At 44.2% G+C, this 60,948-nt stretch overlaps 1 long non-coding RNA gene and 1 pseudogene across 1 annotated transcript; both read right to left on the bottom strand.

Moving 5' to 3' along the window:
- Positions 1 to 518: 518 nt before the first annotated feature.
- On the bottom strand, positions 519 to 1,514 carry LOC121585518. Its single transcript, XR_006003853.1, has 3 exons — positions 1,346 to 1,514; positions 989 to 1,046; positions 519 to 708 (listed from the first exon to the last, which is right to left on the bottom strand). It is a non-coding gene; the product is annotated as an uncharacterized LOC121585518 (long non-coding RNA).
- A 1,272-nt stretch (positions 1,515 to 2,786) lies between these two features.
- Positions 2,787 to 19,780, bottom strand: LOC121586251 (annotated as a pseudogene).
- Positions 19,781 to 60,948: the final 41,168 nt, after the last annotated feature.

Below are 60,948 nucleotides of genomic sequence, written 5' to 3'. Positions count from 1 at the left end.
TCCCCGTGGGCCAGGCCTCTATAGTTCTCGCCCAACTCTCGCTCTTCTGCTTCCAACTCCCGCTATTCAGCTCCTCAATTGGCTTGACCCAGTCGAAGCTCTTCCTCCACTGTTCCCAAGTCCACTCTCTCTGCTCTTCACTCGGCTTGACCCAGTCGAGGCTGCCACGGAGATCTGCTAGGGATTTCCCTGGCGATGGCTCCTCGACTCGCTGCTTGGTCCAGTTTTGGTGGGATTTTCTGTCACGATCGTCAGGAACAGATGAGGACCAAGGCGCAGCGTTGCAGGCAAACATACTCTTTATTAGAGACACGATCAAAAAACAACAAAACGATAACGTGACAGTTCACGGTCTAACACAACCGACTAGAAACAAAATCCCACAAACACGAATGAAAAACAGACTGTTTAAATATGGCTCCCAATCAGAGACAACCAGCAACACCTGACACTCGTTGCCTCTGATTGGGAGCCACTCTGGCCAACATAGAAATAGCACCCATAGAAACAAAACACATTGATCTACACACCCTGGCTCAACATAACAGTGTCCCCAGAGCCAGGGCGTGACAATGTCGCCGGGGTGAAGTTAATCTGGTTGGTGCACCTCTGGATCTCACAGGGAGACAGCATGTAGTCCCACATGTGGACGTCTGTCAGCAGGCCAACAAATGACTGCTGCTGGTCGAAACGCCCGCTGAACGAATCCTGAAACAGGAAACAACAACATGTTGTGTTCTGTAATGGAATGCTTTCTTGTTCTTTTCAATGTTGGACGCTTTATTTTCAAGCAGAAAACACTATCTGCATTTTTCAGCTTACATTTCATTTGACTTGGAAAAATAAACACGTGCAAATTGTGCACTCTAGAAATGTTTTAATTGTAGTGAGCAAACACAAAACCGCTAAACATGTCAAAACATAATACGTTTTACTATCTACTATTTACTGTCATATTTCATTGCAGTTATCACAGTGACTATCTTACCTTGAGGTACAGCACAGCATGTTATAATCACCACAAGTACTAGTAGGAATTTCTCCATCTGGTAAGAATAAAAAAATAGTATTTTGTGTTAATCAATTAACTTTTTTTAATGCATATGAAAAACATCTGCCCTGTATGCCACTGAGCAGAACGGTAATATACCATTTAGCATAGCTGTGATGAAAAACATCTGCCCTGTATGCTACTGAGCAGAATAGTAATATACCATTTAGCATAGCTGTGATGAAAAACATTTTCCGTGTATGCTAATAAGCAGACCATTTTAGTTAGATTCAAGGTGCTGTTACTAGCATTGCAGCAGGTTTAACATCAATTTGTAAAAATACATGATCTTACCTTGTGGGTTGTCAGAGTGCCTTCTTGGTGTATGTGAGGGAGAGAGCTGAATATTTATCTTCTACATGTTTCCTCATTCATTTCTATCATCAGCAGTTATGACACAAAAAGGAAACAGGTATATTATACAAACATGACAGGCATTATTGACCTAAACAGGTACAGTTGAAGTCGGAAGTGTACATACACCTTAGCCAACTACATTTAAACTCAGTTTTTCACAATTCCTGACATTTAAACCTTGTAGAAATTCCCTGACTTAGGTCAGTTAGGATCACCACTTTATTTTAAGAATGTGAAATGTCAGAATAATAGTAGAGAGAATGATTTATTTCAGCTTTTATTTATTTCATCACATTCCCAGTGGGTTAGAAGTTTACATACACTCATTAGTATTTGGTAGCATAGCCTTCCACAAGCTTCCCACAATAAGTTGGGTGAATTTTAGCCCATTCCTCATGACAGAGCTGGTGTAACTGAGTCAGGTTTGTAGGCCTCCTTGCTCGCACATGCTTTTTCAGTTCTGCCCACACATTTTCTATAGGATTGAGGTCAGGGCTTTGTGATGGCCACTCCAATACCTTGACTTTGTTGTCCTTAATCCATTTTGCCACAACTTTGGAAGTATGCTTGGGGTCATTGTCCATTTGGAAGACCCATTTGCGACCAAGCTTTAACTTCCTGACTGATGTCTTAAAATGTTGCTTCAATATATCCACATAATTTTCCTTCCTCATGATGCCATCTATTTTGTGAAGTGCACCAGTCCCTCCTGCAGCAAAGCACCCCCACAGCATGATGCTGCCACCCCCGTGCTTCATGGTTGGGATGGTGTTCTTCGGCTTGCAAGACAGAACGCGTTTCTTTTGATTTTCCCATGATGTCAAGCAAAGAGGCACTGAGTTTGAAGGTAGGCCTTGAAATACATCCCACAGGTACACCTCCAATTGACTCAAATAATGTCTATCAGAAGCTTCTAAAGCCATGACATCATTTTCTGGAATTTTCCAAGCTGTTTAAAGGCACAGTCAACTTAGTGTATGTAGACTTCTGACGCACTGGAATTGTGATACAGTGAATTATAGGTGAAACAATCTGTCTGTAAACAATTGTTGGAAAAATTACTTGTGTCATGCACAAAGTAGATGTCCTAACCGACTTGCCAAAACTATAGTTTGTTAACAAGAAATTTGTGGAGTGGTTGAAAAACGAGTTTTAATGACTCCAACCTAAGTGTATGTAATCTTCTGACTTCAACTGTATTATTATTCACCAGTTCTCTTCCTCATAGAAATACTGACACAAGAGGAAACATCAGTATAATAGACAACTTGAACTTGAATAGATCTTACCATTTTTAGATTTCGTCAAGGAATTATTCCTAAACCGGGAATTTCACATCAGGGTTTTCCTTAACACTGTAGATATGTATTGCAGAATATAAAAATATAAACATTTATTTGATCCAGGTGAACAATGGCAGTCACAAGTTTTGATATAACATTAATAAAATTGCAGCCCTAAGTACTTTACAAGCACTCACAAAACACATTCATAAAAAGAGCATTATACCAAGTACATAATGAAAGAAAGGGAGATTAGGCTAAAACAACAGAAAATGAATAAAACTAATCGACAGAACACTTAAAATGTGTAAACAAACCTTTTTGAGCATAAACAAATTAGAAGGTACATTTAAACAGTATGGTCCAGTAGAGAGATAGAGCTTTCACCATTTTCTTTAATTAAGAGAGAGAACTAGTGTCTGGTTTACATATGGTTGAAAATATATGTATTAAAATGCAACAATGTTTACAGTGTACAATAAGAAATACAACTGCAAATCAATTAAATGTTATTGTTGGTTTTTGATCCCAGAAACATGGCAACCGATGATTGAATGGTAGCCAACATCTGAGGGTATAATAGCCAGAACAAAGAAACAAGAGTTCATGCCTCGATGACAAAGCTGTCATCACACTGAGGGTGTTATTTTGTGTCTGTGTGTGTGTCTCTGTGTGTGTGTCTGTGTGTGTATTTGTGTCCTCTAAGGGATCAGTGGTTGGCTGTCTTTAGGGTTCCTCCAGTCTGCCCCCCTCTCCCAGCCCTGGCGTATGCGGGTGATGGTTCGGTCCACACAGGGGGTGATGAGCAGCAGCTTGAGCAGCAGCACCACAGAGGGAAGCACCAGACACAGCATGTAGCCCGGTGGGGTGTACCACTTGTAGGTGGAGGAACGCAGGAACCTGTTCCAGCCATACAGGTAGGTGTGAGCCGTACACAACAGCAGAGTCAGGTGACCCAGCTTGGACTGGTGGGGGAGAAAATAACACATGAACCACACACACGCGCCAGTCTCGTGCACAGATAGAGGTCTGCCCTTTTGCCCTCCTATGAGAAATGAAACTTCTTTGTTTCAATTTTTGTCTATTTTCTCTATTGTTATTTAAATGAATTGCCCATCAAACTAGCTAATTTCTCATTTTTTTATTTTGGAAAATGTCCCCTCCCCCACCCCTTTATGAAGTTGGCTTTAGCTAGCCCAGATAGGTGCCCAATCTCACAACTAGCCACCAAGAAGCAATTTCAGGCTATCAATCAAGTTAGTGTAGCTAGCTTGTCTAACTATCTTAGCTGGCACACCTGCTGGCAAGGTTTTATCCAGATTTGAGCAGAGATGCAGAGAAATATATGTTGTTTCTTTAAAAACAATAACCACCAGTCTGGAGGATACAGACAGCTCAAGAGGTATGCTTAGATACACAGAGAAATAAACATGATTTAAAAACTTTTTTTTTTACATAGAATTAAGTATATTGATTATGGTTCTAGATTACAGGAAAAATCTCTCTGAAAAATGCCAAATTCTCTAACTTCAGGGCCCCGTCCGGACCATCACCAAGCCATCCTCACATACTGTACTTTGTGCCCCCTCAAATTATTGGGGCGGATGACGCCCCTGCACATACACACACACACACTAACAGGATCTCTAGGTGAATTCTCCTGGCCTGTTTTAATATATTCCTCCTAAATTATATCTGATGAATAACGTAACATTTAAAACACTGCACCAATTTGAGGGGAATGAATGAATTTGAGAATGAGCCGGAGTTTCTCCTGACCCAGTTACATTTATGAATGAGTGTGTGTGCTCCCTGTAGTGATGGGAATACAGCTTCATATCCCCAGCGCATAACCTCTGGCTTGTCTGCTGAAAATCAGATTACTTTCCTGGAGTATTATTGCATTCTGTCCTGGATGTTGGCTCTGCAACCCGCATGAATACGTCAGTAGGGGAAACACTGAAGGAGATAAGTGTACAAATTAGGGCTGGGAATGGCCAGGGACCTCACGATACGATATTATCACGACACTTAGGTGCGATATGGTATGTATTGCAATTCTCACGATTCTATATGTACTGTGAGTCGATACTTCGATGTTATTGCGATTTCATGTTCCCAACATATTGTTCACTATATGTCTGCTGCATATAGACAAGAGAGAGCATGAGACAAATCGTTTTTTTTTTTATCAGTCATGGAAATAAGTGCTGAAAACATTGGCTCACTATTTAATAAGAAGATGGAGAACAAGCTGTAGGATGAAAAATACCAGCGGTACAGCCAACTAGCGCTAGCTAACGCTACATAGCAAAACATTTAAATAATAATAATTTACAAATCAATACTTGGAGTCAAAGTATCAACATAATATCGTGCAAAATATATATATATATATATATTTTTTTTTTGGGGGGGTAGATCAGCTTTAATATTGCAGATAGATTGTAACTTCCATCAATGTAATTGTCTGCATCACTTCCAATCCCCCATGTTTTTTTTCTCTCGCAAATATATATATATGTGTGTGATATATATATATATCTACAGTGGGGAAAAAAAGTATTTAGTCAGCCACCAATTGTGCAAGTTCTCCCACTTAAAAAGATGAGAGAGGCCTGTAATTTTTATCATAGGTACACGTCAACTATGACAGACAAAATTAGGAAAAAAATTCCAGAAAATCACATTGTAGGATTTTTTATGAATTTATTTGCAAATTATGGTGGAAAATAAGTATTTGGTCCATAACAAAAGTTTATCAATACTTTGTTATATACCCTTTGTTGGCAATGACACAGGTCAAACGTTTTCTGTAAGTCTTCACAAGGTTTTCACACACTGTTGCTGGTATTTTGGCCCATTCCTCCATGCAGATCTCCTCTAGAGCAGTGATGTTTTGGGGCTGTCGCTGGGCAACACAGATTTTCAACTCCCTCCAAAGATTTTCTATGGGGTTGAGATCTGGAGACTGGCTAGGCCACTCCAGGACCTTGAAATGCTTCTTACGAAGCCACTCCTTCGTTGCCCGGGCGGTGTGTTTGGGATCATTGTCATGCTGAAAGACCCAGCCACGTTTCATCTTTAATGCCCTTGCTGATGGAAGGAGGTTTTCACTCAAAATCTCACGATACATGGCCCCATTCATTCTTTCCTTTACACGGATCAGTCGTCCTGGTCCCTTTGCAGAAAAACAGCCCCAAAGCATGATGTTTCCACCCCCATGCTTCACAGTAGGTATGGTGTTCTTTGGATGCAACTCATCATTCTTAGTCCTCCAAACACGACGAGTTGAGTTTTTACCAAAAAGTTATATTTTGGTTTCATCTGACCATATGACATTCTCCCAATCCTCTTCTGGATCATCCAAATGCACTCTAGCAAACTTCAGATGGGCCTGGACATGTACTGGCTTAAGCAGGGGGACACGTCTGGCACTGCAGGATTTGAGTCCCTGGCGGCGTAGTGTGTTACTGATGGTAGGCTTTGTTACTTTGGTCCCAGCTCTCTGCAGGTCATTCACTAGGTCCCCCCGTGTGGTTGTGGGATTTTTGCTTACCGTTCTTGTGATCATTTTGACCCCACGGGGTGAGATCTTGCGTGGAGCCCCAGATCGAGGGAGATTATCAGTGGTCTTGTATGTCTTCCATTTCCTAATAATTGCTCCCACAGTTGATTTCTTCAAACCAAGCTGCTTACCTATTGCAGATTCAGTCTTCCCAGCCTGGTGCAGGTCTACAATTTTGTTTCTGGTGTCCTTTGACAGCTCTTTGGTCTTGGCCATAGTGGAGTTTGGAGTGTGACTGTTTGAGGTTGTGGACAGGTGTCTTTTATACTGATAACAAGTTCAAACAGGTGCCATTAATACAGGTAACGAGTGGAGGACAGAGGAGCCTCTTAAAGAAGAAGTTACAGGTCTGTGAGAGCCAGAAATCTTGCTTGTTTGTAGGTGACCAAATACTTATTTTCCACCATAATTTGCAAATAAATTCATTAAAAATCCTACAATGTGATTTTCTGGATTTTCTTTTCTCAATTTGTCTGTCATAGTTGACGTGTACCTATGATGAAAATTACAGGCCTCTCTCATCTTTTTAAGTGGGAGAACTTGCACAATTGGTGGCTGACTAAATACTTTTTTTCCCCACTGTATATTTCAACCGTACTGTGATGTTTTACAAAAGTTCTGAACCTTTTGTGACGTCACGAGAGGCTACACAGCTTTCAGCGGGATTGCTCAAGTAGTGCAAGGAGACCAGGTTCAACCAAAACAAGGATTTTATTAAAGGTCTTGGGAAACTAACGAAAGTATAACACAATTCTGTTCTCTGGTGGCTCTTTAAGGGTTAACAGTTCAGGGATGTCTCTTCCACATCCAAAATCATAACTCTCCCTCGCTCAAATAACTTTTCCCCAGTCTTACTGTATTCCACGTTGCAGCTAGTGGCCAACCCAGCAAAACGTCCTTCCAAATGTCCCACACGTATTTCCACAGGTGCATATATCCAAAGGTGAGTATTTCCCAAAGGTAAGTATCTCCAAATCCTTATATTCCTCATGGAAGTGGACGTGCAGCACTCTTGTCCTCCAGAGAGCCCAGGTTGGAGACTGTGTCTCTTCCCTTCCCAAACCTTCAGCTCATCAGCTCCTCATTTGTTTCAGCTGCGTGGGAAGATTGGCCATAGAGGGGTGGAGTTCCCGACCATACCAGCAGATGGAGCCATAGCTGTCTGGGTTTGCAGCCACCTCAGGGGGATGTAACGTCCCTCCAGGACACAGCCTCTCGTGACATCACACATCCCCCTCCTCGGGACCGACGTCCTCGTCGGGGTAAAGGCAGCGAAGAAGGCATCACGCCGGGAGAGGGCGTCCGCATTGCCGTGGTGCTTGCCAGACTGCTCTCTCTTCAACTCCTCCAACTCTAGGACCAGGGACTCAGCCTCCTGTTGTCTCTCCTTGAGTTTCTTACTGAACGCATCAGCCTTGGTTTTAGCAGAGTTTAGCTTCTGTTGAGCAGCTTTCAGTTCCTTCTCTCTCTCTGCCTCCGCATTCTTCATCTTGTTCTCCAACACCTTGTACTTCTCCTCTGCCTTCTTCTGGACCTCCTTACTACTGCGCAGGGTCTCCTCACACTCCTCGATGGTCCTGCGCAGCCTCTCCAGCTCCTCCTGTTGCTTAGGGAAGGAGCTCTGTTGGAGTTTAGCCTGGAGGATATCTAACTCTTCTGTCTTCATAAGGTTGGCTTTCTTTTGCTCCTCCAAGAGAGCCACGTTTGCTTGCATCTGGGCTTGCTGGCCAGCAACAAGGGCTTTCAATATGTCCTCCATTTCAGTCGGCGGGGAGCCTACGGCCAACTTGGAAAACTGGGTGATCAAACCTTCGGTATCCTCCTCTGACATGCACTATTAACGCTTGAGCGTGCCCGTATTCTCCACCATCTGTGACGTCACGAGAGGCTACACAGCTTTCAGCGGGATTGCTCAAGTAGTGCAAGGAGACCAGGTTCAACCAAAACAAGGATTTTATTAAAGGTCTTGGGAAACTAACGAAAGTATAACACAATTCTGTTCTCTGGTGGCTCTTTAAGGGTTAACAGTTCAGGGATGTCTCTTCCACATCCAAAATCATAACTCTCCCTCGCTCAAATAACTTTTCCCCAGTCTTACTGTATTCCACGTTGCAGCTAGTGGCCAACCCAGCAAAACGTCCTTCCAAATGTCCCACACGTATTTCCACAGGTGCATATATCCAAAGGTGAGTATTTCCCAAAGGTAAGTATCTCCAAATCCTTATATTCCTCATGGAAGTGGACGTGCAGCACTCTTGTCCTCCAGAGAGCCCAGGTTGGAGACTGTGTCTCTTCCCTTCCCAAACCTTCAGCTAATCAGCTCCTCATTTGTTTCAGCTGCGTGGGAAGATTGGCCATAGAGGGGTGGAGTTCCCGACCATACCAGCAGATGGAGCCATAGCTGTCTGGGTTTGCAGCCACCTCAGGGGGATGTAACGTCCCTCCAGGACACAGCCTCTCGTGACATCACACTTTCTATTCTCATTGCTTCTACAGATTGTGAATTAAAAATAAACATTTTTGCTAAAAGTATTATTATATTATTGATCGATTGACTATGACTTTTCAGATCACCCAGTAATGCAATCTGCAAGGTTAGCTCCAGGTAAATATTGCAATCCTTTAGCCATTCCTGGACTCTTAACACCATCCATATTGGATTTCTATTTGACATATATTTTTCAACTCTACTGTGATGTTTCCAAAATAATATTGCGATATGTAACTGTATCAATTATTCCCCCATCACTAGTTAAAATGGGCAGAATATGTGTGCCTAGCAAGTGTGTCTGGTCTAAGCATCAGTGTGACCGGTCCTTGTGATCCCACCTGTACGAAGCTGAACTCCTTCCAGCTGAGAGCGTTACTGACGGAGGGAAGAGATGTGATTCCTAACAGGACGTACAGGCCAAATCCCAGAATTCCCAGGGACAAGTAGGAGTCGCCACGCCAGGCCGTTGTGGTATCAAACTCAGTGGTCCTGTTCTCTCTGATCTGAGAGAGAGAGAGAGAGAGAGAGGAGAGAGAGAGAGAGAGAGAGCGTGAGAGCAAGGGAGAGGCATAATCCAGTGTTTATAATCAAAACCAGTGCCTGAATCCTGCTATATACTGTAGGTGTGTGTCCAATGTACAGATGTATGATCTTAATATGACCAGTATTGTGTCACAGCAAAATAATCCTGCAGCAACAGGATTTGAACGTTTAGTCCATTCACACTTTTCCGCCGATGTAATGTTACTTGATTGGTGGTTAGGCTATTAGCTGGCCAAAATGAGGCTACATGAAAAGTGCAATACTGTTAAGACATGCTCCGTTACTTTGGGCTGGATGTCTCAATGTGTAGTTCATACATTCATAATCTACGAGTAGAATTACTTCTTAGCTCAATTAGCCACAGAATACTTCGTTTGAAAGTGACTGTTTTCTTGAAGCTGTGCCACACCATTTTCCCTACATTTCCCCAATATGGGCCAGCCCCCTAGCAATTCAAGTTCTAGCCAAAGAGCTTCAGCCCTTCACATTTGAGTGACAGCTAGCAAGAGGCCTGCCCAGCATTATCCAATGAGGTTGCAGGGCGGGCCCAATGGCTCAGTGGCCACAGCAGAGCGAGAGAGAGAACCCAATGACGTGGTGCACATATCTGCACATATGTGACGTAGTACGCGTTTTTGGGGACCACTTTTGGCTCGTGAGTGCTACTTTCAGAACTACTGTCTAAAAAGTATACAACAGTTCAGGAGAATCTCTTTAATATAACCATGTATTAGTGTAAATTTAGGTAAATCCTGCAACGCAGGACAATTCTTAGCGACAACAATGACCAAATTAAGATCCTACATCTGTACACCCTTTTGTCTATTCAATGTTCACTGTTTTGAAAGTGTTTAATTTGGCCTTAAAGCTAGGTAGGTGTTCTTACCAGAGAGACAGTGTTTTCAGTGACCCAGAACATCAGATAGTACCTGAGAACAAAATCAATAGTTTCTTTACTAAAAACTAAAGGAAGATACACGTCACAGTGTGTGTGTGTGTGTGTGTGTGTGTGTGTGTGTGTGTGTGTGTGTGTGTGTGTGTGTGTGTGTGTGTGTGTGCGTGCGTGCGTGCATTCATGCGTGTGCATTTGTGTATGTGCTCCACTGACCGTATGGGTAAGATCAGTGTAGAGCACATGCAGAAAGGCGAACCCCAGCGACAGTAGACCCAGCTGTTTCCTGCACAGCATCCAGCGGTCCAGCCAATCAGGGAAGCGCCTGATGTTAAACATACATAAACACTTATAATCAACATAAATACATACATAACATTGTATGAACATACATGTATGCAAACACACTCACATACACACACAGGTCTGACCTGTACTTGGTGCCTCTGTAGAGCTGCAGGAAGGAAGCCAGGACACTAGGCAGGTAACAGAGAAACAGCATGATCAGAGACACGATGGGACACACCTGGAGAGAACATACACACACACCTTGAACAGCTGGTAACACACACAGAAACAAACAGAACACAAACACTCAGAGGGCCTGTGGGCCAGTACCTTGTTTGCCAGTGAGACCATGATTCTGAAGGAGATGTCTTTGCCCTGGGTGACGTATGAGTAGATGATGTCTCAGATCAGCAGGTAGAAGAAGAAGGCAGCACTGAGGCCGATGGCGATGCGCAGTGGGAGCCTCCACTGGGGGAACAGCTGCAAGGGGAAGTCCTCCAGCTCCCGGGCTGCTGAGAGAGAGCCCCTGTCCAGGGCAATGAAACCCAGCTTGGTGGCTACCGCCATCACCACCTGCTTGGCCTCCACACTTTCCCCGCAGAAATACACCTGACATATATGTATGCACATACAGTGGGGTCTGAAATTATTGACACCCTTGATAAAGATGACAAAAATGCCTGTATAAAATAAGTAATTCAAATACTGAGCTATATTGTATGCTCCCAAAATGTGGAAAATTATATTATTTTGTACTAATATAAATGCTGAGAGAAATCAAGTAATAAAAAAAATCTCAAAAAGGTAGGGGTTAAAATTATTGACACCCCTGTTTTCAATACCTTTCAATTTCTCACTTTGCGAGGATAACGACACTGAGCCTTTTACTAAAATGCTAGAAAAATGTAAATGCCTGGAGTTTGCTAAATGGCATTGGCACTTGGATTGGAACAGGTGCTTTTGTCAGATGACATAAAAATAGAGCTTTTTGGCCAAGCACACAAGTGGTGGATTTGGCGTTGAAAAACAGAAGCATATGCAGAAAAGTACTTACATTTAAGCAATAAGGCCCGAGGAGGTGTGGTATATGGCCAATATACCACGGAAAGGGCTGTTCTTAAGCACGATGCAACGCGGAGTGCCTGATACAGCCCTTAGCCATGGTATATTGGCCATATATCACAAACCCCTGAGGTGCCTTATTGCTATTATAAACTGGTTACCAACGTAACTAGAGTAGTAAAAATACATGTTTTGTCATACCCGTGGTATACAGTCTGATATACCACGGCGGTCAGCCAATCAGGGCTCGAAGCACCTAGTTTATAATTACATTTTAGTCATTTAGCAGACGCTCTTATCCAGAGCGACTTACAGGAGCAATTGGGGTTAAGTGCCTTGCTCAATGGCACATCAACAGATTTTTCACCTAGGGGAATAGAACCAGCGACCGTTCTGTTACTAGCCTAACGCTCTTAACCACTAGGCTACCTGCCACCCCATACCTACTGTTAAATACGGCGGTGGATCTTTGATGGTATGGGGCTATTTTGCTTCCACTCGTCCTGGGGCCCTTGTTAAGGTCAACGGCATAATATACTTTACCCAGTACCTTGATATTTTAGCGAAAAACCTGGTTGCCTCTGCCAGGTTGCCGTAACTTGCCAGCAAATGGATCTTCCAGCAAAGCAATAACCCCAAACACTAATAAAAATCCACAAAGAAAATGTTAATTGGCCAGAAAAAAAAAAACGCTCCAAATGTGTTCTTCAACTCATAAAACACTTTAGAAAAAGGCTCAGTGTCATTATCCTCACAAGGGGAAGGTGCTAGAGTATTGAAAACAGGGGTGCCAATAAGATTTTTTTATTACTTTCTCTGAGCAATTGTATTAGTATACAATAATACACTGCTCAAAAAAATAAAGGGAACACTTAAACAACACAATGTAACTCCAAGTCAATCACACTTCTGTGAAATCAAACTGTCCACTAAGGAAGCAACACTGATTAACAATACATTTCACATGCTGTTGTGCAAATGGAATAGACAACAGGTGGAAATTATAAGCAATTAGCAAGACACCCCCAATAAAGGACTGGTTTTACAGGTGGTGACCACAGACCACTTCTCAGCTTCTATGCTTCCTGGCTGATGTTTTGGTCACTTTTGAATGCTGGCGGTGCTTTCACTCTAGTGGTAGCATGAGACGGAGTCTACAACCCACACAAGTGGCTCAGGTAGTGCAGCTCATCCAGGATGGCACATCAATGCGAGCTGTGGCAAGAAGGTTTGCTGTGTCTGTCAGTGTAGTGTCCAGAGCATGGAGGCGCTACCAGGAGACAGGCCAGTACATCAGGAGATGTGGAGGAGGCCGTAGGAGGGCAACAACCCAGCAGCAGGACCCATGTGAGAGACGCAGACTCGGTCTCAACCTTTAAGTCTTTACTGAAGACTTATCTCTTCAGTAGGTCATATGATTGAGTGTAGTCTGGCCCAGGAGTGTGAAGGTGAACGGAAAGGCTGGAGCAACGAACAGCCCTTGCTGTCTCTGCCGGGCCGGTTCCCCTCTCCACTGGGGTTCTCTGCCTCTAACCCTGTTGCAGGGGCTGAGTCACTGGCTTGCTGGTGCTCTTTCATGCCGTCCCTGGGAGGGGTGCGTCACTTGAGTGGGTTGAGTTACTGACGTGATCTTCCTGTCTGGGTTGGCGCCCCCCTTGGTTTGTGCTGTGGTGGAGACCTCTGTGGGCTATACTCGGCCTTGTCTCAGGATTGTAAGTTGGTGGTTGGGGATATCCCTCTAGTGGTGCGGGGCTGTGCTTTGGCGGAGTGGGTGGGGTTATATCCTTCCTGTTTGGCCCTGTCCGGGGTTTCTTCGGATGGGGCCACAGTGTCTCCGGGACCGCTCCTGTCTCAGCCTCCAGTATTTATGCTGCAGTAGTTTATGTGTCGGGGGGCTGGGGTTAGTTGGTTATACCTGGAGTACTTCTCCTGTCTTATCCAGTGTCCTGTGTGAATTTAAGTATGCTCTCTCTAATTCTCTCGTTCTCTCTTTCTCTCTGAGAACCTGAGCCCTAGGACCATACGTCAGGACTACCGGGCATGATGACACCTTGCTGTCCCCAGTCCGCCTGGCCTTGCTGCTATTCCAGTTTCAACTGTTCTGCCTGCGGCTCACGAAACCCCTACCTGTCCCAGACCTGCTGTTTTCAACTCTAAATGATCGGCTATGAAAAGCCAACTGAGAGACCTGAGCCCTAGGACCATACGTCGGGACTACCGGCCGTGGTGACTCCTTGCTGTCCCCAGTCCGCCTGGCCTTGCTGCTATTCCAGTTTAAACTGTTCTGCCTGCGGTTATGGAACCCCTACCTGTCCCAGACCTGCTGTTTTAAACTCTAATGATCGGCTATGAAAAGCCAACTGAGATTTATTCCTGATTATTATTTGACCATGCTTGTCACTTATGAACATTTTTGAACATCTTGGCATGGTTCTGTTATAATCTCCACCCGGCACAGCCAGAAGAGGACTGGCCACCCCTCATAGCCTGGTTCCTCTCTAGGTTTCTTCCTAGGTTTTGCCTTTCTAGGGAGTTTTTCCTAGCCACCGTGCTTCTACACCTGCATTACTAGCTGTTTGGGGTTTTAGGCTGGGTTTCTGTACAGCACTTCGAGATATTAGCTGATGTAAGAAGGGCTATATAAAATAAAATTGATTGATTGATTGATTGACTGCTACCTCCGCCTTTGTGCAAGGAGGAGCAGGAGGAGCACTGCCAGAGCCCTGGAAAATGACCTCCAGCAGGCCACAAATGTGCATGTGTCTGCTCAAACGGTCAGAAACAGACTCCATGAGGGTGGTATGAGGGCCCGACGTCCACAGTTGGGGGTTGTGCTTACAGCCCAACACCGTGCAGGACGTTTGGCATTTGCCAGAGAACACCAAGATTGGCAAATTCGCCACTGGCGCCCTGTCCTCTTCACAGATGAAAGCAGGTTCACACTGAGCACGTGACAGACGTGACAGAGTCTGGAGACGCCGTGGAGAACATTCTGCTGCCTGCAACATCCTCCAGCATGACCGGTTTGGCAGTGGGTCAGTCATGGTGTGGGATGGCATTTCTTTGGGGGGCCGCACAGCCCTCCATGTGCTCGCCAGAGGTAGCCTGACTGCCATTAGGTACCGAGATGAGATCCTCAGACCCCTTGTGAGACCATATGCTGGTGCGTTTGGCCCTGGGTTCCTCCTAATGCAAGACAATGCTAGACCTCATGTGGCTGGAGTGTGTCAGCAGTTCCTGCAAGAGGAAGGCATTGATGCTATGGACTGGCTCGCCCGTTCCCCAGATCTGAATCCAATTGAGCACATCTGGGACATCATGTCTCGCTCCATCCACCAACGCCACGTTGCACCACAGACTGTCCAGGAGTTGGCAGATGCTTTAGTCCAGGTCTGGGAGGAGATCCCTCAGGAGACCATCCGCCACCTCATCAGGAGCATGCCCAGGCGTTGTAGGGAGGTCATACAGGCACGTGGAGGCCACACACACTACTGAGCCTCATTTTGACTTGTTTTAAGGACATCAAAGTTGGATCAGCCTGTAGTGTGGTTTTCCACTTTAATTTTGAGGGTGACTCCAAATCCAGACCTCCATGGGTTGATCAATTTGATGTCCATTGATAATTTTTGTGTGATTTTGTTGTCAGCAAATTCAACTATGTAAAGAAAAAAGTATTTAATAAGATTATTTCATTCATTCAGATCTAGGATGTGTTATTTTAGTGTTCCCTTTATTTTTTTGAGCAGTGTATAATTTCCAAAACATTTTTTGCATAGAATATAGCTCAGTAGTTGAATTCTTTATTTTCTACAGTCTTTGTTATTGGCACCCTTGAGCATTTTTTTGCTCAAGGGTGCCAATAACTATTGACCTGATGGTATTTGGACTAATTCAACTAACTGTTGTAATTTATAATTGGCAGACAACAAATAAAGATATTTTTGTTTATTTTCAAATAACTCAAATATTGTTTGGTTTTCTGAGAGGTATTCAAAATACCTTCAAATATTATTTGGTTTTCTGAGAGCTGAATTTGAATATCAAAGAAAAGTATTGCCTTTGAAAACTCTATATTAATTTACCTACAGTATTTTCAAATGAAATAAATACCAGGTCTGGTGTGTGTGTGTGTGTGCATGCTTTTATACTGTATGCTTCTCTTTACAGAGGATGCACAATACAAGTTTCTAGCTCCAGAATGAAGCTGTTCTTATTTAACACAGAGGAGAGAAAGTAAACTCTACATGTTGACAGTCAACATGTACAGTGCCTTCAGAAAGTATTCACACCCCTTGACTTTGTCCCCATTTTGTTGTGTTACAACCTGCACTTATCATGAATTAAATTGAGATTGTGTGTCACTTGCCTACACACAATACCTATAATGTCAAAGCGGAATTACATTTTCAGAAATGTTAAAAAATGAAAATCTGAAAAGTCTTGAGTCAATAAGTATTCAACCCCTTTGTTATGGCAAGCCTAAACAAGTTCAGGAGTAAAAATGTGCTTAACAAGTCACATAATAAGTTGCATGAACTCACTCTCTGTGCAATAATAGTATTTAACATGATTTTTGAATGACTACCTCATCTCTGTACCACTCACTTACAATTATCTGTAAGGTCCCTCAGTAAAGCAGGGAATTTCAAACACAGATTCAACCAGAAAGACCAGGGAGGTTTCCAATTCCAAAAGCAGACACTGAATACCCCTTTGAGCATGGTAAAGTTACTAATTATACTTTGGATGGTGTATAAATACACCTAGTCACTACAAAGATACAGGCGTCCTTCCTAACTCAGTGGCCGGAGAGGCAGGAAACCGCTCAGGGATTTCACCATTAGGCCAATGGGGACTTTAAAACAGTTACAGAGTTTAATGGCTGTGATAGGAGAAAACTGAGGATAGATCAACAACATTGCAAAAATCTCTGAAGCTGGAGACTCTTATCTCCCTCACTAACTTTAAGCATCAGTTGTCAGAGCACCTTACCGATCACTGCACCTGAACACAGCCCATCTGAAATTAGCCCACCCAACTACCTCATCCATATATTGTTATTTATTTTGCTCATTTGCACCCCAGTATCTCTATTTGCACATCATCTCTTGCACATCTATCATTCCAGTGTTAATACTAATTGTAATTATTTTGCACTATAGCCTATTTATTGCCTTACCTCCATAACTTGCTACATTTGCACACACTGTATATATATTTTCTGTTGTATTTTTGACTTTATGTTTTGTTTTACCCCATATGTAACTCTGTGTTGTTGTTTTTATCGCACTGCTTTGCTTTATCTTGGCCAGGTCGCAGTTGTAAATGAGAACTTTTTCTCAACTGGCTTACCTGGTTAAATAAAGGTGAAAAAAAAGAAAGAAAAAAAAAGAACATTGTAGTTACTCCACAATACTAACCTAATTGACAGAGTGAAAAGAAGGAAGCTTGTACAGAATACAAATATTCCAAAACATGCATCCTGTTTGCAATAAGGCACTAAAGTAAAACTGCAAAAAATGTGACTAAGAAATTAACTTTGTGTCCTGAATACAAAGCGTTATGTTTGGGGCAAAACCAACACAACATATCACTGAGTACCACTCTTCATATTTTCAAGCATGGTGGTGGCTGCATCATGCTACGGGTATGCTTGTCATTGGCAAGGGAGTTTTTTTATGATAAAAAATAAATGGAATAGAGCTAAGCATAGGAAGAATCCTATGAATGTTCCTGAGTGGCCTAGTTACAGTTTCACTTAAATCGGCTTGAAAATCTATGGCAAGACTTAAAAATGGTTGTCTAGCAATGATCAACAACCAACTTGCCAGAGCATGAATAATTGTTTTAAGAATAATGTGCAAATATTGTACAATCTAGCTTTGTTAAGCTCTTAGACACTTACCCAGAAATACTCACAGCTGCAATCGTTGCTAAAAGTGATTCTAACATGTATTGACTCAGGGGGTTGAATACTTCTCTAATCAAGATATATTAGTGTTTTATTTTTCATTATTATTTTTTACAAATGTTAGAATCTTTTTTCCACTTTGCCATTACATTGTATTTTGTGTAGATCCTTGAAAAAAAAGACAAATCAATTATAATCCCACTTTCTAACACAACAAAATGTGGAAAAGGTAAATGGGTGTGAATACTTTCTGAAGACACTGTATGAATGTCTATATACAGACTCTTTGAATGCCTGTATATGGTTATATGTATATAAACATTATATTCAAAGGTATGTGGACACCGCTTCAAATGAGGGGATTTGGCTATTTCAGCCACACCCGTTGCTGACATGTGTATAAAATCGAGCACACAGCCGTGCAATCTCCATAGACAAACATTGGCAGTAGAATGGCCTTACTGAAGAGCTCAGTGACTTTCAACATGGCACTGTCATAGGATGTCACCTTTCCAAGAAGTCAGTTCATCACATTTCTGACCAGCTAGAGCTGCCCCGGTCAACTGTAAGTGTTGTTATTGTGAAGTGGAAAAGTCTAGGAGAAACAACGGCTCAGCCGCGAAGTGGTAGGCCACACAAGTTCACAGAACGGGACCACTGAGTGATGAAGCATGTAGTGCGTAAAAATCATCTGTCCTCGGTTGCAACACTCACTACCGATTTCCAAACTGCCTCTAGAAGCAACGTCAGCACAATAACTGTTCTTCGGGAGCTTCATGAAATGGGTTTCCATGGAAGAGCAGCCGCACACAAGCCTAAGATCACCATGCGCAATGTGAAGCGTCAGCTGCAGTGGTGTAAAATTAGTCGCCATTGGACTCTAGAGCAGTGGAAACGCGTTCTCTGGAGTTTTGAATCACGCTTTACCATCTGGCAGTCCGACGGACGACTCTGGGTTTGGCGGATGCCAGGAGAAAGCTACCTGCCCCAATGTATAGTGCCAACTGTAAAGTTTGGTTGAGGAGGAATAATGGTCTGGGGATGTTTTTCATGGTTCGGGCAAGGACCTTAGTTACAGTGAAGGGAAATCTTAACGCTACAGCATACAATGACATTCTAGTTGATTCTGTGCTTCCAACATTATGGCAACAGTTTGGGGATGGCCTTTTCCTGTCTCAGCATGACAATGGCCCCGTTTACAAAGCGAGGTCCATGCAGAAATGGTTTGTTGAGATCGGTGTAGAAGAACTTGACTGACCTGCACAGAGACCTGGGGGAATTTTTCTCAAATGACAGGCCTCTCTCATCTTTTTAAGTGGGAGAACTTGCACAATTGGTGGCTGACTAAATACTTTTTTCCCCCACTGTACATTTAGCAGAAGTAATAAAACATATATGTTACCTTTCCCTTTAGCTGATTGGCCAGTGGTACCAGGAAGTCGTAGTGTTCTCTCTGGACAGCGATGAAGATCAGACGGGCTGACTGGGCAGCTGCAGCATGGCCCAGGACCTGCATATACATCATCAACATTTTGATACACACAAACACAGATACAGTATATTCACATATATTCCTTCAAACATAAACAAATATATTCAAATACATTTACAACATATCACCACATAAAACTAGATCTGCTTTATTTGTACCTGTGCTCCATGGGGTAGGAGGCTGCTGCTGTGGGGCCGTCGGCTGCCAAATACCACCCCGTACCCCGCCTGCAGCAGACGCAGGCCCAGAGAGCGCCCCATGTCCCCCGTCCCAAACACACAAACCCTCTCATACTCAGGTGGGGCAGGGACAGCCTCCCTCATCGGAGACAGGGACACATACTCACTCCTCTCCTCACTCTTCTCCTCACTCCTCTCCTGACCCATCATGCCTGAACAGAGACAGGCAAAGATCTCCTCGAGTCGTAGGTAGAGTCAACAGAAAGTGTCAGAAAGACCAAAATGTTTAAAATACCTTCCTGAAGTTGCAATCACAGAAAAAGTACATCCACATAAATGGAGCTCACAGGATGAATGTCCCTTTCACTTCACTAAGTTTTTCAGCAGACACCTCCTCTAGACGGAGTCTTACAGTCCAGACAGAGCACTGTCAATCAATGCTAGGACAGCTTACTGTAGTTGAACTCCTGCAATGAAAGGTTCTCTGCATTACATGTCCCAAAACAATAGTCTTCAGAGTTGGAGCAGCTCCTCTGAGTTATCCAGATGAAAGTCTGACTCTGTCTTTCTCTGTCCTGACTGACTGACTGAGACACCACAAACTGAGTATCTGTTTGTGTCTGGGCTCCTGGTGTGAGGAGGGAAGGGATTAGTCTTTCTGCCAAGCTGCAAACTTTGTTGGAAGAGGAGCGGTGTGTTTTTGCTTGTGCATTTGCATGTGTGTGTGTGTGTGTGTGTGTGTGTGTGTGTGTGTGTGTGTGTGTGTGTGTGTGTGTGTGTGTGTGTGTGTGTGTGTGTGTGTGCAGGACAGCCAATGGTGCTCACTCTGTAGTGTCTCTGAGGAGAGGCCAGCGGTTTCTGGGAAGCAGGGAGGTTACATAATAGTGGAAAAACAGACCTGGAGATTCCAGGTCACGGTGATCTTTCTGGGTTTAGGCAATGTACATGTCTCACACACACACACACACACACACACACACACACACACACACACACACACACACACACACACACACACACACACACACACACACACACAGTCTGTGCTCTATCATGCAGAAATATCACTATTAAAAACATATTTAAACCAGTATGTATTTTGCAACAAGAGTTTACTAAATGGCATACAAGCACAGGTCCTTTCACAGTTCAGGACAATAACACAACAGCAGATGCACTTTGGTTTGTTGTAATACTACCGTCTTCATAAGCTGCCTTACCTCAGATGGCTTTTGCTCAAAGATGTGACAACATTCCATTGTGTGCAACAATAAGCTTGTAACTCCACAAAGCACAGAATGTGAAATACCAGAAGAAATGTGTCACATCACCATGAACAGTGTTTCCCAAATACAGCAGGTCAAATGTGGCTTGAAACACTGGTTTCATCAAGGCAAGAATAATCTAAATGCTTGAATTGGTGTCAGAGCACAGAATATTTAATAAACCCAAGCTTTACACTGGGCCTAGTTTACAGTAACCCCACCCCCACGCTCATCCTACACACCTTTCCCATTCATATACTGTCTATACAAACTGTTATATACATATAAATTGAGTGTACAAAACATTAGGAAAACCTTTTGCTCTCAGAACAGCCTCAATTCGTCGGGTCATGGACTCTACAAGGTGTCAAACGCATTCCACAGGGATGCTGGCCCATGTTGACTCCAATGCTTCCAACAGTTGTGTCAAGTTGGCTTAAATCTTTCGTCTTGCCCATTCACAATCTGAATAGCACACAAACACAATCCATGTCTCGATTGTCTCAAGGCTTAAAAATCCTTCTTTAACCTGCCTCCTCCCCTTCATCTACATCAATTAAAGTGGATTTAACAAGTAACATTAATAAGGGATCATATCATTCACCTGGACTCACCTGGTCAGTCTTTCTGTTAAGTTCACTCAGTGTGTGTGTGTGTGTATATATATATATACACACATATATAGTACCAGTCAAAAGTTTGGACACACCTACTCATTCCAGGGTTTTTCTATATTTTTACTATTTTCTACATTGTAGAATAATAGTGAAGACATCAAAACTATGAAATAACACATATGGAATCATGTAGTAACCAAAGAAGTGTTAAACAAATCAAAATATATTTTATATTTGAGATTCTTCAAAATAGCCACCCTTTGCCTTGATGATAGCTTTGCACACCCTTGGCACTCTCAACTAGCTTCATGAGGTAGTCACCTGGAATCAATTTCAATTAACAAGTGTGTCTTCTTAAAAGTTAATTTGTGGAATTGATTTCCTTCTTAATGCGTTTGAGCCAATCAGTTGTGTTGTGACAAGGTAGGGGGGTATACAGAAGATAGCCCTATTTGGTAAAAGACCAAGTCCATATTATGGCAAGAACAGCTCAAATAAGCAAAGAGAAACGACAGTCCATCATTACTTTAAGATATGAAGTTCAGTCAATACGGAACATTTCAAGAACTTTGAACGTTTCTTCAAATGCAGTCGCAAAAACCATCAAGCGCTATGATGAAACTGGCTCTCATGAGGACCGCCACAGGAATGGAAGACCCAGAGTTACCTCTAATGCAGAGGATAAGTTCATTAGAGTTACCAGCCTCAGAAATTGCAGCCCAAATAAATGCTTCACAGAGTTCAAGTAAAATACACATTTCAACATCAACTGTGCAGAGGGGTCTGTGTGAATCAGGCCTTCATGGTCGAATCGCTGCAAAGAAACCACTACTAAAGGACACCAATAAGAAGAACAGACCTGCTTGGGCCAAGAAACACGAGCAATGGACATTAGACCGGTGGAAATGTGTCCTTTTGTCTGGAGTCCAAATTTGAGATTTTTGGTTCCAACCGCCGTATCTTTGTGAGACGCGGTGTGGGTGAACGGATGATCTCTGCATGTGTATTTCCCACCATAAAGCATGGAGGAGGAGGTGTTATGGTGTGGGGGTGCTTTGCTGGTGACACTTTCTCTGATTTATTTTGAATTCAAGGCACACTTAACCAGCATCGCTACCACAGCATTCTGCAGCGATACACCATCCCATCTGGTTTGTTTTTCAACAGGACAATGACCCAACACACTTCCAGGCTGTGTAAGGGCTATTTTACCAAGAAGGAGTCACGGAGTGCTGCATCAGATGACCTGGCCTCCACAATCCCCCGACCTCAACCCAATTGAGATGGTTTGGGATTAGTCGGACCGGCCTTCAGAAAGTATTCAGACCCCTTAACTTTTTCCACATTTTGTTACGTTAAAGGCTTACTCTAAAATGGATTAAATCAATGTTTTTCCTCATCAATCTACAAAAAATACCCATAATGACAAAGCAAAACAGGTTTTTATCAAGTTTTGCAAATTTATAAAACATAAAAAACTGTAATACCTTATTTACATTGTTATTCAGACCCTTTGCCATGAGACTCGAAATTGAGCTCAGGTATATCCTATTTCCATTGATCATTGTTGAGATGTTTCTACAACTTCATTAGAGTCATCTGGGGTAAATTCAATTGATTGGACATGATTTAGAAAGGCACACACCTGTCTATATAAGGTCCCACAAAAACCAAGTCATGAGGTCAAAGGAATTGTCCGTGGAGCGCCGAGACAGGATTGTGTCGAGGCACACATCTGGGGAAGGGTACCAAAAAATGTCTGCAGCATTGAAGGTCCCCAAGAACACAGTGGCCTCCATCATTCTTAAATGGGAGAAGTTTGGAACCACCAAGACTCTTCCTAGAGCTGGCCGCCCGGACAAACTGAGCAATCGGGGGAGAAGGGCCTTGGTCAGGGAGATGACCAAGAACCCGATGGTCACTCTGACAGAGCTCCAGAGTCCCTATGTGGAGATGGGAGAACCTTCCAGAAGGACAACCATCTCTGCAGCACTCCACCAATCAGGCATTTATGGTAGAGTGACCAGATGGAAGCTACTCCTCAGTAAAAGACACATGACAGCACACTTGGAGTTTGCCAAAAGGCACCTAAAGACTATCAGACCATGAGAAACAAGATTTTCTGGTCTGATGAAACCAAGATTGAAATCATTGGCCTGAAAGACAAGGGTCACATCTGGAGGAAACCTGGCACCATCCCTACGGTGAAGCATGGTGGTGGCATCATGCTGTGGGGATGTTTTTCAGCGGCAGGGACTGGGAGACTAGTCAGGATCGAGGCAAAGATGAACGGAGCAAAGTACAGAGAGATCCTTGATAACCTGCTCCAGAGTGCTCAGGACCTCATACTGGGGCGAAGGTTCACCTTCCAACAGGACAACGTCCCTAAGCACACAGCCAAGACAACGCAGGAGTGGCTTCGGGACAATGTCCTTGAGTGGCCCATCCAGAGTCCGGACTTGAACCCAATCAAACATCTCTGGAGAGACCGGAAATAGCTGTGCAGCAACGCTCCCCATCCAACCTGACAAAGCTTGAGAGGATCTGCAGAGAAGAATGGGAGAACCTCCCCAAATACAGGTGTTCCAAGCTTGTAGCGTCATACCCAAGAAGACTCGAGGCTGTAATTGCTGCCAAAGTACTGAGTAAAAGGTCTAAATACTTATGTAAATGTGATATTTCCGTTTTTTATATACAGTACCAGTCAAAGGTTTGGACACACCTACTCATTCAAGGGTTTTTCTTTATTTTTACTATTTTCTACATTGTAGAATAATAGTGAAGACATCAAAACTATGAAATAACACATATGGAATCATGTAGCAACCAAAAAAGTGTTAAACAAATGTGACGTGATGAGGTTGTACCCAGGAGCAGAGAAGAGACGAGACGAGGAATCAGTGGTTTAGGATAAGCGTAAATACTTTACTGAGAATTGATAACAGAAGGATCACAGTAATACTGTGGGGAGGCGAACCCGAACTGACACTCAAACGACGACAGTCTAGTGGACGAGTTCGGCAGTGTGTTGTGAGCATATTCCACCCAGACGAGGAACTTGCTCCAGTTGATGTCCTGAGTGGAGACAAAACAGATGAGGAACTTCTCCAGCTCCTGGTTGACCCGCTCAGTCTGCCCATTAGACTGTGGGTGGAACTCAGAGGAGAGACTCACCGACGCCCCCAACTGGGAGCAGAAGGCTTTCCAATACCGCACGACGAGCTGGGGCCCACGATCCGAGACAATGTCCTGGGGAAGTCCATGTAGTCGAAAGACATGGGTAATCATGAGATTCATGGTCTCCCTCGCCGAGGGCAACTTGGGTAAGGCGATGAAATGGGCTGCCTTGGAGAACCGATCGACAACCACCAGGACAGTGGTAAGCCCTTGGGATGGAGGTAACCCTGTGATAAAGTCTACGGACAGGTGGGACCAGGGCCGGCTGGGGATGGGCAGAGGTTGGAGCAACCCAGCCTGTCGAGCACGAAGGATCTCACATCCTCAGTCATGTTGGGCCACCAGAATCTCCGCCTCAGGAACTCCAGTGTGTGATTATTAAATCACTGATTAACCCCTGGATGCCCAGTTAATTTAGAGGAGTGTCCCCATTGTAGTACTCGGGAACAGGCTGATCACGGAACATAAAGTCTGTTAGTGGGACCCCCACCGGGGTCAGGTTCTCGGGTCTGGGCTTGTCGGACCGTGGTCTCAATACTCCATATCACGGTGGCCACAATGCGGGAGCTGGGGATGATGGGCTCGGAGCCCCTCTCCTCGTTAGAGACATCATGTTAGCGGGACAGGGCTTCTGCTTTCTGATTCTTGGATACCGGGGCGATAGGCTAGTGTGAAGTTGAACTTGTTAAAAAACAGAGCCCTCCTAGCCTGGCAAGCGTTCAACCTCTTGGCTTCTTGAATGGAGACCAAGTTCTTATTGTCCGTCCAGATCACGAAAGGATGAGGTGCCCCCTCCAACCAGTGTCTCCACCCCTCAAGGTCCCACTCCACTGCCAAGAGCTCCAGGTTGCCTACATTGTAGTTGCGTTCCGCTGGTGAGAACCACTGGGAGAGAAAGGCGCATGGGTGCAGTTTCTTGTCCTCCTCGTTCCGCTGCGAAAGGACCGCCCCTGCTCTGGTGTCCAAGACGTCCACCTCTACCATGAAGGGACGTGTAGGATCAGGATGAACGAGGATGGGTCCGGAGGTGAAACGTCCCTTGAGCTCCACAAATGCCCTGTCAGCCTCGGGGGTTCAACAAAAATGGGTCTGGGACTTGCGGGTTAGGACCGTGAGAGGTGCTGCCACCGCACCAAAGTTGCGTATAAAATGCCTGTAAAAATGGGCAAACCCGAGGAACCGCTGGACTTGTTTGAGTGAGGCGGGACGGGGCCAGTCGGTGACCACCTTATGCTTTATGGGGTCCATTTGGAAACCGGCGGTAGAGATAATGTGACCCAGGAAAGAAACTTGGGATACATGGAACTCACATTTCTGCAGGAGGCATCTCAGGACATGGCGGACGTGCAGGATGTGTTCCGGAAGGATCTCGGAGAAGATCAGGTAAACAAAGATGAACCGATTCAACATATCCCTAAGAGTGTCATTGACCAATGCTTGGAAGACTGCCGGTGAGTTCGATAATCCGAAGGGCATGACTAAATACTCATAGTGGCCACTAGGGGAGTTAAAGGCATGTTTCCATTCATCTCCCTCCCTGATTCTAACCAGATTGTAAGCATTGCGGAGGTCCAGTTTGGTGAAGAATTGGGCCAACTCCAAGGCGGCGGACATCAGGGGTAGGGGGTAATGATTCTTAATCGTAATCTTGTTCAGCTCTCTGTAATCGATGCAGGGACGCAGACCTCCATCCTTCTTTCCCACGAAGAAGAAGCCTGCACCAGCTGGGGATTTAGAGGAGCGAATTAAACCTGCCTCCAGCTACTCCCGGATGTAATTGTCCATGACTGCTGCTTCAGGGGTCAAGAGGGATGCCGGGGAACGCGGTGAGGCTCTTGGTGGGAGTCTTAGGCATTTAGTCTGGCAGTTCTTACCCCAGTCTAGCAGGTGTCCTGTGGACCAGTAGAATAGTGGGTTATGTAGCACTAGTCAGGGGTACCCTAGGATCAGGGGATTCTCGGGAGCAGTGATCAAACGAAAACTAAGACTCTCTGAGTGGTTCACCCCAACCTGCAGTAGAATGGGCTTGGTCTGATACTCCACCTGGTCAGAGCCGATGGGGCATCCATCGAGAGCTTGAATCTGCAGAGGGATGGGACATTTCACGCAGGGGATTTGTAATTCTCTGGCGAAGTCTTGGTCCATGAAATTATCCGCGGCCCCGGAGTCCACGAAGGCTTGAATGTGGTGCTGACGGTTGTCCCAGTGGAGGGTCGCGGGTAGTGACAGACGGTGACTGGGTAGCTGGGGTGTAACTGCACAGCTTGTCAGGGTCTCCCCTTGTCCTGGCGAGCCCCATTGTTTCCCGTCAGCTCTGGGCATGTAGAACGGAGATGGCCGAGACCTCAGCAATAGATGCAGCAGCCTTCGCGCAAGCGCCTGTCATGTTCCTGTGGGCTCAGACATGTGCGTACCAGCTGCATGGGCTCATCAATGCTGGGCTAGGAGGGCTTGGGGTGCTCAGGAAACCGGGATACTGGGGTGGTGTCAAAAAGGTGCTGTCTAACACGTTCTCGGATGCGGTTGTCAATCCTGATTGCCAGCGTTATCAAGGACTCGAGGTCCTCTACCGGTTCCCGAGCGGCCAATTCATCCTTGATGGAGTTAGACAGACCCTGGTGGAAAGCGGTAACCATTGCCTCAGTATTCCACCCACTCTCAGCGGCGAGGGTTCGGAACTCAATGGCAAAGTCAGCCACTGGTCTGGCCCCTTGGCAGAGTCTGAACAGTTGGCTTGCCGCTTCTCGTCCGCCGACTGGGTGATCGAAGACTCGTCGCAACTCGGCAGTGAAGGCTAATACGGTGCTGCAGGATGGTGGCTGCTGTTCCCACACCGCCGTTGCCCACGCCAGGGCCTTGCCCGAGAGTAGAGAGATGATGTAGGCGATCATGGCCCGATCGGTGTGGAACGAGGAGGACTGTAGCTCAAACACCAGAGAGCACTGAGTGAGGAACCCCTTGCATCCTCCCAGGTGGCCGTCATACCGCTCGGGGGCTGGGATCTTGGGTTCCAGTGCAGGATCACTGGAGGAACTACAGCGATGCCTGTAGCACTGGGCGATGAGACTTGGGCATTGGCTCCTCCTGGGTTGGGGTTGGGCCGGGGTTGGAGGGAATCGGCAAGTGCACGGAGGGTCTCTGATATTTGTTCTTGCTGCCGCCCCAGCAGTGCTCCTTGGTGTGTTATAACATTCTTGATCTGGGTGATCTCTGCTGGGTCCATGTTGGGTCCATCTTGAGGGGCAGAAGCTTGCTGTGACGTGATGAGGTTGGACCCAGGAGCAGAGAAGAGACCAAACGAGGAATCAGTGGTTTAGGATAACCGTAAACACTTTACTGAGAATTGATAACAGAAGGATCACAGTAATACTGGAAAAACAAAAAAACACTAGGGCTAGAAAACTCACTCAGGAGACAAATGCACATGACAAAGGAATCAGTAAAATACACCTCTCTTAAAAGGGAAATCATAATTAGTGATAGAACACACCTGAGTGTCATTATTGTCTCTAGGACGGTCTCTGCTGCCCTCTGGTGACAGGTGGAACCATGACAACAAATCAAAATATATTTTATATTTGAGATTCTTCAAAGTAGCCACCCTTTGCCTTGATGACAGCTTTGCAAACTCTTGGCATTCACTCAACCAGCTTCATGAGGTAGTCACCTGGAATGCTTTGTTAAAAGTGAATTTGTGGAATTTCTTTCCTTCTTAATGCGTTTGAACCAATCAGTTGTGTTGTGACAAGGTAGGGGTGGTATACAGAAGATAGCCCTATTTGGTAAAAGACCAAGTCCATATTATGGCAAGAACAGCTAAAATAAGCAAAGAGAAACGACAGTCCATCATTACTTTAAGACATGAAGGTCAGTCAATCCGGAAAATTTCAAGAACTTTGAAAGTTTCTTCAAGTGCAGTCGCAAAAACCATCAAGCGCTTTGATGAAACTGGCTCTCATGAGGACTGCCACAGGAAAGGAAGACCAGAGTTACCTCTGCTGCAGAGGATAAGTTCATTAGAGTTACCAGCCTCAGAAATTGCAGCCCAAATAAATACTTCACAGAGTTCAAATAACAGACACATCTCAACATCAACTGTTCAGGGGAGACTGCGTGAATCAGGCATTCATGGTCGAATTGCTGCAAGAAACCACTACTAAAGGACACCAATAAGAAGAAGAGACTTGCTTGGGCCAAGAAACACGAGCAATGGACATTAGACCGGTGGAAATGTGAGATTTTGGGATCCAACCGCTGTGTCTTTGTGAGACGCAGAGTAGGTGAACGGATGATCTCCGCATGTGTGGTTCCCACCGTAAAGCATGGAGGAGGAGGTGTGATGGTGTAGGGGTGCTTTGCTGGTGACACTGTCAGTGATTAATTTAGAATTCAAGGCACACTTAACCAGGATGGCTACCATAGCATTCTGCAGCGATACGCCATCCCATCTGGTTTGCGCTTAGTGGGACTATCATTTGTTTTTCAACAGGACAATGACCCAATACACCTCCAGGCTGTGTACGTGCTATTTGACCAAGAAGGAGAGGGATGGAGTGCTGCATCAGATGACCTGGCCTCCACAATCACCCGACCTCAACCCAATTGAGATGGGTTGGGATGAGTTGGACTGCAGAGTGAATGAAAAGCAGCCAACAGGTGCTCAGCATATGTGGGAACTCCTTCAAGACTGTTGGAAAAGCATTCCAGGTGAAGCTGGTTGAGAGAATGCCAAGAGTGTGCAAAGCTGTCATCAAGGCAAAGGGTGGCTACTTTGAAGAATCTCAAATCTAAAATGTATTTTGATTTGTTAAACCCTTTTTTGGTTACTACATGATTCCATATGTGTTATTTCATAGTTTTGATGCCTTCACTATTATTCTACAATGTAGAAAATAGTAAAAATAAAGAAAAACCCTTGAATGAGTAGGTGTGTCCAAACCTTTGACTGGTAATGTATATATATACAGTGGGGAGAACAAGTATTTGATACACTGCTGATTTTGCAGGTTTTCCTACTTACTAAGCATGTTGAGGTCTGTAATTTTTATCATAGGTACACTTCAACTATGAGAAGTGTACCTATGCAGAAAATCACATTGCATGATTTTTAAGTAATTAATTTGCATTTTATTGCATGACATAAGTATTTGATACATCAGAAAAACAGAACTTAATATTTGGTACAGAAACCTTTGTTTGCAATTACAGAGATCATACGTTTCCTGTAGGTCTTGACCAGGTTTGCACACACTGCAGCAGGGATTTTGGCCCACTCCTCCATACAGACCTTCTCCAGATCCTTCAGGTTTCGGGGCTGTCGCTGGGCAATACGGACTTTCAGCTCCCTGATCAAAAGTATCACCTTCCACACACAGAGTATAAACGCAACATGTAAAGTGTTGGTCCCATGTTTCATGAGCTGAAATAAAAGATACCAGAATTTTTCTATATGCACAAAAAGCTTATTTCTCTCAAATCGTGTGAACAAATTTGTTTACATCACTGTTAGTGAACATTTCTCCTTTGCCAATATTCTGTCTGTAATAAAGCCATTTTGTGTGGAAAAACTCATTCTGATTGGCTGGGCCTGGCTCCCTAGTGCCCTCCCAGGCACACCGATGGCTGCGCCCCTGCCCAGTCATGTGAAATCCATAGATTAGGGCCTAACAAATTTATTTCAATTGACTGATTTCCTTATATGAACTGTAACTCAGTAAAATCCTTGAAGTTGTTGCATGTTGCGTTTGTATTTTTGTTCAGTAATATATTTATTTATATCCCGGACTATTTCTTTCTAAACATTTTGGGGATTTGTGTGTATTGTTTTGTATTGTTAGGTACTGTATACTGCACTGTTGAACCTAGAAATATAAGCATTTCGATGCACCTGCAATAACCTCTGCAAAATGTGTACGCAACCAAGAACATTTGAATTGAGCTCTCTCTCTCTCTGTGTGTGTGTGTGTCCGTCTGTGTATGTTTGTGATCAGTCTGTGTTTGGAAACGACATTAACGACCCTCACATACACACCATGAACCACACAAAGACAGACATACATAGACACACTGTTACCCACGCACACACAGTATACCACAGGGAGCAATCACAGGTCAGCAGTACTGTGGTTCACCGTAACCCAAACACAGTAGCAATTATGGTGTTCTATGAACACAGGAAGAGGAGCTTTCAGAGGTGGAATTGAGTAATGATGTTAAACCTTGAGTCCTATATAATCATATTTTGTGTATGTGTGTTTGGAGAAAGAAATAGAGAAATAGCTAGAGAGAGAGAGAGAGAGAGAGAGAGAGAGATAGAGAGAGAGAGAGAGACAGAGAGAGAGAGAGAGAGAGAGAGAGAGAGAGAGAGAGAGAGAGACTGGGTCTTACATTAGCCTGTCATTTGTGGATTTGCTTCTGGAACCCATGTCACCCACTCACCAACAGTCATTATCTCATAAATAGACTGTAGAGGAATATACAGGCGCACGCACACACAAACAAACAAACAGATAATGGGGTCCAGTGCCGGCCTAATTACTGACCTTCTGATTGGTCTGTCCACTTACCAGCAAAGTTTCTGCTAACTGGCAACTAACAATATGCAGTCACTTCCTTCCATAATACAAGGTTCTTCAATTTTGGCCTTGACCGCTATTGGAATTTGCAGGTTTTTGTTCTTGCCCAGCACTAAAACACCAGAGTCAGTCTAATCAAGGTCCAAACTAAAGACTGTGATTAATGTCGTTAATCGGACAGAGACCGTGTGGATGTTACTGGGTAGGTCACAAGACAAGATAAAACTGTTTCCTGTTGTTTTCTCTGTATCTCGTTGTTTACAGATGGCCTGTCAGCAGTGTGTTTGACCTGAACTGCTCTCATCCCCACACCCTTATTGTTAACCACCAGTTCAATGACCATCCAGTCCCAGCCCCAGACCATAACCATAAAAAGCCCAAACAGGAGTCAACACACCCTGTGAGTCCCCAGGACCAGCATGGGAGATCACTGACTGAGGTCCCAAAACAGGAAATTCCCAGATTAAGGGAACGTGCACTACAGGCGTCAGTGTCCTTGAGGTTACAGTGTTCACCCTGAGATTGGAGGGTTGGGGTTTCCATTCCCTGGTCGAGTCATCCTATGACTCTGAAAACAGGGCTGATGCCTCTCTGCTTAGCACAGCATTAAGGAGATGGATTGGGGGTAAGGCCCTGAGATAAACTAGCATCCTGTCCAGGGGTTATAATTGAACATCAAGCTTCCTTATGCTACAGAAACAGGAGATAGGCTCCTGCCCTATGGGTCGTTCTGGCTCAGACTAAATAAAATATTTCCAATACAGATTAAATATTCTGAGGGGAACCCATAGTGCAGTTTTCCTTTATCTGCCTCAGAGTGAGACTAGAGGGCAGGAGGATGGGGGAAAGGGGCTGAACCTTACATAGAAGTACTGAGGTTATTAGAGTAGGTGCTTGGCAGGGAGAGAACTATCAGATACATATATATCAGTGGAAATTATTCAACAGAGTGCATGGTCATTTAATGAATTACAGATGTACTACAGTCAGGGTTTTGTTCCAGAGTGGGATTTGCTGTCAAGAGGGGCTGATGGTAACGAAGAAAGTGAGTTGAATGGAGAGATGGTGATGAAAGTGAGTCGAATGGAGAGATGGTGATGAAATGGTTCTCCTCCTCTACTTCTCCTATCCTCCTCCCTCGCAACAGAAGGGTAGTAAAGTCCAGTTGCCCGTATTGCAACATCTAAGCTTTGGAATGAGACAGGGAGATGTTGCAAGCTGAGCTTTTCCCTGTGATATGGACAGGCTGGTGAAAGTAATGGTGTATGTGTGTGTGTGATAGTTTGGGTGATATACTGTACGGTGGAATCTCTTGACCCATGCTCCAGTTGTGCTCCGTGTGAGGCCTGTAAAGTTAAATGGGTCAGATCTAATGTCTCCTTGTAACACGCACACGCTCACATGATCCCAGAAGCTTTATTGCATTTTAATCACAGCAGTCGTAAAACATCACTGAGTGATTCACCAATGCGAGATGAGCTTTCAGCACCCTGGATGACCAGTGTGTGTGTGAGTGAGTGACCGACCATGGAGGCTCTGTCCTTGTCTCCACCAGCTCGTCTCCCTATAGCTCATCTGCCTGGAAACTGACAATACACTCTTACCTTCATTCCCCTCTCTCCATTCAACTCCACTCCCTCCTCACCATCCCTCCTTTCTACACATTTTCTTCGTTACTATCATTCCCTTTGACATCAAATCCCACTCTTGAACTGTAGTCCATCTATAATGTATCCCTCTGACCACACTCTGCTGAATGTTTAACTCTGACAGTCATGTATAATAACAGTTAACTGTGTGTCAGGCTGCCTCTCAAACCTTTGTAACGCTCCAGGCCTGCAGGCCTACACGCTCTGCTTCATTTCTTCTCTCCCTGGCACTTAAAATAAAAATTCAATTAAAAACAATATTTTGGTATTTGTTCATTAGTCCACTGTTAATACAGTCCCAAAATGTGGTCCTCTGTAGCTCAGCTGGTAGAGCACGGCGCTTGTAACGCTAAGGTAGTGGGTTTGATCCCCGGGACCACCCATACACAAAAATAATAATAATGTATGCACGCATGACTGTAAGTTGCTTTGGATAAAAGCGTCTGCTAAATGGCATATTATTATAATAAAATGTTTTACATATTAGCAGATATTGGACATTCAAGAAGCAAAGTTTCACTTGCCACATCATCATGATGATGCAATGCATTTTGCATCATGATTATGTGGCAAGTGACACTTAGCGTCTTGAAAGTCCTATATCTTGAGAATTGACTGCCGAAATGCAAAACATTTTGGGACTGTATTAACAGTTGACTAATGAAAAAATACCAACATATTTTTCCTTTAAGTGCCAGGGAGAGAAGAAATGAAGCAGAGCGTGAAGGCCTGCAGGCCTGGAGCGTTACAAAGGTTTGAGAGGCAGCCTGACACACAGTTAACTGTTATTATACATGACTGTCAGAGTTAAATATTCAGCAGAGTGTGGTCAGAGGGATACATTATAGATGGACTACAGTCAGGAATTTGTTCAAGAGTGGGATTTGATGTCAAAGGGAATGATAGTAACGAAGAAAATCACTTGGTCACTTGGCTCTGTCATATCCTCACATGGCCTCTCCTATCATTGCTACGCAGACGACACACAACTAATCTTCTCCTTTCCCCCTTCTGATAACCAGGTGGCGAATCGCATCTCTGCATGTCTGGCAGACATATCAGTGTGGATGACGGATCACCACCTCAAGCTGAACCTCGGCAAGACGGAGCTGCTCTTCCTCCCGGGGAAGGACTGCCCGTTCCATGATCTCGCCATCACGGTTGACAACTCCATTGTGTCCTCCTCCCAGAGTGCAAAGAGCCTTGGCGTGACCCTGGACAACACCCTGTCGTTCTCCGCTAACATCAAGGCGGTGACCCGATCCTGTAGGTTCATGCTCTACAACATTCAGAGAGTACGACCCTGCCATACACAGGAAGCGGCACAGGTCCTAATCCAGGCACTTGTCATCTCCCGTCTGGATTACTGCAACTCGCTGTTGGCTGGGCTCCCTGCCTGTGCCATTAAACCCCTACAACTCATCCAGAATGCCGCAGCCCGTCTGGTGTTCAACCTTCCCAAGTTCTCTCACGTCACCCCGCTCCTCCGCACACTCCACTGGCTTCCAGTTGAAGCTCGCATCTGCTACAAGACCATGGTGCTTGCCTACGGAGCTGTGATGGGAACGGCACCTCCGTACCTTCAGGCTCTGATCAGTCCCTACACCCAAACGAGGGCATTGCGTTCATCCACCTCTGGCCTGCTGGCCCCCCTACCTCTGCGGAAGCACAGTTCCCGCTCAGCCCAGTCAAAACTGTTCGCTGCTCTGGCACCCCAATGGTGGAACAAGTTCCCTCACGACGCCAGGACAGCGGAGTCACTCACCACCTTCCGGAGACACTATAAAAATAATAATAATAAAAACATATTGTAAAGTGGTTATCCCACTGGCTATAAGGTGAATGCACCAATTTGTAAGTCGCTCCGGATAAGAGCGTCTGCTAAATGACGTAAATGTAAATGTAAATGTAAAATGTGTAGAAAGGAGGGATGGTGAGGAGGGAGTGGAGTTGAATGGAGAGAGGGGAATGTTTAAGTGGAAAAATGTTTAAGTGGATATTTCCTGTAATTTTTATTTGTATTTGTATTTATTAGGGATCCCCATTAGCTACTGCCAAGGCAGCAGTTGCTCTTTCTGGGGTCCAAACACATTAAGGCACTTGCATTACACATAAAACTAAAGATACAACACTACATCATATAACATTGTTACACCACTACATAATGTATCTACAACACAAAATGTATGATACCACCATACAACAATATTACAATGTACATGTGTGTAGAGTGAGCGTGCTAGCGCCCGTGTGCGTATGCGTGTGTCTGTACCTGTGTGTGTGTCTCTTTACAGTCCCCGCTGTTCCATAAGGTGTATTTTTATCTGTTTTTTAAAATCTGATTCTACTGGTTGCATCAGTTACCTGATGTGGAATAGAGTTCCATGTAGTCATGGCTCTATGTAGTACTGTGTGCCTCCCATAGTCTGTTCTGGACTTGGGGATTGTGAAGAGACCTCTGGTGGCATGTCTTCTCAGGTATGCATGGGTGTCCGAGCTGTGTGCTAGTAGTTTAAACAGACAGCTCGGTGCATTCAGTTTGTCAACACTTCTTACAAAACAAGTAGTGATGAAGTCAATCTCCTCCACTTTGAGCCTTGAGAGATTGACATGCATAATGTTAGCTCTCTGTGAACATTTAAGGGCCAGCCATGCTGCCCCTCTTTGTGGCACCTGACCACACGACTGGACAGTAGTCCAGGTGCGACAAAACCAGGGCCTGTAGGACCTACCTTGTTGATAGTGTTGTTAAGAAGGCAGAGCAACGCTTTATTATGGACAGACTTCTCCCCATCTTAGCTACTGTTGTATCAACATGTTTTGACCATGACAGTTTAAAATCCAGGGTTACGCCAAGCAGTTTAGTCACCTCAACTTGCTCGATTTCCACATTATTCATTACAAGTTTTAGTTGAGGTTTAGGGTTTAGTGAATGATTTGTCCCAAATACAATGCTATTTGTTTTTGAAATATTTAGGACTAACTTATCCCTTGCCACCCATTCTGAAACTAACTGCAGCTCTTTGTTAAGTGTTGCAGTCAATTCATTCACTGTAGTAGCTGACGTGTATAGTGTTGAGTCATCCGCATACATAGACACACTGGCTTTACTCAAAGCCAGTGGCATGTCGTTAGTAAAGATTGAAAAAATTAAGGGGCCTAGACAGCTGCCCTGGGGAATTCCTGATTCTACCTGGATTATGTTGGAGAGGCTTCCATTAAAGAACACCCTCTGTGTTCTGTTAGACAGGTAACTGTTTATCCACAATATAGCAGGGGGTTTAAAGCCATAACACATACGTTTTTTCAGCAGCAGACTATTATCGATAATGTCAAAAGCCGCACTGAAGTCTAACAAAACAGCCCCCACAAACTTTGATCATCAATTTCTCTCAGCCAATCATCAGTCATTTGTGTAAGTGCTGTGCTTGTTGAATGTCCTTCCCTATAAGCGTGCTGAAAGTCTGTTTGTTTGCTGAAAAGATAGCATTGTATCTGGTCAAACACACATTTTTCCAAAAGTTTACTAAGGGTTGGTAACAGGCTGATTAGTTTGCTATTTGAGCTTTACTATTCTTAGATAGTGGAATGACTTTTGCTTCCCTCCAGGCCTGAGGGCACACACTTTCTAGAAGATATGGCAAATAGGAGTGGCAATATCGTCCACTATTATCCTCAGTAATTTTCCATCCAATTTGTCAGACCCCGGTGGCTTGTCATTGTTGATAGAATTCAAAATGACAATGCTTTCATAATTTGATCAGTTATACTTGGATGTGTAGTGTCAGCGTTTGATTGCTAATCTTGCCAATGAAAAAATAATTAAAGTAAATGGCAACATCAGTGGGCTTTGTGATGAATGAGCCATCTGATTCAATGAATGATGGAGCTGAGTTTGCCCTTTTGCCCAAAATGTCATTTAAGGTGCTCAAGAGCTTTTTACTATCATTCTTTATATCATTCATCTTTGTTTCATAGTACAGTTTCTTCTTCATTTTATTCAGTTTAGTCACATGATTTCTCAATTTGCAGTACGTTTGCCAATCAGTTGTGCAGCCAAACTTATTTGCCATTCCTTTTGCCTAATACCTCTCAACCATACAATTTTTCCATTCCTCCTCAATCCATGGGGATTTAACAGTTTTTACAATCATTTTCTTAATGGGTGCATGCTCATTAGTAACTGGGATAAGCAATTTCATCAATATGTCAAGTGCAGCGTCTGGTTGCTCCTCAATACACACCACTGTCCAAAAAATATTATTTATATCAACAACATAGGAATCACTACAAAACTTATTGTATGACCTCTTATACACTATATTAGGCCCAGCCTTTGGAACTTTGGTTTTCCTAGATATGGCTACTATATTGTGATCACTACATCTGATGGATATGGATACTGCTTTCAAGCAAATTTCTGCAGCATTAGTAAAGATATGATCAATACTTGTTGATGATTTCATTCAGGTGCTGTTTGTAACTACCCTTGTAGGTTGACTGATAACTGGAACCAGGTTGCAGGTACTGATTACAGTTTGAAGTTTTACATGAACGTGGTTCTGAATATAAACATCAACACCTCCACCATTGGCATTTCTGTATTTTCTGTAGATGTTATAACCATGTATTGCTACCACTGTATCATCAAATGTATTATCTAAGTGAGTTTCAGAGATAGTCAGAATATGAATGTCATCTGTTACTAGCAAGTTATTAATTTCATGAACGTTGTTTCTTAAGCTACATATGTTAACGTGGGCTATTTTTAGCACTTTTCTGGGATGCTTGATTGTTTTCATTACTTTACTGGGAAGCTTAGCAGAAGTAGACATGCTTATGTTAGTGCAGGGTAAGCTGCACACAGTGGACGTCCTACTAGGGCACACCGCCTCAGTGCTAACAGTATAACTCTGGTTCATATGCACATGATTACCGCATGCAATAGCTGTAGGATCAGCAGAGGCATTAAGGGCAGTTATTGGGACATACATTTGGTTACTTAACCTCTACGGGATCGGTGTCACGTATACAGGACGGTTGAGCTAACATGCGCTAATGTGATTAGCATGACTGTTGTAAGTAACAGCAAACTTTCCAGGACATAGACATGTCTTATACGGGCAGAAAGCTTAAATTCTTGTTCATCTAACTGCACTGTCCAATTTACAGTAGTTATTACTGTGAAAAAATACCATGCTATTGTTTGAAGAGAGTGCACAACAACAAAAACGTATCATGGCAACTGGTTTGATACATTCACCTCTGAAGGTAAATAATGTACTTACATTCAGTAATCTTGCTCTGATTTGTCATCCTAAGAGTCCCAGAGATAGAATGTAGCATAGTTTTGTTTGATAAAATCCATTTTTATATTCAAATGTAGGAACTGGGTTCTACAGTTTGAACCCCTGCTGTCTCTGGCTCCACACCCACCCCGTCCGGCCATCTAGATGTGTGAAAGTTAGTGTATATGATCCATCATGTATGACATTCCTGGCAGTGTATAAACTTACATTTTGTATTACCATATCATTCATGTATGTTCTCTATAGTTATGTACTTGAAAATGTATCAATTGACCAATTCGGCTCATTTGGGCAGACTTGATACAAAATAGTCCAGTATTGCAATGCTTCACTGGATCAATCTGAAACCTTGCGCACACACTGCTGCCATCTAGTGGCCAAAATCTAAATTGCAATATTACATTGTGGCCTTTCTCTTGCATTTCAAAGATGATGAAAAAAAATATTTTACCAGATCTAATGTGTTATATTCTCCTACATTAACTTCACATTTCCACAAACTTCAAAGTGTTTCCTTTCAAATGGAATCAAGAATATGCATATCCTTACTTCAGGTCCTGAGCTACAGGCATTTAGATTTGGGTATGTCATTTTAGGCAAAAATTGAAAAAAAGGGTCCGATCCTTAAGAGGTTAAATTGTGTCTACCAACGCCCCTGGTATTATGTACATTTGCTGAAGCATTATGACAACTCAGCGACACAATGGTAGGGATTAACTGAGCCGGGCTAGGGTCATTGATAAGTTATTGTCTCAAAACAGCCTTATAATGCTGTGAAAGGACCCAGGACCCCAAATTATTCAGGTGGATCCCATCCTCCTTATAGAACTTGTGTTTTTTCCAAAAGGTATCAAAATTGTCAACAAAAGTTACACCCATTGAGCTGCAATAATCACGTAGCCAGTTGTGGAGAGAAAGAATCCTGCTAAAGCGTTCAATGCCACGATTCAGAGAGGGCACAGGGCCAGATATAATGGGTATTTTATTAGTGTCTAGCAGAGAATCAATCAGCTCTTTAAAATCCAGTTTCAACTGTTCAGAGCTGCCCTTCATAATGTAATTAAAACCAATATGGACTATATGTCAGAAGAACCAATGTGGATGTGGTGGAGGAGTCAGGCGCAGGACACAGAGGCTTCGTCCAACAGACTTTACTAGTCCAAAGTGCAAAAGGTACAATACACGACCTCGAACAAAAACAGAGGCGAGGGAATTACGCAAACATGCGTAAACACTAAACAAAACAAACAGAGCGCAAACACGCAGCTCCGAATGACAGGCAGACAACAACACACAATCTAACCAATACAAAACAGGGAACTTATAGGACACGTAATCAGAACACAAACAGACACAGGTGTACAAGACAGACCAAAGCAATCACACCACGAAACATTCAACGGTGGCAGCTAGTACTCTGGGGACGGCGAACGCCGAAGCCTGCCCGAACCAGGAGGAGGAGCAGTCTCGGCCGAAACCGTGACAGTACCCCCCCCCCTTGACGCGCGGCTCCAGCCGTGCGCCGACCCCGGCCTCGGGGACGGCCAGGAGGACGCGGACCCGGGCGCGTGGGATGCCCACGGTGGAACTCAGTCAGGAGGGATGGATCGAGGATGTCCCTCCTAGGCACCCAGCACCGTTCCTCCGGACCGTACCCCTCCCACTCCACGAGATACTGGAGACCACTCATCCGGCGCCTCGAGTCCAAGATGGTCCGGACCCTGTATGCCGGGGCCCCTCGATGTCCAAAGGGGGGCGGAGGGGTCTCTCCTATCTCATCTTCTTGGAGTGGACCAGCTACCACCGGCCTGAGAAGAGACACATGGAACGAGGGGTTAATATTTTTGTACTCAATAGGCAGTTGTAACCTGTAACACACCTCGTTCAATCTTCTCAGGACTTTGAAGGGCCCCACAAACCGCCGACCCAGCTTCCGGCAGGGCAGGCGGAGGGGGCAGGTTTCGAGTCGAGAGCCAGACTCGATCTCCCGGTGCGTACACCGGTCCCTCACTGCGGTGGCGATCGGCGCTCGCCTTTTGTTGACGGATGGCCCGCTGCAGATGGACATGGGCAGCGTCCCACGTCTCCTCCGAGCGCCGAATCCACTCGTCCACCGCAGGGGCCTCGATCTGGCTCTCGTGCCACGGTGCCAGGACCGGCTGATACCCTAAAACACACTGGAAAGGTGTTAAATTGGTGGAGGAGTGGCGGAGAGAGTTCTGGGCCATCTCTGCCCAGGGGATATACCTAGACCACTCCTCCGGCCGGTCCCGGCAATAGGACCTCAGAAACCTACCCACATCCTGGTTGACTCGTTCAACCTGCCCATTGCTCTCTGGGTGGTACCCCGAGGTAAGGCTCACCGAGACCCCCAAGCTGTTCCATGAACGCCCCCAGACTCTGGAGGTGAACTGGGGACCTCGGTCAGACACAATATCCTCGGGGACCCCATAGTGCCGGAACACGTGGGTAAATAGGGCCTCGGCGGTTTGTAGGGCAGTAGGGAGACCCGGCATTGGGAGGAGACGACAGGCCTTGGAAAACCGATCCACAACGACCAAAATGGTGGTATTCCCCTGGGAAGGGGGTAGGTTGGTCACAAAATCCACCGAGAGGTGGGACCATGGTCGTTGTGGAACGGGCAGGGGATGTAACTTACCCCTGGGCAAATGTCTAGGCGCCTTACACTGGGCGCACACCGAGCAGGAGGAGACATAAACCCTCACATCCCTAGCTAACGTTGGCCACCAGTATTTCACGCTAAGGCAGTGCACTGTCCGTTCAATACCTGGATGTCCAGAGGAGGGTGATGTATGAGCCCAATAAATATAAGACGATCACGAACCTCGAGCGGAACGTACATCCGCCCCACAGGACACTCGGGGGGAGTAGGGTCGGTACGCAGTGCCCGCTCGATTTCCGTATCGACCTCCCATACCACCGGAGCCACCAGACAAGACTCCGGCAGTATGGAAGTAGGCTCTATGGACCTCTCCTCTGTGTCATACCGCCGGGACAGGGCGTCTGCCTTACCGTTCTGGGACCCTGGGATGTATGTGATCTTAAAAACAAACCGGGTCAGGAACATGTTCCACCTAGCCTGACGAGGGTTCAATCTCCTAGCTGCCCGGATGTACTCCAGGTTACGGTGATCAGTCAGAATGAGGAAAGGGTGTTGAGCCCCTCAAGCCAATGCCTCCACACCTTTAGGGCCTGGACTACAGCTAACAGCTCCCTGTCCCCAACGTCATAATTGCGCTCCACCGAGCTGAGCTTCTTGGAGTAGAACGCACAGGGGCGGAGCTTAGGTGGCGTGCCGGACCGTTGTGACAGGACTGCCCCAATACCGGTCTCGGACGCGTCTACCTCAACTTGGAATGGTAAAGAGGGATCCGGAAGCGCCAGCACCGGGGCCGAGGTGAACAGGTTCTTCAGTTTGACAAATGCCCTGTCCGCCTCAGCTGACCACTGCAAACGAACCGGACCCCCCTTTAGTAGGGACGTAATGGGAGCTGCAACCTGTCCAAAGCCCTGGATAAACCTCCGGTAGTAATTAGCAAAACCCAAGAACTGCTGCACCTCTTTTACAGTGGTTGGAGTTTGCCAATTACGCACGGCCGACACACGGTCTACCTCTATCTCCACACCAGACGCGGACAACCGATAACCCAAAAAGGAGACGGACTCCTGGAAGAACAGGCATTTCTCTGCCTTGACATACAAGTCATGCTCCAACAGCCTTCTCAACACTCGGCGCACCAGGGCTACATGCTCGGCTCGTGTAGAAGAGTACACTAGGATGTTGTCGATGTACACTACCACACCCTGCCCATACATGTCCCGGAAAATCTCGTCAACAAAGGATTGGAAGACTGAAGGAGCATTCATTAGCCCGTATGGCATGACGAGATACTCGTAATGACCCGAGGTGGTGCTAAATGCTGTTTTCCATTCATCCCCCTCCCTAATGCGCACCAGATTGTACGCGCTCCTGAGATCCAACTTTGTGAAGAACCGCGCTCCGCGTAATGACTCCGTCATAGTCGCAATCAGTGGAAGAGGGTAACTATACTTAACCGTGATCTGATTGAGACTACGGTAATCAATACACGGGCGCAAACCCCCGTCCTTCTTCTTCACAAAGAAGAAACTCGAGGAAACCGGGGAAGTGGAGGACCGTATGTATCCCTGTGCCAAGGACTCGGCTATGTAAGTCTCCATAGCCGCTGTCTCCTCTTGAGACAAGGGATACACACGGCTCCGTGGAAGAGCCGCTCCTGTTTGGAGATTTATCGCACAGTCCCCCTGTCTATGAGGTGGTAGCCGTGTTGCCCTCGTTTTGCTGAACACAAGTGCTAAGTCCTCATACTTAGGGGGAATGCGCATTGCGGGCACTTGGTTCGGACTCTCTACCGAGGTCGCCCCTAAGGAAACACCTAGACATCTCCCTACACACTGGGCAGACCACTCCATAAGAGCCCTCTGTTGCCACGCAATGGTAGGATCATGGGCGCTTAACCAGGGAAGCCCCAGCACCACGGAGTACGCAGGAGAGTCAATCAGATAAAACTGAATGATCTCCTCATGACCCCCCGCGTCGTCATCTTAAGTGGTGCTGTGACTTCTCTGATCAGCCCCGACCCCAACGGCCGGCTGTCTAAGGCGTGGACAGGAAAGGGGGCTTCTACCGGCCGAAGGGGAATTCCTAACCTATAACAAAATGCCAGATCAATAAAATTCCCAGCTGCGCCTGAATCTACTAGCGCCTTATGCTGGGAATGAGGTGCCACCTGTGGAAATCTCACAGGAATACTCATGTGACCAACAGAGAGCTCTGGGTAAGTGGGGCGCCTACTCACCTGAAATGACTCCCCAGTGCGTGACCTGTTGTCCCCTCTCCCAGGAGACCCTCCCCAGCACCTGGCCGCGGTGTGTCCTCCACGGCCACAGTTGGTGCAGGGGGTGGCCCCCTCGGGTTCTCTCTCCTCCTCTCTCTAGCGCCAGCACCCCGAGCTCCATGGGAATCGGCTCGGAGGTGCTGGAGGGTGGAATGGATGACCCCCACTCGGGACGTCCGCGGGTAGCCAGCAGGGTGTCGAGACGGATGGAGATGTCCACCAACTGGTCGAATGATAGGTTGGTGTCCCTGCAGGCCAGCTCACGACGAACGTCCTCTCGTAGGCTACACCGGTAATGGTCGATGAGGGCCCTCTCATTCCACCCCGCATCCGCCGCTAGCGTCCGGAACTCCAGTGCGAACTCCTGTGCGCTCCTCTTCCCCTGTCGGAGGTGGAACAGACGCTCCCCCGCCGCCTTCCCTTCAGGTGGGTGATCGAAGACAGCCCTGAAGCGGCGGGAGAACTCCGCGTAGGTGATGGTAGCGGCGTCTATTCCCCTCCATTCGGCGTTGGCCCACTCCAACGCCTTGCCGGATAGACAGGAGATGAGGGCGGAGACGCTCTCGTATCCCGAGGGTGCTGGGTGTATAGTAGCCAGGTAGAGTTCCACCTGCAGGAGGAACCCCTGACACCCGGCTGCAGAACCGTCATATGCCCTCGGGAGCGAGAGCCGAATGCCACTGGGTTCCGGTGCTGAGAGAGGAGGACTGGCCGTTGGTGATGGGATGGTGTAAGAAGGCGTGGGCACCTCTCCAGTAACCAACCGGCGCAGAGTGTTGGACACCTCGTCCATGGCGGCCCCAAGTTGCCGGATCATAGTGTCCTGATAGCTGATCCGTTCTTCCAGCGACTTGGGTGCCGCCACTGCTCCTGCTGACTCCATATTGGTGTGTTGTTCTGTCAGAAGAACCGATGTGGATGTGGTGGAGGAGTCAGGCGCAGGACACAGAGGCTTCGTCCAACAGACTTTACTAGTCCAAAGTGCAAAAGGTACAATACACGACCTCGAACAAAAACAGAGGCGAGGGAATTACGCAAACATGCGTAAACACTAAACAAAACAAACAGAGCGCAAACACGCAGCTCTGAACGACAGGCAGACAACAACACACAATCTAACCAATACAAAACAGGGAACTTATAGGACACGTAATCAGAACACAAACAGACACAGGTGTACAAGACAGACCAAAGCAATCACACCACGAAACATTCAACGGTGGCAGCTAGTACTCCGGGGACGGCGAACGCCGAAGCCTGCCCGAACCAGGAGGAGGAGCAGTCTCGGCCGAAACCGTGACACTACAATAGAATCAATTTCCATGTCCTGGCGTAGAACATTTTGGAGGGGCTTAGTAATGTCATTTACTCAAGCTCCGGGATAGGACATTATTTTAGCACCAGGAACAGTCACATTTCTTACCATGGAGCTGCCCAAAATCCCCTGGCGAACTCCGGGCAACACCGGCCAGTCGGACAACGACAAGGCGGAGATGCATCCAACAAGTAAAAACAAGTTAAACAAGTTAAAAGTTGACCGCGTTGTGGAATCCATGCAAAAACAAGTTCAGTATTTATTTTTAACAAATATTGTTTATGTTTTAGTCAAAAACAACAAACCGAGTGTTTCCAGTGATGTTTCTAATTTACCCTAGAAGTTCCACACACCTGGTTTCACACTTGACTAAATCAGTCACTGATTAGAGAGAAAGTGTGAAAAACATCAGCAGTTCACCCCTTCCAGGAGTGGAGAGGATTATGCTGTAAACCAGAGCTATAACTGTCATCTGAGCTGTGTTCAGAATGATGGAAACATAGCAAACTGTTACAACAGAAACACTAAAGTTTTGAATGTCCAGTTGATGGCCGCATCATTCTGTATATACTGATGCTAAATGTTAAGTCAAATAAATGCAACCCTGGGGAGTACCGCCCTCTAAAGTACTGAAACGAGCCAGAGATACAGTTGCATTCAGGAGCTACTGAACCAGCAGTACAGTGATGGAGCAAGGATGAGATATAGTTGTCTCCCTCCTTCCCCTCTGCTAGACTGTTAGAACACTGGATCATTTGAATCATCAGAACCTTCCTCTGTTTCAGCATTAAACATAAGACGCCTGGAAACACACTGCCTTTGATTCCAGTGTCCTGGGTCAGGGTTAAAAATGCTCACAGCTAGCTTGTATGTGTGTGTTGTTCTCTGAGCTTAGCAGCAGTTCTTGAGATCAGTGTGAGTGTTACCTAGGAGGAGGCCTTTGATGAAATATGTTCAGAGGGAGACAGAGGGGGTGGGGGAGAAATACGATAGGGAAGGGAAGGGGATATAGAATGATATATAGCAATGGGAAAATGATAGATTGAGACAGCGGAAGGAGAAAGAGAGAAAGAGTAAGAGAGAAAAGAGAGAAGGTCGGGGAAGAAAGAGAGAGAAGGTCGGGGGAGAAAGAGGGAGAGAGAGAGAGAATGGAAGAGTAGAGATACAGAGGAGGGGTGATGGAGGAGAGACAGGGAGAGAGTGAGTGATATAGTAAAGGGCAGAAGAGCGTGAGAGAGGAAGTGGAGGAGATACAGAGAAAGAAAGAGAGAGTGAAAGAGAGAGTGACAGGCGAGAGCAGTAGTGAGGACATTCATGTTTAAACACAGGAGAGGAAAAGTCAGCTTTACTAACAAAAGAGAAGGGCAGATAGATAAAGCTGTTTCACACACACTCAGATATACAGACTCACACGCCACTCTCATAAAGCACACACACACACCAACACAGCTTCTAGTGTAGTTTGTTCTAATAATGTGTAGTTGAATGATTGGATTGCAGTGTGTTTTATAAACCCGCAAGGGAGTGTTGGATTATAGTTTTATCTTCATCATCTCTTTAACTCTAATACTTTAATACTAATTACGGCACATAGGCTTCACTGAGCTAATGGCGCAGTGAGTATACCTCCCGAGTGGCGCAGTGGCACTGCATCGCAGTGCTAGCTGTGCCACTAGAGATCCTGGTTCGAATCCAGGCTCTGTCATAGCCGGCTGCGACCGGGAGACCCATGGGGCGGTGCACAATTGGTCCAGGGTAGGGGAGGGAATGGCCAGCAGGGATGTAGCTCAGTTGGTAGAGCATGGTGTTTGCAACACCAGGGTTGTGGGTTCGATTCCCACGGGGGGTATGAAAAAAAACACACAAAAAAACATGTATTCACTAACTGTAAGTCGCTCTGGATAAGAGTGTCTGCTAAATGACTAAAAATGTAAATGTCTAATGACTGGGAGTTTAATTAAGCCTGTGAAGAGAGAGAAAAAGGAGGGAAAGACAACACTGGAGAGAGAGCTCTGCATTTTGTTTTGTAACCTCTTTTGCAATCCTAAAATGTTTAACAGTTTTATGTTTGTAGGCTTGTTTTATGTCTGTGTTTATCTAATAAGGATATAAACTAGGATTACCGGTAAGTCACGAAGACATCACTGTTACAGCAACCTATCATGAGCAGGTGACCAGGGAGACATCTAACTCAGAAAATACAAAATGTTCTCTTATTCATCTGTCTCTTACACACAGAGTGGGAGCAACAAACACACACACAGCCTTATTTCAGACTGCTGTCAGACAGAGGTGTGAGGGAACACAGGATGGATTCTCCTCTCTCTCATTCCATCACACTGCCACGACACCCCTATTTACCTCTCCCATCCATCTCCCAAGATGTGTGTCTCGCTGTCCTGTGTGTGTGTGTGTGTGTGTGTGTGTGTGCTTGTGTGTGTGCAGGCCTTGTCCAAAACCTATATAGGGCTGTGGCGGTAGAAACATTTTGTCAGCCTGTTATTGTCATGCAAAACACTGCCAGTCTCACGGTAATTGACCACTAATTAACATTAACACGTTTACCATCTCCAGGCCTCCACGCATACAAGCCGCTTACAAGTCGCTGATGCATTCCTTTTTGGAACATCTACATTTAAAAAGTGAAATAAATCTATTTAATATACACCATCTCAATAAACCCATAATTTATGTTAGGCAGGTCCAAAGAAACATTATGATATGAAAAAAATGTACTTCAGAAGAACACAATATCAGTTGGCCTACTGTATGTTAGCCTACTGTATGTTAGCCTATCTGGCTATGCGCCATTCCACATGCTGTCATCTTGTTCATTTAGCAGACAAGATATACTTATAAGTCCCATGTCATTATTTTATATTATTTATATGATCCCATTCCGGAGCGAGTGCGCATATGAAGTGGCTATGTTGAGCATAAAATGTATCCTTTGAGTCAGGTCCTACACGCTAATTACAGTTATTTGGTAACTTTAGTTGTGAGTGATACCAACCTTAGAATGTCTTAGAAATCAAAACATATATGGGCTGCATAATGTGACTATAGGCTAGTGATGATTTAAGAAAGTCACACAAAAAAGCTTGCCTCAGGCTGCACACGCTGTTCTCTCATCAAGTGATCATATTTTCACTCATCAGGCTATTCGCAATTTAATATTTTCTCGACTAATATGTAAAACGAGTTTCGATTTAGAATGTCCCATTATCAAATGGGCAGGAACAGGGGCAGCTAAAGGGGCAGCTAGGCCGACTTCATTTTTCAATCATGCTGGGTAGCCTACTCAATGCATCATCACTCAATGCATCAACCAATGTGTTTGAGGAGCATGCAGCCTCTCGCTGCGTGACGTGATATTCCGCCCAAGCTCTGTATGCCATGGGCTCTCCAACCCTGTTCCTGCAGCTACACAGTGCTTCATTTGGGAAACCAAGTGAAATCTGTTTGGGAACATCGATAGTAACATGTTTTCACAACAAAACATATTTCATTAAACTGTTGACTGTTGTGCTCGAGAAATGAATGAAGGAGAGAGAGGAGATGGAAATGCATGGTGGTGAGATATTCTGTAGCTAAAGGTAATGTGTCAGCCTATTCATTATGAAAATAAAAAAAATTCCCTATTACTAGGCTATTCAAAATCAAATACAAATTCACTATAATCGTAGGCTAACTGTAAGCCGCCCTACACAATCAATGAACCAACAGTATTGCCTAGGCCTATATGTTCTCTCCAAGAAACATGGATAGAAAGTTTGGAGCATAGCATAAGGTAACCAGTCCATCCAGTATGCATAATAATACAGTCGACACTCAAAGGAGATTACTAGAATTTGTTTAATTTTGGAGTATAGGCTTGACCAATTATTTACCAAAATCATTATTTTTATTCAGGTTTGATTTTTTGGGCTTGGGCTCATATATAGGCCTATGCGTTTGCATAAGCTTTAATATGCGTATGGTTGTTTTTAATTAATCATCACCTCAGAAAGCACTGTCCATTTTGTTGTTACCATATTTTTCACTCAGTTTACCCTGTTGTTGAACTTTGTGGGGATCTATTTTCTTACAACTAGATGTGATGCCTAGCTTAGAAAGAATACATTAATGATTAAACATAATAGGTTTGTGCTGTACTGATATAGATTGTTTAACATAACAAGCTGTGATTAATGTGAGGAACCGTTAGGGGGTAGGCTGAGATAGACTTGTGACTCACACAAACAATGCCTCTTTGTTAAACTGCTCAAGGACATGTGTTCTGCTACAATGAAGAAGAACAAACTATGTCTGAGGTTGCTGACTCGAGACAAGTTGTAAAGATAACAACTAATGCCCGGCAACAGTGAAGCGCCAAGAGGCTGGGACCAGCCTGAGCGCCAACGATAGGTTGGGTAAGTTTAAACCACACCCAGCCTCTACTCTGACAGGCCCAGCAGGGAGCGGGAACTATCTCTGTCAGAATATTTAAAGAAGAACTTATAACAATAGCTCAGTTCTCTGTCTGCCCTGCGTGGTGTTTCAGTGGGCCCGTATATACGAACATCATATTTACCATTCAAGTGCTTGCATTAATTAAAATACTAGTATATCTTAAAAGACGTGTGTTCACCTCTTTTTGTTCCTATACCAGATTCGAATTGACGCAACTTGACAATTGGTGACCGCCGACGTGATCTGGTAGAGGGACTTCGCTGGGTATTGTCCGGCCGATTGGACATCGCTGTCGTTGGACGGTGTGTTTCACAAAGAGTCCGGACAACTAAAAACAGGTAAGCAGACACCTATTGTTATATAACTAAAGTTCTGCACATTGGCTTTATCCAAATTAATTTTGTGAAACACCTGTTTGATGTAAGTGAACTAAATTATTAATTATTATACGAATTATTATGAGTAGATAAGCACCATATTGTGACATGCAAACCTGTGGTGAATGTGATGTTAAACCATGGTACCATAGAGTATTGTTCTACCGGCAAGATCCGTAACTACGAGGGTACGGCTAGGTTCGGGGAAAATACTGAAATCTCTCGGCAAGGTTCGTAACTGCGAGGTTACGGCTAGGTTCGAGGAATTACACCGGCAAGGTCCGTAACTACGAGGGTACGGCTAGGTTCGGGAAATTTTTGATAATATAGGGAATAATTGAATTAGTAATTGGTATCGGCAAGGTTCGTAACTACGAGGGTACGGCTAGGTTCGAGGAATTACACCGGCAAGGTCCGTAACTATGAGGGTACGGCTAGGTTCGGGAAATTTTTGATAAATACTGGCGACCGGCAAGGTCCGTAACTACGAGGGTACGGCTAGGTTCGGCGGAGTATTTGGTAGATAGGAATAGTAGGCGAGGTTGGAAGGAGTAATAGTAAATTGGGAATATAAAGGTAAAAATAATGAATAACTAGTATGACTAAATTGAAACGTTTGAACTGATATAACTGAACTGTAACGTTTGATGTTTGACATAGCATAATACTGGTTTTAAACAATTATGTTGAAGCAATTTGGTTTATTATTTGATTTTACGTTTGATGTTTGACATAGCATAATACTGGTTTTAAATAATTATGTTGAAGCAATTTGGTTTATTATTTGATTTAACGTTTGATGTTTGACATAGCATAATACTGGTTTTAAATAATTATGTTGAAGCAATTTGGTTTATTATTTGATTTAACGTTTGATGTTTGACTCTGCAAAATACTGGTTAAATAATTAGACTGAAATAATTTGGTTTATCGTTGAAATATAAATATGCACCGACTTTAACTAATTAGGTGGGAATAATTTGATTTAAATAAATAGATAGACGTAATTTAAATAATTAAATAACGGACAAATATTACAAATTAAAACGAAAAACATGACTACCAGTGGAGAAGCGGACAGAATATTGAAGGTTCTAAAATCCACACTTGAAACTAATGGAGGAAAGGACGGGAAGGAATGGAGCAGGCGAGGAGAGAAACTCTATAAGGAATGGATAGAGGATGGTTGTATACTATCCCCCGATGGAGTGCCTGTAGGAGGCGAACCAGGGAGAATACTGGAAACGTTGAAGCGGAAAACCCAGAAAACAGAGGGGGAATGGAAGAAAGAGGGAGAACCCAGAAGGGGTAAAATCAAGGAAGCAATGGAAAAAGCAAGGCTGAAGGAAAGAATAGGACTAGCAATGTTGGGAAAACTTAAGAAAATGTGGGAAGAAAAACCGAACAATAAGGAGAAGCAGGACAAGAAGGAAGGATCCAGGTTTCCTACGGAACCGCCACCAAGATTATACCCAGAACTGCCTACATCTCCACCCCCATACGAGGCACCAAAGCTAATGGCTCCAACACTGGATATTGTGGGGAAAGTCGAATATCATAAGCGACCAGAAGAGGAAGAAGGAGAAAAATGGGTGAGGGCTTGCGATCTGGGCGATCGGAGACAGGAGGTAGGGGCACTGCTAGAAGCAGCAAGAGCTATACGAGACGGGGTTGAGAACATGTCCAGATTACAGGAAGAAGAAAGTCGTATGAGCCTGACGGGTGACGGCGACAGGGGAAGCCTGATGCTTGATGGGGGTTTGACCCAAACAGAACTGAAGAATCAGGAAAGGGAGGACAGAGAGAGAGAAGAAAGAAATAAGGAAGTGAAAATATTGGAAGAGGAAGTAAGAAGAGGCACGGAACAGCTGCAGGAGATGGAGAGAACCATACGAGACTTGAGCGAGGAAAGGAAACAAGGAAGTAAAGCAAACTCTCTTCCCAGAGGGCACTATATAGACATGGGAGAAGAGCATGAAGAAGCAGTGAGAGAGAGAGAGAGAGTAGGAGGGGGCCAGTACCCACTGATAGCCTTACCTAATCTATTGGCGGGGAATGAAAGGGGCCCCAGCAACCTTAGATGTATACAGTAATAATAATAATATGCCATTTACAATGGGGAGAACAAGTATTTGATACACTGCCGATTTTGCAGGTTTTCCTACTTACAAAGCATGTAGAGGTCTGTAATTTTTATCATAGGTACACTTCAACTGTGAGAGACGGAATCTAAAACAAAAATCCAGAAAATCACATTGTATGATTTTTAAGTAATTCATTTGCATTTTATTGCATGACATAAGTATTTGATACATCAGAAAAGCAGAACTTAATATTTGGTACAGAAACCTTTGTTTGCAATTACAGAGATCATACGTTTCCTGTAGGTCTTGACCAGGTTTGCACACACTGCAGCAGGGATTTTGGCCCACTCCTCCATACAGACCTTCTCCAGATCCTTCAGGTTTCGGGGCTGTCGCTGGGCAATACGGACTTTCAGCTCCCTCCAAAGATTTTCTATTGGGTTCAGGTCTGGAGACTGGCTAGGCCACTCCAGGACCTTGAGATGCTTCTTACGGAGCCACTCCTTAGTTGCCCTGGCTGTGTGTTTCGGGTCGTTGTCATGCTGGAAGACCCAGCCACGACCCATCTTCAATGCTCTTACTGAGGGAAGGAGGATGTTGGCCAAGATCTCGTGATACAAGGCCCCATCCATCCTCCCCTCAATACGGTGCAGTCGTCCTGTCCCCTTTGCAAAAAAGCATCCCCAATGAATGATGTTTCCACCTCCATGCTTCACGGTTGGGATGGTGTTCTTGGGGTTGTACTCATCCTTCTTCTTCCTCCAAACACGGCGAGTGGAGTTTAGACCAAAAAGCTATATTTTTGTCTCATCTGACCACATTACCTTCTCCCATTCCTCCTCTGGATCATCCAGATGGTCATTGGCAAACTTCAGACGGGCCTGGACATGCGCTGGCTTGAGCAGGGGGACCTTGCGTGCGCTGCAGGATTTTAATCTGTGACGGCGTAGTGTGTTACTAATGGTTTTCTTTGAGACTGTGGTCCCAGCTCTCTTCAGGTCATTGACCAGGTCCTGCCGTGTAGTTCTGGGCTGATCCCTCACCTTCCTCATGATCATTGATGCCCCACGAGGTGAGATCTTGTATGGAACACCAGACCGATGGTGATTGTCCGTCATCTTGAACATCTTCCTTTTTCTAATAATTGCACCAACAGTTGTTGCCTTCTCACCAAGCTGCTTGCCTATTGTCCTGTAGCCCATCCCAGCCTTGTGCAGGTCTACAATTGTATCCCTGATGTCCTTACACAGCTCTCTGGTCTTGGCCATTGTGGAGAGGTTGGAGTCTGTTTGATTGAGTGTGTGGACAGGTGTCTTTTATACAGGTAACGAGTTCAAACAGGTGCAGTTAATACAGGTAATGAGTGGAGAACAGGAGGGCTTCTTAAAGAAAAACTAACAGGTCTGTGAGAGCCGGAATTCTTACTGGTTGGTAGGTGATCAAATACTTACGTCATGCAATAAAATGCAAATTAATTACTTAAAAATCATACAATGTGATTTTCTGGATTTTTGTTTTAGATTCCATCTATCACAGTTGAAGTGTACCTATGATAAAAATTACAGACCTCTACATGCTTTGTAAGTAGGAAAACCTGCAAAATCGGCAGTGTATCAAATACTTGTTCTCTCCACTGTAGCAGAGGCCATGAACACAGAGGACGTGGCCAGTGCGGTAGAAGGAATGACCCACCCCAAAACAGGAATAGTAAGGTTTGGGCTGCCGTTAGAGGGCAATGGGTTTCAAGGGATGCCCAGAGGACACTTTTGCCATGGGCCGATCACGGAGAGTATGTTGGGAAAATAACTGAATTGTGTAATAGCCTCAGAGAGACATGCAATCCATCATGAGCAGAATAACAGACAGGACAGAGCCAAGAAAGAGCAGAAAGGAGCAGAGTACCTAATGGCCACTCTTGGGGAAATAGCGGGTAAAGGCAGGGAAAAGTGAAGGCTACAGCGGGGGAGGTCGATGCTTTAACTGTAACAAGGAGGGACATTTTGCCAGAGAGTGTGAGGCCCCATGTAAATACTGTAACAAAACAGGTCATACCCATCGTGACTGCAAAGCTAAAGGAAAGGGCAATGTCCGGGAAATGACAGTCTATTTTTTGGTTCCACGGGTAAAAAGTTTGAAGAAGTGATTTGTGTCAATTAAGAATTGGCTAAAAACACCACGAAGCGATTATTTGAGAGGTACCTATACATTTCTAACGATATATACGTATGAACTTGCTCACCCGAACGTAGACGTACATCATGGGTGAGAAAGTAGAGAAAATGAGTTTAAGGTTGTGCCGTTGTTTGATTATGTGATAAGGTTTAATGGGTAATCAGACCATAACTAATGAGGTTATAGAAGTAATGTATAATATAGGTGAGAGACAGTACATCGTTCAAATGATAGGAATATCATTAAATGTATGCTTATCAACGATAGCAAGAAGTATTTGTTTTATTAATTAGGGCCTAATCAGAGAGAACAGTTAAAGAAATTGAATAGCGAACTGAAATGGCGATAGAGCTGTAAAAATTGAGTTGAGGACAAAGGAGAATAATTTATGGCTCTGGTTAGCAAAAAATAAAATATAATAATAATAGAGACAGTCCAGCGAGTTAGATTGAGCTGTAAGATTTCAAGTAGAGGTCTAAATACTTGACTGGAAGGCAGTGCTTTGATAAATTCTCATTGTTATTACTTTATTCGATAGGTTGCTTAACACCAGTGGTGTTTGCAAATAGTTGGTGAATTCTAGAACGATAATTTATTTTCGTTACGGGGACCAGGGGATGCAAGTAGCTTTAGCTATTATGCTGAGGGAATAGCACCAACCTATAGTGGGTTCTAGATTTGTTAAATAAACAAACTTATATTTTAAACTAAAGTAATGCAATAGGCTATAATTATTACATTATTCAAAAAACGCACAATTTAATGCGAAATAGTTATTACAATTATTATTAATAGTTATTACAGTTATTATCATTGATCCAGTAATGATAGAAGGATAGTAGAGGAAAGGCAAGGGATTAAATCTCATTTAGGGAAAGCAGAAGAGTATGAAGATATATTAGGGAGAAAATACCATTAACTGAGGGATATAAAACGTTTAGCTGAAAAAGACAACAGGAATAATTTACCTTACACCCTAATATAGACATTAGACCACACCAGAAGTAGAGTTGGCAGGATCACCAGTAGCAATCATGAAGAGAAGGTTCCCAGAAAATAGTGAAGATATTGGTAATATCTCTAACAAATGAGAAAAAGGACCAGAAAGATAGTAACTAAATGGCCAAAGGAGGGAAAATTTGATGTAACCGTGATTGTATTGGCTAAAAAATGAAATATGACATTTACAGGGGGGACAGGAACAATAGAAGGGGAGACAGATTTTCCTAGGGGGTTGATCAAATAATTGATAATGGATCATTTGAGATGAGATCACATGTAGCAGATTTAGGGTAATCAATTAAATAATCATTGTATACTCTAGGAATTTTGAGTGGTTTTATGGATTAGTTATGAGGAATTAGATTGATACAAACAATTATTGATGGGTTAGGACTGGGGATATCTGTATCATGTTTTGTGTGTACTACCATCTTTAGATTACTGATGGTAATTGAAGGTTAACAAAATGTATAACCAGGAGAAAGAGATTAGCTTGTCTCATTGGAATGTTGCCCAGGGCTAGGGGGAGCAGTAGTGAAGTTAGGCAGTATTTAGGTCATAAAAGTGAGCTACCAAATTAAGTGGGGCCTGGCTATTTGTGGTTGTTGTTTTTCAAATTAAAAACAACACACCTAGAATGATGGTTATAAAGGGTTGTTATGTTAAATTTAGGGGGTTTGTGTTAGGTTTGAAAGATTTAAGTATGGACCTGTCATGTCCAACCATCTGTCTTCAGGTCAAGCTCGGGAGAGCCGGGATAAAAATAAGGGATGGCAATTGGATGATAAATTACCAATATTACCTAAGTGATTGTTTAGGTAGGTGGTAATATTGACACATGGGCAAAACATGTGTCAAAAGGGGGATGATAGTAGATGGTAGGATTAAATAATAAATATATACGAAGGAGAGGACAAAATATATATTTTTAAATTAATAAATTAGATACAGTCTAAAAAAGGAATGCAGTCAGAAATAGAAATTGAGAGCTGAACACGTGTGAAGATAGTTTATTAACCACACCCGTATGTCAGAGGTTTTGTGCCCCACAGGTGAACTAAAGGAGAAGGTGACCCACTCTATCTAACCAGGTGACTGGTGAGCATCCAGTCCCTAAAGAAGAAAAACTGGAGGCAGGCCTGTTGGGAAGGGCCCTATCAGGTTATATTGGTCACTGCCTTTGCCATTAGAATAGCAAAAAGAGCAACCTGGGTCCAAGTTACCCACTGCAAAAAGGTAAGAACACATGCAAGCACCACTGAACACATGCAGAGTTAGAGAGAAGAACTACACCAATAGGGTCTGGGGATCACCTCTGATAACGAAGATCTCCTACCCTGACCTATCATCACTGTAGTGTGTTCTCAGGGTGTGAGTATGGGGTAGTACCAAGCAGAAAGACTGAGGACAGGAGAGGGTTTGGCGGTTTTTGGGAATATGGATAACTTGAGTTGCATCATAGTCTCGGCAATGGTCTTGATATGTCAAGATCCACCACCAATTACGCTATGCCCTTACCATTGTTAAGAAGTAAAAGAGAAGAGAAGCGACCCGAGATACTGACCGTCAAGGACGAGTGGCCTACAAAATGGGAGTCAGAGAAGGGCAGACTGTAGGATTCAAAATAAGGGTTAGGGACGTAGCCAATGGGTGGGGTACATGTCAATAAGCAATTTGGGATTATAAAATCCATTATATTCGTGTTCGGCCCCCACGGCGGATTGTTCCTAGACTCAGGTGTTTAAACACACTTGGGGATGGGGATATGAGACCGGGCGGGACTGAACATCCAGATGGGGGGTAAAGAGAAACAAAGACATCACCAATTATCAATTGGAGATAGTAGTAATGTGACAGACTTAAGTTCGGAAGCACAGGAGAGAATTCTAAACCTTACAGCCCCTGTAACCGATGTGTGGTGGGCGTGTGCCAGTAAAGGCAGTATAAGGCAGATAATTTCAAAAGGGTGGCTAGATACGTGTGCCCTGGTTCTACTGGTTCAGCTAGTTAGAATTAGTCACCAGGAACCAAGGATTAAACAGATGTAGGAGGAGTTTTAACAAGAAGGAGAATAGCCCAATTTAGATGGATGCGATTGGGATACCCAGGGGGGTATCGGATGGATACCGAGCTATGAAACAATTAGGGGAAGGGTTTACTACCACGTTCTTTTGGTGGGTGACAAACAAAATTGTGGATTGGATTAATTATATCTATTACGACCAACAACGATTTATTGGCTGGACTAGGGATGCAACAAAAGGGATCTTTGAACAATTATCCGCCATCTCACTCTTATGACTTAGTAAAAAGAGGTTGGCTCTAGATCAGGCAGAAAGGGGTGGTGTCTATAGAATGGTAAGCCATTGTTGTACGTTTATCCCTAACAATACCAGTCCTGACGGGAGTATCTCTAAAGCCCTAGTTGGTATAGATAAACTATCAGCTGAAATGAAGAGCATGGCTGGAATGGAGGGAAACGGACTGTTCTCCTGTTTGGGGGAGTGGTTTGGTAAGTATGCTGCACTGGGGGTTACTGGACTTCTGACCCTAGTAGTTGTGTTTCTAATATTAATGTGCTGTACTGCCTGTGTAATTCCTTGTTTGAGAAAGTCTGTTACAGATTTCGTGCATACGGCTGGTATGATGCCCCTCCTAGGGGCTCAAGAAGGAGATGCAGACACTGAGATGAAGCTGACTGAGGATGACCCTTGGTTTGCTATTGGTGAGGTGGTGGAGTGACACCCTAGTGGGTGTCTAAAGGGGTAATCAAAATTCCCTGTTTGTGTTTTTATGTTTTATAAATCCGTTTTAACTATTGTGAATGTTTGTCTTTCCTTATGTGAAGGTTTGAAGTTCCTGGGTGGCTGGTAGCCAACCTAGGACAAGTTAGGTGTAGATGGAAGGACTGAAGGCCTTTTTATTATCATTATTGCCTATTAATAAAAGTGTGATTCTTTTTGTTTGTATTGTATTTTAATGAGTGACACCCTAGTGGGTGTCAAAAGGGGGAATCCTACATTTCCCTGACATTTCTTATTTTGGGTTCACACCCAGCGGGTGTGAAAAGGGGGATTGTTGGGATCTATTTTCTTATAATTAGATGTTATGCCTAGCTTAAAAAGAATACATTAATGATTAAACATAATAGGTTTGTGCTGTACTGATATAGATTGTTTAACATAACAAGCTGTGATTAATGTGAGGAACCGTTAGGGGATAGGCTGAGATAGACTGAGATTCACACACACACTGCCTCTTTGTTAAACTGCTCAAGGACATGTGTACTGCAACAGAAACAACTAACACCTGGCAACAGTGAAGCGCCAAGGGACTGGGACCAGCCTGAGCGCCAACGATAGGTTGGGTAAGTTTAAACCACACCCAGCCTCTATGCTGACAGGCCCAGCAGGGAGCGGGAACTATCTCTGTCAGAGTATTTAAAGAAGAACTTATAACAATAGCTCAGTTCTCTGTCTGCCCTGCGTGGTGTTTCAGTGGGCCCGTATATACGAACATCATATTTACCATTCAAGTGTTTGCATTAATTTAAATACTAGTCTATTTTAGAAGACGTGTATTGACCTCTTTTTGTTCCTATACCAGATTTGAATTGACGCAATTTAACACTAGCTAGCAAAACTATTCACATTTCTTACTAGCTAACCAAATGACACCTGCATCTCTAGCTGTTACCACCAAAAACCAATGTGATGGGAAAAAGCCAGTCACTCACCCACTCCTCCAATGACATGACACCCTACCAGCAGCTAGCTAGCTAATGTAAGCTTGCTAAATAAAAATCTAGCTACATAAATAGATATGGTAGCCCAGGGGTGTCAAACTCAATCAGTGCACGGGCCATATTGAAAAAACAACGAATTTCCGGGCCAGACATTTGTTTTTACAAAAAAAACTTGCAACTGTGACCCAAACTGGCCATTGTTTTTTAGAAAAAATATGGCCCTTTATAATGTTCACTTATGTACATAGGATGCTGTATATAGCATTGTAACATATTATACTAAACAAAATATAAACGAAACATGCAACAATTTCAAAGATTTTGCTGAGTTACAGTTCATGTAAGGAAATCAGTTAATTGAAATAAATTCATTAGGCCCCAATCTATGGATTTTACATGACTGGGCAAGGGCGCAGCCATGGGTGGGCCTGGGAGGGCATAGGCCCACCTACTTGGGAGCCAGGCCCACCCACTGGGAGCCAGGCCCAGCCAATCAGAATGAGTTTTCCCCACAAAAGGGCTTATTTTTTAATTTTTTTGGGGGGGGTAGATCAGCTTAATATTGCAGATAGATTGTAACTTATATCAATGTAATTGTCTGCATCACTTCCAATCCCCCATGTTTTTTATATATATACTCCCCTTTATTACTTTTCAACCCCGCCATCCTTTCCCTACTTGGGGTAAATTAGTGAACAACAATGCCCAGGCCTCTACTTCCAGCCTATACTTACTATCTACACCTTATGGACACAGTCAATTTTCTATTTCTATTTTATTAGTTTTTTTTGTTTTTGCTCCTGAACTTCTTCTACTCTCAACCTCTCCAATCATTTTCATGATGTCCATCCGGTTTGCTTCTATATGCCATATCTTTCTAACTGTGCTCTTTCCCAAAAGCTCCCAACATACAACCTATATACTTATTATGGACACAGTATGCTTACAGTGGGGAAAAAAAGTATTTAGTCAGCCACCAATTGTGCAAGTTCTCCCACTTAAAAAGATGAGAGAGGCCTGTCATTTTCATCATAGGTACACGTCAACTATGACAGACAAATTGAGGAAAAAAAATCCAGAAAATAACATTGTAGGATTTTTTATGAATTTATTTGCAAATTATGGTGGAAAATAAGTATTTGGTCACCTACAAACAAGCAAGATTTCTGGCTCTCACAGACCTGTAACTTCTTCTTTAAGAGGCTCCTCTGTCCTCCACTCGTTACTTGTATTAATGGCACCTGTTTGAACTTGTTATCAGTATAAAAGATACCTGTCCACAACCTCAAACAGTCACACTCCAAACTCCACTATGGCCAAGACCAAAGAGCTGTCAAAGGACACCAGAAACAAAATTGTAGACCTGCACCAGGCTGGGAAGACTGAATCTGCAATAGGTAAGCAGCTTGGTTTGAAGAAATCAACTGTGGGAGCAATTATTAGGAAATGGAAGACATACAAGACCACTGAAAATCTCCCTCGATCTGGGGCTCCACGCAAGATCTCACCCCGTGGGGTCAAAATGATCACAAGAACGGTGAGCAAAAATCCCAGAACCACACGGGGGACCTAGTGAATGACCTGCAGAGAGCTGGGACCAAAGTAACAAAGCCTACCATCAGTAACACACTACGCCGCCAGGGACTCAAATCCTGCAGTGGAAGACGTGTCCCCCTGCTTAAGCCAGTACATGTCCAGGCCCGTCTGAAGTTTGCTAGAGTGCATTTGGATGATCCAGAAGAGGATTGGGAGAATGTCATATGGTCAGATGAAACCAAAATATAACTTTTTGGTAAAAACTCAACTCGTCGTGTTTGGAGGACAAAGAATGCTGAGTTGCATCCAAAGAACACCATACCTACTGTGAAGCATGGGGGGTGGAAACATCATGCTTTGGGGCTGTTTTTCTGCAAAGGGACCAGGACGACTGATCCGTAAAGGAAATAATGAATGGGGCCATGTATCCTGAGATTTTGAGTGAAAACCTCCTTCCATCAGCAAGGGCATTGAAGATGAAACGTGGCTGGGTCTTTCAGCATGACAATGATCCCAAACACACCGCCCGGTCAACGAAGGAGTGGCTTCGTAAGAAGCATTTCAAGGTCCTGGAGTGGCCTAGCCAGTCTCCAGATCTCAACCCCATAGAAAATCTTTGGAGGGAGTTGAAAGTCTGTGTTGCCTAGCGACAGCCCCAAAACATCACTGCTCTAGAGGAGATCTGCATGGAGGAATGGGCCAAAATACCAGCAACAGTGTGTGAAAACCTTGTGAAGACTTACAGAAAACGTTTGACTTGTGTCATTGCCAACAAAGGGTATATAACAAAGTATTGAGAAACTTTTGTTATTGACCAAATACTTATTTTCCACCATAATTTGCAAATAAATTCATTCAAAATCCTACAATGTGATTTTCTGGATTTTTTTCCTCATTTTGTCTGTCCTAGTTGACGTGTACCTATGATGAAAATTACAGGCCTCTCTCATCTTTTTAAGTGGGAGAACTTGCACAATTGGTGGCTGACTAAATACTTTTTTTCCCCACTGTACATTATTAGTTATCTTGTTATTATTTGTTGTTATTTGTTATTAGTCCCATCCTTCAACTCCATTCAATACCTCCCATCTATCTCTTAACACCATCCATATAGGATTTCTATTTGCCATATATATTTCAACCGTACTGTGATGTTTTACAAAAGTTCTGAACCTTTCTATTCTCATTGCTTCTACAGATTGTGAATTAAAAATAAACATTTTTGCTAAAAGTATTATTATATTATTGATCGATTGACTATGACTTTTCAGATCACCCAGTAATGCTATCTGCAAGGTTAGCTCCAGGTAAATATTGCAATCCTTTAGCCATTCCTGGACCTGTGTCCAAAAACAAGCTACAAATGGACAGAACCAAAACAAATGATCTAATGATTCTGTCTCTTCACAGCAAAATCTGCAGAGCTGGGAAGATTGTATCCCCCATAAAAATAACATTCTATTGGTAGCAAGAATTTTATATAATAATTTAAATTGAAAGATTCTAATTTTTGAATCCGATGTCGTTTTGCGTGTCAGTTCATAAACACTATGCCATGGGATCGGTACGTCAAAAATCTCTTCCCAACTATTTTGCAATCTATATGGGACGGCTGTCAATCCTTTGGTCCTTAAGTGAAACTGATACACTTTTTTATT

The sequence above is a fragment of the Coregonus clupeaformis genome, chromosome 17, assembly GCF_020615455.1.
Source record: "Coregonus clupeaformis isolate EN_2021a chromosome 17, ASM2061545v1, whole genome shotgun sequence".
In the NCBI taxonomy this organism is placed as follows: Eukaryota; Metazoa; Chordata; class Actinopteri; order Salmoniformes; family Salmonidae; genus Coregonus; species Coregonus clupeaformis.
Note: the sequence above shows the minus strand (reverse complement) of the source record. Positions and strands in the feature narration are given on the sequence as shown.